This window comes from Diuraphis noxia, unplaced genomic scaffold, assembly GCF_037042655.1.
Source record: "Diuraphis noxia isolate RWA-SAM2 unplaced genomic scaffold, SU_Dnox_SAM2 contig0001, whole genome shotgun sequence".
Lineage (NCBI taxonomy): Eukaryota > Metazoa > Arthropoda > Insecta > Hemiptera > Aphididae > Diuraphis > Diuraphis noxia.
The window spans coordinates 350,567-422,439 of NW_028301711.1; the positions used below are offsets into that span (position 1 = coordinate 350,567).

General features: G+C 49.8%; 4 protein-coding genes and 1 pseudogene across 4 annotated transcripts; all 5 read left to right on the top strand.

The window, feature by feature from the left end:
• The first annotated feature begins 4,835 nt into the window (after positions 1 to 4,835).
• Positions 4,836 to 5,435, top strand: LOC149059111 (uncharacterized). The gene has a single exon (XM_089222640.1). The coding sequence runs from the start codon at positions 4,836 to 4,838 to the stop codon at positions 5,433 to 5,435; it is 600 nt and encodes a 199-aa protein (XP_089078766.1).
• Positions 5,436 to 14,304: 8,869 nt separating this feature from the next.
• LOC149059112 (uncharacterized) lies at positions 14,305 to 15,165 on the top strand. Its single transcript, XM_089222648.1, has one exon. It carries the CDS (start codon positions 14,305 to 14,307, stop codon positions 15,163 to 15,165), a length of 861 nt encoding a protein of 286 aa, XP_089078774.1.
• A 6,147-nt stretch (positions 15,166 to 21,312) lies between these two features.
• On the top strand, positions 21,313 to 21,837 carry LOC149059113 (uncharacterized). The gene has a single exon (XM_089222652.1). It carries the CDS (start codon positions 21,313 to 21,315, stop codon positions 21,835 to 21,837), a length of 525 nt encoding a protein of 174 aa, XP_089078778.1.
• A 19,606-nt stretch (positions 21,838 to 41,443) lies between these two features.
• LOC149059114 (uncharacterized) lies at positions 41,444 to 44,541 on the top strand (annotated as a pseudogene).
• Positions 44,542 to 54,381: 9,840 nt separating this feature from the next.
• Positions 54,382 to 57,542, top strand: LOC149059115 (uncharacterized). The gene is made up of 2 exons (XM_089222716.1): positions 54,382 to 54,494; positions 57,278 to 57,542. The coding sequence occupies exons 1-2, from the start codon at positions 54,382 to 54,384 to the stop codon at positions 57,540 to 57,542; spliced, it is 378 nt and encodes a 125-aa protein (XP_089078842.1).
• Positions 57,543 to 71,873: the final 14,331 nt, after the last annotated feature.

Below are 71,873 nucleotides of genomic sequence, written 5' to 3' on the forward strand. Positions count from 1 at the left end.
AACAGGTGACAAATGAAGCGCTGGAGAAGGTGGCGGAATGGATGGAAAGAGCAAGCCTCACCCTTTCAGCGGCTAAGACGGAAGCGGTCATGCTGACCACCAAGAGGGGCTACGACAGACCAAACCTAGTACTACGAGGAGAACGAGTGGAAATAAAGGACCAGATCATTTACCTAGGTCTGGAACTTCACAGAGTGTTAGGGTGTAAAGCACACTTGCAGGCGGCAGCGAGGATGGTGCAGACTACGAACCTAGCTTTATCAAGGTTAATGCCTAACCTAGGCGGCGCTGGATCAAAGAAGAGGAGGTTACTTGCCACGGTGGTCGAGAGTAAACTCCTGTATGGGTCACCTATATGGGCGAGCGCTCTCAAGCACCAGAGGAACGTCGACATAATCCTGAGGCCCCAGAGAGTTCTGGCACTTCGAGCTGCAATGTCATACAGGACAGTCTCTATGGCAGCAGCAATGGTCATAGCGACTATCATTCCGGCACATCTATTGGCATCGGAGAGACAAGAACGGTACATTCGCAGAGGAGAGAAGGACGAAGCAGCGGTGGGCAAAGAAGTACGTGAGACCACAATGAGGAAATGGCAGAAGGAATGGGATACGACTGAAAAAGGCAGATGGACCAGGAGGCTAATTGCAGACCTAAAAGCCTGGACGGAACGGAAACATGGGACCGTAGATTTCCACATGTCAAAATTCCTGTCAGGACATGGATGCTTCAGGTTCTACCTAAAAAGATTCAGGAAAATCGACGAACAGTCTTGTCTCGATTGTGGGGAACTTGTCGACGATGCGGAACACGTGTTGTTCCGGTGTGGCAGGTGGTGGAGAGAGTGGCGAGCACTGGAAGTGGTGCTTAACAACGATCTACAACCGGAGACGCTGGTTAGTTGCATGTTGCAAAATAGAATGAAGTGGGACGCGGTGATGGAATTCACGAGAAACATCCAATCGGCGAGAGAAACTGAAGAACGAGAAAGACAAGCTGAAGAGCGAATAATTGTTAGTTAAGCTAATTTTTATTGTGCGCTGAAAGCGGAAGTTAGAGCGATAGAGTCCTCTTAGCATTGTAGAGCGAAGCTCAGTCCTAAAAGTAATTATTTGTTATAAAGAAATAAACGATACGGATGCAGGGGGAAGGACGGCCCGACACGGGTGAAGTGCCCCCTTGTAGCGCCGTGATTTCACATACAAAAAAAAGGTTAGGTTAGGTTAGGTTAGGTTACCATCAGATCATGCTGGCCAAAAGCCTGAGGTTCCTCGGCGTGATCTTGGATCAAAGGCTCACGTTCGCCACACACGTCGACCTAGTCGCGAAGAAGGCTGCCCGGTCGTCCATTGCGTTAGCCAGACTGATGCCGAACGTCAACGGGCCGGGGCAGTGGAAGAGGAGATTGCTGGCGTCCGTTGTTGAAAGCCAGCTGCTATACGCCGCTCCCGCGTGGATAGGCCGGGTCACCGCCTCGGCTCGGTCCATAACAAACCTCGTACGTCCCCAGCGGTCCGCCGCCCTGAGAGTTATCCGTGCAAACCGTACAGTCTCGGACGAGGCGGTGCTACTGCTTGCATGCATGCCACCAGCCGATCTCCTTGGTCTGGAGAGGCGGAGAATAATGTTTCGTTTGACCCAGGAAAGAGAACCGGGAGCACCCCTCCTGACGAAGAATACAGTCAAGAGGGAAGAAAAAATCGCGACAATCGGACTCTGGCAGGCGAGATGGGCAGCGACGACGAAAGCGTCGTGGACGCGCACCGTAATCCCAAACGTCAGCAGATGGATCGGTAGAACGGTACCCAATGTGCCCCTGTCATACCACATGACGCAAGCTCTGACGGGGCACGGGTGCTTCCAGAGTTACCTGCACCGCATGGGGTGCGCTGTTTCCCCAGAGTGCAAGCACTGTGGCCACGAGCGGGACGACGTCGAGCACACTTTATTAGAGTGTCCCTACTTCGGGGCCCTACGAACCGAGCTCGAGGATCGGCTGGGTCGCCGCCCAAGCGTAGCCGACCTTCCTGATGTGCTAAGTGGCCCGGAGTTCGTTAGCCTCCCCGCGGACAACGAAGAAAGACTGAGGGTGTTGGTTGACGCCGAAGAGAACTTTCGGCTCTTCTATAGGATGGTGGAGCGGATAATGACTTCGAAGGAGGAGGAAGAGCGTGCCAGACAAGCTGTTGAAGGACGAGGTGACAAACCGGCGGGCTACGGCCGGGTTGCGAAGACAAGGTGTAAGAACGGGCAGCCAGACTGGCGGGCTATCGAGCCGGGTCGCGAAGGTGGTTAGGTCCAGCCAACGTCCATTAAGCTGGGACCAATCCTAACAAACTGCTGTTCATTATGCCTTTTATCGTTGTACTGTAGCTTATAGTTATTGTTTTTTGTTGTAAGCTCCCCGAGCAAGCTCCCTGATAGACAAATACATACCGGCAATCGCCGAGGAAAGTCTTCCAGGTAGAGGGTGCAAATTTAGTGTCATAATGTAAGGATATTGTTGTATTAAACTGTTTTTTATGGCAATAAACGATGGAGGCTGGAGTGGAAGCAATGCTACGCGGTACCTGCTCCGGTTCTCGATACCACGAAAAAAAAAAAAAAAAAAAGGTTAGGTTAGGTTAGGCTGCTCATATGGAAGTCACTTCCGTCAAGACACACAGTCAAGTCGTTTCTTCAGCCATCAAGGGCCTGCTGGAAGTCATTAGTGAAGCCAAAGAGAAGAGAGACAAAGTGAACAGAGCCTTAAACGTTGTGCTGTACGAATTGCAACCACGAGCAACGGCTACCAAACCGACTACGAAAAAGGTACAACTAATAGACTAAACTAGACCTAACCAGGAACCCAGACATTTAAGGCACAACAGCCGGACGCTGGAACTCTAACAGACGATCCAGCTGTTCCACATTCGGAGCACAAAACGACCCAAAAAAATGTCGGAACGGATACACCTTGCTGGTGGGAGATCACGTGCTCAAGCATTCACGGGGTGTCAAATCCACCGGTTGCCCAAATGACTGAAACACAGAAGAAGCCCAGGAGGAATAAAAATCAGCAATCGAGCACCCAAGCTGTGGCCAAAATAACACCTGTAGATGATGAGGGTGAATTCACGGGGGTCCAAGGCAAAAAGGCTACAAGAAGAGCAAAACCTGACGCTCCGTCATCCAAGCTGCAACGCAGTTTGACGCGAGTCAGTTGGACGAGTACCTTAAAGATGCATGTGACAGTTGTATGCCCAAGGGAAGATACAGAGGAGGCAAGAAGCCTGCTTATTGGTGGACGCAAGACATAGCCAAACTTCGGGGCAAATGTCATAAAGCAAGACGTGAATATAAGAGGGGGCGCCTCCGGCCGGCCGAAGAACAGGAACAAAGGAAGCAAGACTTCAGAAGAGCAAGGAAGGAGCTGAAGTCGGCGATCAGGACGAGCAAGAAGGCAAGCTGGAATGACCTGTGCAGACAGGTAGAAACCGATCCATGGGGCCTCCCATATAAGTTGGTAACAAAGAAACTGTTAGGCAGAAGGCCAATCCCGGGACTCTTAACGCCAGGCAGAGTGGACACTATAGTCGACGCCCTCTTCCCGAGGGAGGATGTAGTGGTATGGCCTCGAATGATGGAGAACCATGCATTTCCAGAGGTAACTTGTGCTGAAGTTGGAGAGCTAGTTCACAGAATTCCACGTGGGAAAGCGCCGGGACCGGATGGCGTCCCTGACCTGGTAGTTAAGGAAATTACCATAAATAGACCGGAGGTCCTGAGAAACATCTACAACACATGCCTCAAAGACGGTGTTTTTCCTCAATCTTGGAAGGTGGCGAAGCTGGTCCTCCTGAGGAAAGGGGACAAACCCCTGGACGATCCATCTTCGTACCGGCCGATATGCCTCCTTAATACGGTGGGAAAGTTTTTTGAGAGAATCATTAAGACTCGGATGGAAAAGTGGCTCGAAGAACATGGTGATCTAAACGATCGCCAATACGGATTTAGGAAGGGGCGGTCGACGGTGGACGCAATCAAACGCGTCACTGGTGTAGTGGACAAAGTTGGAATCAGAACCCTATACAGAAGGAAACTGTGCGCAGTGGTAGCCTTGGACGTGGCTAACGCGTTTAATTCAGCAAAATGGCCAAAGATTGTCAAATCCATGCAAGATAAGGGATTGCCACCCTATCTTGTCAGCATTGTACAAAGTTATCTGAGCAACAGGGCAGTCATATATGAAGGAAGCTCGAGACCCACAACCTGTGGAGTTCCACAGGGTTCTGTGCTGGGGCCGCTCTTGTGGAACCTCATGTATGACGGGCTGCTGGACGTGGACACGGGAGGAAACGTGAGCGGTATGTCATCAACGGAGCTGGTGGCTTTCGCAGACGATGTGGCGTTGGTGTCAACTGGTCATACGACATGGTTACTGGAGACGGCAACGAACGAGGCGCTGAACAGGGTGGCTGAGTGGATGACGAGCGCTGGCCTGGTCAATACGGAAAACCGAGGCCGTGATATTGACCACGAAAAGGGGATACAGCATGCCGGAGCTCTCGATCGCAGGAAATCGCATCGAAATCAAAGACAGCATCATTTACTTGGGTGTAGAACTCCACAAAGTGCTTGGATTCAAAGCACACGTGGAGACAGCGGCAGCAAAGGCACAGGCCACCGCATCGGCGTTATCAAGGCTGATGCCCAATATCGGAGGCTCTGGGCAGAAGAAGAGGAAGCTACTGTCTACAGTTGTGGCGAGCAAACTGTTGTACGCCTTGCCAATATGGGCTAAAGCTCTAGTGTTCAGCCGGAATGTCGAAACCATTGGGAGGCCTCAGAGGACGATGGCAGTTAGGATAGCGAGATCCTATCGCACGATATCTACGGCAGCGGTGATGGTGATCGCGGGTCTAATACCGGTTCACCTCTTAGCATGGGAGAGGGAGCAGAGATACATCCGGAAGCACGAACCAGACCCAAGCCGAGTGTCTATGGAGATCCACAGTGAGGTGCTGCGCAAATGGCAGGTGGAGTGGGATAACGAAAAGAATGGAAGATGGGCTTGGAGAATGATAAAGAATATAAACGCATGGATAAGCAGGAAGCATGGAGTTGTAGATTTTCACATGTCGCAGTTACTGTCCAACCACGGATGTTTTGTAGAGTACTTAAACAGGATCGGGAAATTGGATGTCACTTCTTGTGTGGACTGCCAGGAGGCGATCGACGATGCGGAGCACGTGTTTTTCAACTGTGACAGGTGGTGGTGGGAAAGAAGAGCATTAGAGGTAGAGCTGGAAGAGGAACTGAATCTGGTCAGCATTATAGGATGTATGCTGAAGAAGCCGAGTAACTGGGAAGCTGTCAGCACTTTTGTGAAACGCGTGCAGTCAACAAGGGAGGATGAAGAACGTGTGCGACAACGCAACAGAAATGTGAACTAAAGTAAATCGTTTAAGTTTCATTAAATGTGCGCCGAAGGCGGAAACTAGAGGGATAGAGCCCTCTCTTTTTTTGTGGAGCGAAGCTCTTAAATGTTATAACGTTTTTTACGATAATGCTATTTTGTATGTATATTGATGTACATTGTTTTGTCATCTAATAAATGATACGGATGCAGGGGGAAGGACGACCCTCCACGGGTGAAGTGCCCCCCCTGTAGCGCCGTGGTTCAAAAACAAAAAAAAAAAAATAAAAAAAAAGGTTAGGTTAGGTTAGGTCCCCCCGACGGGACCCACCTTGACGTGGTGGGGTGGCTCACCTACCGTAAGCTCTTGACCTTAACTGGTTGAGGGTGGCAGGTACGGTAATCCACCTGCTGCCACTAGCAAACGGACCCTGAAGGACACAGTAAACCAACGAGAAGGACACTCCAAACCAAAACGATGGACCAAAACGTAAGCAAAAGAAGCAGTACCCCTGTCTCAGGCCTCCACGGATTCGGGGGGGGGGGGCGGCCGTCCATCAGGCAACAAACACTGGAAACCGGAAACAAGGACATGAAGATTACGAAGATTCAACTAAAGGGGAAGAAATAGAGGATGAAGATCTTAGCAATTGGGTGTTCGAATTACATGTCGTCCTCCACCACAAAATGCATTCGTTCTCCACCACCACCAAAAATCTCCACAAAGAGATGAAAACATGGTGAACCGAGCTGAAAGGGAAGTTGATGCAAGCGCTTGATAAAAGCTAAGTTCTCAAGCCTTACGTGGACAAAGCTGGCGACAGGATAATGGACCTCTCTTCCTCTCTGCTGGAAGCGAGCATACAGCCAATCCCACCAATCGTGGAAAAAATGAATAAGGCGACCAACACCGAGCCAGAGACATCAGCACTGGTCCCGAGGAGCGGCAGCTCCACGGCTAGACGTTATACCAATGATCAAAAGAAGGCGCACCCGAGCAACCGGCAAGCAGAGCGAGAACCACTTCGGGAGGGGAAAAAGAAGAAAGCGATGATGAAGGGCGAAGGCATCCGCCACAGACAAGTCACGACAGAGGACACAGGACATAACGAAAGAAGATACCGAACTCAAAATCCCTACAAGAAGACCAACAACGAAGCTGTAGTCGTTTGCCCTTCCGGGGCAACAACCTACGCCGAAGTTGCAAAGAAGCTGAAGACAACCATAAACGTAAACACGCTAAACGTTAACATTAAAGGTATAAAGAAAGCGAAGTCAGGAGACCTCATCATTCAGATAGACAAGGGCCCCAAACAAGAAGAAGCAGCAGCTAGGCTAAAGAAGGCGGTCATTCATACGTTAGGAGCTGACGCAGTGGTGAAGCACTCACCCAAGACCGAAATAATAGAAGTATGAGACCTGGAATCAGAAACAACGATAGAAGAGGTTACACAGGCGGTCGTTAACACCACGAGTACTACACCAGATTCGGTGAAGGTAATCAGAATGCTTCCCTCATACTACAAAACTTAGGCCGCCTAATTGTAGGACTTGTGCGATGCCGAGTGAAGCTGAAAACGCAGATTGCAAGATGCTACAGATGCCACAACATCGGTCACTACAGAGCTACATGTAGAGGAACCGACCGGAAGGCCCAGTGCATGACATGTGGCCAAGAAAATCACAAGGCGCAGGATTGCAAAACTCCACCAAGATGCCTACTCTGCGAGGAATCCGGGTACGAGACAAACCACTACCCAGGCAACCAAGCGTGCAGAAAATTCAAAGAGGCGAAGAAAAAAGACATAAATTAACCTAGTTAAGTAAACTGTTTTCTGTGTAAGCCAAAGGCAACCAAAAGAGGAGTAGGGGCCTCTATATTATGTACCCCCCCCCCCATCGTGCTGTAAAAACCCATAGATTTAGTATTGTTATTTTTGAATAAACGATGGGACATAGGGGTGAAATAACTGAAAGGTTGGTACCACCCTATGTCCCGGTAACACATGTAAAAAAAAATAACAAAAAAAAATAAAAAAACAAAGGTTAGGTTAGGTTTGGTTCCTCCCCACGGGATCCGCCTTGACGTGGCGGGGAGGCTTGCGGGCTCTTAACTGAGTCTTACAAAGCGATCCCGGTCTAAATTAGACCAAAACACAGAGCCTGACCTTAACTGGTCGGGCAGGTCTTGTCCACCTGCAAGCGCCTGCAAACGGACATAGGTGAAGGCAACACTGAATTAAAATCCCCTGGCAGTAGGTAAAATGCAAGTGAAGGAAATCACTCTAAAAACCCAATATGAACGCTAACAACAGAAATATTGTTACCGCATCAGGGGATTCGGACCCCCATATGCCGGCAGTCGGGAGTGAGCAAGCGGGCTCCCGGGGGTCGTCATCCAACGACTGCAGGGATACGGGGGTGGCCATCCAGGCCCCCGTTATCCTTCCTGCTACTAGTGCTGAAGAATCAACCCAACAAGCCTCCCAGACTAAGACCAAGACGATAAATATTGCTGTACTCGGAGAAGAGGAGCTACTGAACATGGTGCAGGGCTATGTCACCAGCATGACAAACTTCGCCAACAATAACAGAAACGTTCACAAGGAGCTGAAGGAGACGCTAGCAAAAACATCTATGCTGATGAAACAGCTGAAAAAGGTCACGGACATCAAAGCCCGCGAGATAGTCTCTTCGGGAAGGACCGGCACGCAAACGCCCACGACCACTTCTTGTGCGACTACCCAGACGGACCTAACGTCCAGCTTGAATAAGTCAACCAAAACTCCCGAGACGGAATGGATCAAAGACAGACTGGACCAGCAAGACAGCAAGCTGGACAAGATTATGGCATTTATGCTCTGCCAGAAGGAATGGCAACACAGCTCTCCGACTCCGAAGCCACAGGAAAAAGAGCACGAGGAACAGGTAGCACCAAGACAGCCGAAGAAGACAAACCAGCCATCTACCAGTGGGACACCGCTAACTGAGACAGCATGGACGGAAGTGGGCAAAAGAGGGAAGCGCGCAAGATCTAACGATGAGAGGAGAAAGGAAACGAAGGGGTTAGAGAATGCCAATGGGTTAACCACGGGCCAGCCTGCTAACCGAAGCCGTCGGACATGTGACGCGGGCGCCGAAGCTCTGGTGCGAAGGCGAACCCCCAGGACCGAAGCAGTCACCATATCGGAGCCCGCGGAGGGAGAGACCTACGCATCAATCATGAGGACTGTTGTGTCCAGTGTCAAACTCACTGATATTGGAGTGGAGATCGGAGCGGTTCGCTGGACCAGGACAGGTGGTATTCTCCTGCAAGTTAAGAACAAGGAAGAAGCCGATAAACTATCAGGGAGGCTGCAAAGCGCTGTGGGCAACATCGCGAAGATCGGCAGACCCATTAGGACAACCCCAGTGCTAATAACCAACGTCCCAGACTGGATGGATGATAGTGAGGTGGAGGAGCAGATAAGAGCCCGCGGAGGGAGAGACCTACGCATCAATCATGAGGACTGTTGTGTCCAGTGTCTAACTCACTGATATTGGAGTGGAGATCGGAGCGGTTCGCTGGACCAGGACAGGTGGTATTCTCCTGCAAGTTAAGAACAAGGAAGAAACCGATAAACTATCAGGGAGGCTGCAAAGCGCTGTGGGCAACATCACGAAGATCGGCAGACCCATTAGGACAACCCCAGTGCTAATAACCAACGTCCCAGACTGGATGGATGATAGTGAGGTGGAGGAGCAGATAAGAGCGTCGGACCCCAGCTTAGCAGGAGTAACAGTGAGGATTCGTGAAAACATAGGAGGAGGCAAGGTGGCAATAATCGACATCCCAATGGAGACTGCTAGCAAAATGGCGGCAGCAGGCCGGGTCAAGATTGGCTGGAGCCTGTGCCGCGTGAAACTACTGGAGCGTAAAAAACCCACATGTCACAGGTGTCAGAAATCAGGTCACTTTAAGGCAGACTGCAAAGCAACAGAAGCTGAGAGGCTATGCTTTCGGTGTAGGCAAGGAGGCCACCTCATCAAGGACTGCCCTGCCAGACCCCTGGCCAGTGGATTGCCCACTGAAAACGGCGATAGTGTCACAGGGCTGAGAGCGGCCTCGGAGGGAAACCTCCAATGATGCGCTTTCTGCAGACAAACCTCAACCACTGCCGGGCCGCCCAAGACCTCCTGTGCCAGGCAATGGTTGAGAAAAAAACCGACGTCGCCATAATCAGCGAGCCTTATGTGAGATCGATTCTTGGCAACACGCGCTGGAGCCTGGACCGATCAGGACGAGCGGCTCTAGGCGTAATAAACGACACTTTTACGGTGAGTGAGTTCGAGCAGGAAGATGGCTCCATAGCTGCGAAGGTGAACGGGGTAACGGTGTACAGCTGTTACGCCTCCCCAAACTCACCGATAGCAAACTTCCGAGCGTTGCTTGATAAACTGAAGCAGAGTGTGCGCCTGACAGATGGACACATAATATTAGCGGGAGATTTTAACGCAAGATCAGCGGCATGGATGGACACAACAACAAACGCCAGGGGAGAGGAACTCTCTCACCTCGTCGACACACTTCGCCTGGACGTCGTTAACACAGGCAGCGATCCGACATTCGTAGGAAGGGGCGCTGGATCAGTCGTAGACGTCACGTTCGCCTCAGAAACGCTTGCGAGAAGAGTGATGGTTAGGTTAGGTTACATTGAATTCCAACTTGGGAGCAGCTTACATCACCCTGACCATGGAGAAAGTAACGATCGGGGCTGGATTGTCACAGACATCGATCCGGACTTGCTATCGGCCGGACTAATGTTAGCGGAGTGGACGGCAGTTGGCGATAACACTGACATGGAACCAGAAGCAGCCGCGACGGAGCTCGAGAGAGAAATCACGTTAGCCTGCGAGTTCGCCTTCAAGGCAAAGCCTCAAGCGTCGCAGAAGAGGATACCAGTCCCGTGGTGGAATGCCGAGATCGCGTTAGCCAGAAGCGTATGCGTCCGTTGCAGAAGAGCGCTAACCCGAGCTCGTCAGCTGGTAAGAGGAGAGGCCGCGGAGGAACACGCGGAACTTAAAGGGGCGCGGAAAAATCTGAACAATGCAATAAGAAGGAGTAAGGAAAAATGCTGGGCTGACCTAACTAAGTTGGTGGAGGACGATCCTTGGGGAAAGCTATATAAAATTGTCATGAGGAAGCTGCAGGGGCCTCCAGCTTTGAACAGATTGGAACCGAATACCCTTGACGGAGTAATCGACAGACTCTTCCCCCAGCACCTTCCTACGATCAACGAGAGCCACGCAACAGAGGTTGAGGTCGAGGACTTCAGCGTGGAAGAAGTCACAGCCATTGTGGGAAAGTTTAGAGGAAGAAATAAGGCACCGGGTCCGGACAAAATCCCGAGCAAGGTATGGGGCGCTGTGCACGACATCCGCCCGCAGCTACTAACGGGAATATTTAATCAAAGCCTCAGAACAGGCACGTTTCCAGCGTTGTGGAAGCGCGGTCGCCTAGTGCTGCTGCGCAAAGGGAACAAGCCGGAAGGAGTACCATCGTCATACAGGCCCCTCTGCCTGCTCAATGACGTAGGGAAGATGTTGGAGGCACTCCTTGCTAGCAGGCTACAGGTGCACGTGGATAGAGTTGAGGGCATTTCGAACAGCCAGTACGGGTTCCGAAAAGGGATGTCCACAGAAGACGCGATAAGGAGATTAGAAAACATCGTAATACCCTCTAGTAACCGACAGTTATAGCGAAGATATAGCGTGGCAGTAAGTCTAGACATTAGAAATGCATTTAATAGCGCTAGTTGGTCAAGAATCCTCGACGCTGTGGTCACCCTAAGGACTCCGCCCTATCTCCTCAGGATGATAGAGTCGTACCTTAGGGACAGGCGCATAACATGCCAGACACCATCATCTGGCGTGATCTCTAGGGAGGTGACGAGCGGAGTATCTCTGGGATCCGTCCTGGGCCTACTAATGTGGAACATAATGTTCGACGGACTACTACGCGTGCAGCTGCCGCCAGGCACGACTACAATATGTTTCGCGGACGACACCCTGGTAGTAGCGGATGGAGGGTCAGTCTGGGAGCTTGGAAATAGAGCAAACGAAGCAATCGAGGCCGTCTCCAACTGGATCACCGAAGCAGGCTAGTCCATGGAAGTCAATAGGACAGGTCGAAACGGAGTCGCTAGTGACCAAGAAGGAAAACTGGATTGCTGTGCAGGAGTTTGCTGAAGATGTCATGAAAAAGAAAGAGGACGCAGAGAGGGAACGACAGATAGGTAGATAAGGAAGTACTGTTGGCCGAAGGCTACTTTCGAGGGAAAACCCCTGACTATTGTAAAAAATTGTATCGGCGAGTCGGAGGGGCATGTCCCTCTAACGAACCAACAACGTTGTAATGCTATTATATTTAATAAAAGATGTGCACGGGAGGAAGTATTGCTCCAAGCTTTTCCCTCCCGTGTTGCGATACCGTATAAAAAAAAAAAAAAAAAGGTTAGGTTAGGTTCACAGGCCCTCAGCGGTCATGGCTGTTTCCAAAATTATCTCTGGACTAGGGATAAGACGTTAAGCCCAGCCTGTCCGCACTGCACTGCAGAGATTGACGCGAGCTACCCGCAGAACCGCCACTCAGAGGAAAGATCCTGGCAGCAGCAGGAAGGAGGAAGGCTTAGTTCATCCATATGGTGGACTCGATCATGGGCTGTAAGGAGGAGCTGGAGAGGGCGAGGCAGCGGGAAGCTGTTGTCGCCGGAGTGGCCTAAGAGCCCTGCCACATTAATTTTCTCTTTTTTTAAACTAATTAAGATATTGTTTGTTGTAGGCCGATAGGCCAAAGTTCACAGGGTGGTTAGAAGCCCCCACAACGAATTGTTAAAATTTTTTGCATGAAATTGATTGTATGTATTGTATTGCTTGTTCAATAAACGAAGCGGCCAGGGAGGCAGCAATGGGGAAACCTACTTCCCTCCCTGTCCGTGTTTTGCAACCGAAAAAAAAAAAAGGTTAGGTTAGGTTAGGTTAGGTTCCCCCTCGACGGGACCCACCTTGACGTGGTGGGGGGGCTCACCCAATTCCTTCGGTGCCAAGAGGTACCCAACTCCCCGGCCCTGTCTTTTACTAGTCGGTGTCGGAGGTTAGGTTACCACCTGCTAACACCAGCAAACGGACCCTGAAGGAAAACTGCAACCCCCCTGTCAGTAGGGTAAAAATGACAGAAAGCCACTGTAAACCCAATATGAACGTCCAAGACAGGAATATTGTTACCATCCCAGGGGCTTCGGAACCCCAGGGGTCGGCAGTAGTAGGTGGAACCGGGGTAAAAGCCGGTTCCAACGTAGTGGGCCCACTAAGGTCGTCACCAAACGACCACGAGGGTACGGGGGTGGACAGCCTAGCTCCCGCAACTCCAATTCTACTAGCGCTGAGGCAGCCGTGCCCCAAAGGGACACACAACAACCCGTTGCCGACACAACCGGAAACCATGCTTCCGACGACCAACCCGAAAAGAAGACCAGTGAGTCTAGACTTAAGACGAAACTCACTGCCTCTTCTTCCCATAGAGAAAAAGAGACAGGCCTCACCCAAGCGATCTTAAGCCTGAAGAACCACATCAAGCAACAAAGCAAGCTGATCAACACTCTAATAGATGGAACCAACTACCTCAACCTAGTTAAAGAAAAATCCAAATCCCCACACGTGAGAGAAGCAATTGAGCAGGTCATCGACGCCACTGAAGCAATCAATGCAAACAGGTCCTTACTCCACGGTGCTTTTTACGAAGTCGATAAAGCGGCATCCAGAGCTAGCACGCAGCAGAAACAAATCCCTCCCCCTCCAGAACGGGACGCCGAAAGTTACGCCAAGCAAGACGCGATACTGAAGGTCTGTGAGGAGCTCAAAGCCTCGGTCGCAAAGCAGCAAGAGGACATAAACCAGCTCAAGCGCACACAGGCACCGACGCTCACATACGCGAAGAAAGCGCAACCACAACCATCTACCTCGCAGGCTACGAAACCCGACCGCGAACCAGTCACTGTGGACATCAGGAACCCCAAAGATTTTCCAACTCCAATATGGACAAAGGTAGAACGAAAGAAGAACAAAAGCAAGGCCACGGCAGGAAACGGGGGCGCGAATGCAAAGGTGAAACCAAACAGACCACTTCCAGACGCAATTGCCATCAAGCCCGGCACGAACCACACATTTGCAGACATCCTAAACGCAATGAGAAAGGAAGTTGACGTCGACAAGACGGGGGCTCACATTACCTCCATTGCTGAGAGTAAAGGCGGTGAGGTTCTGATCAGAGTCACTAAAGATGAGAGCAAGAGGAGAGGCCTCGAGACAGCCATCAGGGATGCGCTAGGAGACCGAGCAACAGTCAGAGGACTGATCAGCTACGTCGACCTGGACATCACCGGGCTAGACGGAGTGAACACCAACTCCGAGGATGCCGATGCCCTAAAAAAATCAGCTGGACTGCCATCTACGGATAATTCAATTATAATTAAGAATGTAAGACCAGCCCCCAACGGCACGAGGAGAGCCACCGCAACCATGAAAGCTGTCGACGTACCGAACATCAGCAAGGTGGGCAAGGTGCGCGTAGGCCTGGTCTGGGCCAAAGTCCGGCTACGAGAAAAGATCAAAAGGTGTTTCAATTGTCTCGGCTATGGACACACGAGGGCCAAGTGTACCGGGATAGACCGCCGCGACGCCTGCAGCCTGTGTGCAACAATTGGGCACAGAGCGGCAGAGTGCAGCAACCCGCCTAGATGTGTAGCTTGCGAGGACCTCAAAGCACCAACGGACCACTATCCTGGCAGCAGTAGATGCACTTCATACAAGAAGGCCCAGGCACACGGTGAGTAGGCTTTCTTTAGCCTCCCCAGAGCCTCAAACCAGCAATGATCGCAGTACTACAGATAAACCTGAATCGCTGTAAAGCGGCTCAGGCCCTAATGCACCAGACAGCATTAGAAAAATCTGCAGACTTCGTGCTCGTCAGCGAGTACAATAGAGTCGAGGGCCCCCACTGGTACGCTGACGCTACGGGCAAAGCTGCCATCGTCAACGTCAAGAAAACAAGGCTAGAAAACGAGGGCTGTACGGAAGCGGGCTTCAGATGTTTGTGCGATCGCGGCCTCAGAATATACACTTGTTACTGGTCCCCAAACAGCACGCTTCAAGAGTACATAGACTTCACCAGCAGACTTGAAGCTAGCATAAGGAGTGCGAACAGCGAAATCCTCCTCACAGGCGACTTCAACGCCAAGCAAACCTACTGGGGATGCCCACAAAACGATAAAAGAGAAGAAATCCTAGCAGACCTGATCGATGCCACGGGACTGGTGGTCTGCAACAGGGGCAACTCGTGCACTTTCAACAGAGGAACCATCATCGACCTCACCATCGCGACCCCACGCACTGCCCAGAGAATAACTAAGTGGACGGTACTCGACGAAGAATCGCTCAGTGACCATTATTACCTGTGGTTCGAAATCAACATCGGTTCCCTAAACAGCGACACTCCCAGAGTACCAAAAATAGACCTGCAAACGCTAAAGATGGTACTCGCTCCGGAGACCTGCCACCCATTTCTTGACTCCACTGACGCTGATCAAATGGCGCTGTCACTGAAGGAACTAATCCAATCATGCCGCAGACCAATCCACACGGGAAAGCACCCTCGAAAATCCGTCCACTGGTGGAGCCCAGAAATAAATTTCCTCCATAAAACGGCAAATCACCTTCGCAGAGTTTTCTAGCGGAAAAGAACTGCCAGCGTAGCCGAGGAACAAGAAGCCAAGACCGCTAAACGGGACCTAGTCCGAGCTATAAAGAGGGCCAAGGTTATCTGGGCCAAAGTTATTTTTCCCGCCTGGAAAAATTTCTGTGACCTAGTGCAGAGCGACCCTTGGGGCCTGCCTTATAAACTAATCATGGGCAAACTCGCAAGACCACCACCGATCCCCGAACTAAACACGCCAGGACGACTTCAACGCATCGTGGATGGCCTGTTTCTCCAGCACCCCATCAGAAGAGACTCCGAACTCCCCCTAACTACGATTAGCGATGAGCAAATACAACCGATCGACCACACGGAGCTCATCATCGCGGCCAGAAGCCTGAAGGCCAACATCTCCCCCGGTCCGGACGGCATTCCGAACGAAGTCCTGAAAATGATTGTGTCACTAAACCCGGACCTACTGACTGGAGTCTATAACACATGTCTACTCAGTGGGGTCTTCCCGAAGATATGGAAGAAAGCCAGGTTGGTCCTCATAAGGAAAGGAGACAAACCCCTAGATGCCCCGTCTTCCTACAGGTCGCTCTGCCTTCTGGATTGCCTTGGGAAACTCTTTGAGAAGGTATTGGACAATCGTTTGAGGCAACACCTGGACACCAGCGACGGCCTACACGACAGGCAATTCGGGTTCCGAAAAGGCCGGTCTACCATCGACGCCCTGAACGTATTAAGGGCAACAGTCAAAAGCGACAAATCAAAAGTGGGCACACTGACGCTGGATATCAAAAATGCGTGCAATTCTGCTCCATGGAACGCCATACTGGAGGCGATCAGCGAGAAGGAAGTCCCTGGATACCTCCAACGAATCATCCACAGCTATCTGAAAAACCGACTATTGTACTACGAGTCAGGAGGAATACAGAAAGAGCTGGTCGTTACCTGCGGAGTACCTCAGGGGTCAGTCCTTGGACCCACCATGTGGAACATACTATACGACGGCCTCCTGCGAACACACCTGCCACCCGGCATTGAGTTCCTGGCATTCGCAGACGACGTCGCACTCGTGGCAAAGGCACCCGACTCAATCAAGTTAGAGCAACTGCTCTCCAGCTCGGCACAGAAAGTCCACAACTGGCTCACGAGAACCGGGCTGTCGCTATCGGTGCACAAGTTCGAGGCCATGATTATAACAAACACGAGGACCCACAACAAAATGAATATTACAATAGACGGAAACAGTGTGGCATCTAGTAGCTGCATCTAGTATCTGGGTATACAAATCGACAGCAAATGGTGGTTCATGGATCACTCTAAGACAGTTGCGTCCAAAGCAGCAAAGGTCGTTCAAGGACTAAGCAGAATAATGCCAAACCTGAGCGCGGCGAAACCGACGAAAAGGAAATTACTCAGCAGTGTGGCACATTCAATAATGCTGTATGGCTCTCCATTCTGGGCGAACGACATGTGCCCTCCAGGATGAACGGAGTTGCTAAAGATCCAGAGACGTATGAACCTGAGAGTCGTCTCCGCCTACTGCACGGTGTCCAGGGATGCGGTGGCAGTCATTGCCGGAATCCCTCCCTTAGACCTGATGGCCAAGGAAAGAAAAAGACTACACCAAGAGCGAAGGGACCTGAATCGTCCACCAACAGAGGAAGACATCACGGTCGAATGGCAAAACCGATGGCATAATGACAACAGAGGGAAATGGACTCACCGCCTGATCCCAGACATCAATCAGTGGATAACCCGAAGGTACGGCGAGGTGAACTTCCACCTAACTCAGGTGCTAAGCGGACATGGCTGTTTTGCGGAGTACCTGAACAGATTTGGAATGTTGAACACCCCCGAGTGCTGGAACTGCGGACACCACAAATACGACGCGTACCACACGGTGTTTGTATGCGACGCATGGTACAACCAAAGGAACGTCTTGGAGCATCCAACAGGCACAACACTAGAGCCAGAAAACATGATCGACACCATGCTTAAGTGCCTATAGATTTAATAAAGCTAACGAACAGTCTTGCCTCGATTGTGGAGAACCCGTCGACGACGCGGAGCATGTCATGTTCCGGTGCGGTAGATGGTGGAGAGAGCGGCGAGCCCTGGAAGTGGCGCTGAAGGAGGACTTGCAACCGGAGACCTAACTATTTGAGAGGCTCCTTAAAAGGCGGATGGAGAAACACATGGAAGAAAATGGCGACTTGAGTGAGCGACAATTTGGATTTAGGAGAGGTCGATCCACACTGGACGCCGTGAAAAAAGTAATGGATGTAGTTGAAGCGGTCGGATCGGGGCCCTTGTACTCCAGACAGCTTTGCGTGGTAGTGGCTCTGGATGTAGCCAATGCATTCAATACGGCAAAATGGAAGAAAATAGAGGAATCATTGCATGACAAGCGTATGCCCCAATACATTACAGCAATCATACAGAGTTATCTCAGCGACCGAGAGATAGAATACGAAGGCAGATCAAGAACCACTACTTGCGGAGTTCCACAAGGATCCGTACTCGGACCTCTGTTATGGAACTTAATGTATGACGATCTACTCCGAGTGGACATTGGAGGGAATGTGAAGGGCATATCGTCGACGACTATGAGAGCCTTCGCGGATGATGTGGCAGTGGTAGCCACGGGTCACACCTCTCGCATCCTAGAAGACGTGACGAACAATGCGCTGGAGAAGGTAGCGGATTGGATGACAAGAGCAGGTCTTACGTTGTCAATATCCAAGACGGAAGCAGTCATGCTCACTACTAAGAGGGGCTATGTGAGGCCGAACCTAGTGATAAGAGGAGAGCAAGTAGAGATCAAAGATCAGGTTAAATACCTAGGGCTAGAACTCCACAGAGTGCTAGGTTTTAAAGCCCATCTGGAGACGGCGGCGAGGAAGGCACAAACCACGGCCCTAGCGCTATCAAGGTTGATGCCGAACCTGGGCGGTGCTGGACCGAAGAAGAGGAGATTATTGACAACAGTGGTGGAGAGTAAGCTGCTATACGGATCGCCTATATGGGCCGGCGCCCTAGCACACCGGAGGAACGTAGAAACTATCCTCAGGCCCCAAAGAGTCCTGGCGCTAAGAACGGCCATGTGCTACAGGACTGTCTCGTCGGAAGCAGCTATGGTCATAGCAAGCATTATCCCGGCTCACCTATTAGCTTTGGAGAGGTCGGAAAGATACATCCGGAGAAAAGAGAGGGGCAAGGCCGGAGTGTCCAAGGAAGTACGAGAGGCGACCATAAAGAGATGGCAAAAGGAATGGGACGCGGCAGAAAAGGGGCGATGGACCAGGAGACTGATAGTGGACCTGAAGGCTTGGACAGAAAGGAAACACGGGACAGTGGACTTTCACCTGTCACAATTCTTGTCCGGACACGGTTGCTTCAGATACTATCTTTATAGATTTAATAAAGCTAACGAACAGTCTTGCCTCGATTGTGGAGAACCCGTCGACGACGCGGAGCATGTCATGTTCCGGTGCGGTAGATGGTGGAGAGAGCGGCGAGCCCTGGAAGTGGCGCTGAAGGAGGACTTGCAACCGGAGACTATAGTCGGCTGCATGTTAAAAAGCAAGGCGATGTGGCAAGCAGTTAAGGAATATACAAAGACCATCCAATCGACCAGAGAAGTTGAAGAAAGAGCTAGGCAGAGGGAAGAGAGAGCCAGAGTCGTGGTCACATGAAGAGAGAATGCTAAAACTTAGTTAGTTAAGATTAATATATTGTGCGCTGAAAGCGGAAATTAGAGGGATAGAGCCCTCTTTTTGTTGTAAAACGATGAATGTATATAGATTGTTTATTTGTAATAAATGATACGGATACAGGGGGAAGGACGACCCGACACGGGTGAAGTGCCCCCCTGTAGCGCCGTGATACCACACAAAAAAAAAAAAAAAGTGCCTATGAACGACTTCATCCACAGTCATGAGCCGCAAAGAAGAAGAAGAACGCCGAAGACAAGCAGCCCCGTAAAACTAGAAAAGTTAACCATTGTACGCCTGAGTGCACTCCAGGGTGGTTAGAGGCAATTGTAAATTGTAAAATGTATTATCTGTTTTTTTTTTTTCATACAATAAACGATGGTTACTAGGGGGTGAAATGACGGAAAGGTCCGTACCTCCCCTAGTAGCCGATACCTATGTAAAAAAAAAGGTTAGGTTAGGTTAGGTTAGTCACTCCACCGAAGGGACCCACCTTGGCGCGGTGGGGGAGCTTGCGGGCCTTTATCTAGGTCCTACCAAGCGGTCCCATACCCGGCTCTGGCTTTAATTGGTTGGAGTCGGAGCCCACAGAACCATCTCTGACCTTGGTTGGTTGGTGATGGCAGGTCGGAGGTAGCCTGCTAGCAGTTAGCAAAGCCCTAGTGGAAGGCAGCCACTATAAAAAATGCTGCGCCGGCTCTTACTTTGGTTAGTTGGGGCCGGTTAGGTCGAGGCAGCCTGCTCGCGATGAGCGAATGTCCTAAGGGAAGGAAAACCCCGAAAGAAAACCCTTTAACTCCCAACTCGTCAAGGGAGTCTCTTGGCACGGAAGTAGACACGTTCCAACGAGGATCCTGTGGGGCACCTGGCGCCCCGCACAGTATCAGCCTTACCGCTATAACCAGGCTCTGTAGCGGTGGACCCACCTTTCCTGTGTTCTCGTGGGAACAAAATGGAAGAAGTAAAACAAAAGAACCCAGCATCACCAGCTGGCCAATTGGTGAGCGGAATGTCAACCGCCCAAATGGCAAAACAAAGTAGCCTGATACCCTCATCGGGTATTAGTACGTCGAAGGCAGAGCAAACTCTCTGTAGGGAAGAATTGGAGATGTCTTGTGGGGGCGCTCAAACAGCGGCCAACTTAGGCACTACTTCGGCCGTGGTGGAGAATGAGAGTCAGGCGAAGAGGACGGTTGACATAGCCACGCTGTCTGAAGATGAAGTGCTGTCCATGATGCATGGCATTGTAAAAGGAATGGTCGAATTTGCTAACAACATTAAGAATGTGCATCGGGAACTGAAGGACAAACTGAAGAATACAGGCATGCTTCTCTCGCAGTTCCTTAGGCTCAGAAAGGGCTCTGGAGCCGTCCTCGAAAACCGTCCTGGGGTACAAAAAGTAGCCGATAACCCGCAACTCCGGTCAATGGAGCTCAAGGTAGCGCAAATGGCGCAAGAGCAGACTATCTTCTTCCAGCAGATAAAAGCGCAACAGACGGAGTGGCAAGCGCAGCAGCAGGAGTGGCTGCTGAAACTAGAGGAGCGCCAGAAGGAAACGAGAGGAAACGTGAACGAGCAACGAATCACCAATGACGAGATGGAGCAGAGGGCAGATGCGCTCCAATCTGATGGTGAATGGAATGAAGTTGCAAAGAAGGGAGGGAGGCAAAAGACCAAGATGCAAACTAGCAGCATAAAACAGGGTAGCCGAGCTCACGTAGCAGCGAACCTGGTTCGTAGAAGGAGCCCCAAGGCAGAGGCGGTAACCATCAGTGAACCAAAGGATGGTCTCTCGTATGCAGAGGTAATGAAGCGGGTTATGCAGGAGGTCAACCTAAAGGAGATAGGCATGGAAGTGTCTGGCTCCCATCGAACCAAATCGGGTGCAATCCTGCTGGAGGTGAATGAGAAGGTGGCTGCGGACCGTCTGGCTGATTGCATCAGAGCGTCGCTTGGCGGTAAGGCAACAATATCCAGGCCGTCGAGGACGACGAAGGTCTTGGTAGTCAACATTGCGGACTGGCTGGAGGATGACCGCGTAACGGAGGACATCAAGCGTGCGGATACGGGGCTAGCGTCGGCAAAAATCGTAATCAGGAGCAATTCACGTGGTGGCAGGGTGGCGATTGTCGATGCCCCCATGGATATAGCGGTAAGGCTTTCGGAGCAAGCCCACATCAGAGTTGGCTTCAATCGCTGCCGGGTAAAGCTTCTAGAAAAAAGACACTAGCAGTGCTATCGCTGTCAGGCGGTAGGCCACCTGGTAGCGTCTTGCACGGCTGAGGATCAAGGCAAGAGATGCTATAGATGTCGGGAATTGGGCCACATTGCTGCCGACTGCTCTAGGGCAGCTCACAAGCGCACCGGCAGTGGAGAACTTTCAAGAGTACAGGCACATGAAGATCGAATGCAGGGGGAAGAACGGGGTATTTGAACCCCCGTTGAAAGTAAGTGCCACGATGATGAAGTTCCTACAAATCAACCTGAACCATTGTAAAGTGGCTCAGGACCTACTTCGGCAGCGCGCGGCTGAAGAGAAGGTAGACATAGCACTAGTGAGCGACCCACATATCGTTCCCAGTGACGACTGTTCGTGGCTGGCATGCTGTGGAACGCGTAAAGCATCTATATGGTTGGCGAGCGATGAGGCCACAGCAACTGAAGTGCACAGAGATCCGGAATTCGTGTCTGCAACACTCAACGGGGTCAATGTGATCAGCTGTTATGCGTCCCCCAACAGGACCGCAGCGGAGTTCTATGACTTCCTGCAGAGAATAGGAGACCACGTAAGGACAATTGGACACGGGGTACCGGTTATCGTAGCAGGCGATCTCAATGCACGGTCAGCGGTGTGGGGTGACTGGTGCCAGGACTCGCGTGGTAGTGACCTGAATAGTCTCTTTGACTCTCTAGGACTAGTTGTCTTGAACGAGGGATCCAGTCCAACCTTCGTAGGAAGAGGTAGGGGTCAATCGTTGACGTGACAGCTGCCTCCGAGGGCATAGTCAGTCGAATTCAAGGCTGGCGGGTCTGTGATGAAGCAGAAAGCTGGTCGGACCATCAGTACATCGAGTTCGCGATGCTAGCAGCGAGGAGCCGAGAAGACCAGATTCAGGTGAGACCAAGGGGCTGGAGAACCGACACAGCCCTCAATGTACAAGATCTCGAGGTCGGACTGCTGATCGCACGGTGGGCGAACACTCCTGAAGTATGTTCCGAGGTACCAGGTGCGGACCAACGCGCAGAGACTTTTGAAAAGCTCGTCACAGCCGCATGTGATTACGCCCTCGAGCGAAAGGCTCCTTTGCGTCCGGGGAAGCCACCGGTACACTGGTGGAATGCCGAGATTGCGGAACATCGCAAAGCCTGTGTCGGGGCAAGAAGAAGGGCCACTAGAAGTAACTCAAGACTCCATCGCGCGTACAACCGAGCTGGGGCTGGAGGATCTGTCGCTGTTGTTGCAAGTGTCGTTGAAGAGGCTGAGGCGGCGTCGAGGGCGTACAAGGAAGCTCGTAAGGCGCTCAGGATTGCGATCGTCTGCAGCAAAGCCGCGTGTTGGAGACAGCTCATTTCACTGGTTGATGAAGACGTGTGGGGAAAGGTTAGGTTACAAGTTGGTTACCCGCAAGTTGCAAGGTCCCCCAGCGACAAGTAACATGACGACTGAGTCCGTGACAAGGATTACTGACGTCTTCTTCCCAACGCGCCCTCCGCTGGTGGCGCGAGTCTACCCGGCAGGGGAGGAATTCCCTCCCATCACAACTGTGGAGGTTAACAGGGCGGTGCACAAGGCGCAGCGAAGATCCACCGCGCCGGGAGTGGACAATATAACGGGTCGGATTCTGAGTTCAGTTCATCGCGTGTGTCCATCAATGCTGACTGAGCTGTACAACCATCGAGGAAGGCAGCGTCCCGGCGGGTTGGAAAAGAGCACGTGTGGTTTTGCTGAAGAAGGCGGGTAAGCCGGATGGAGAACCGTCATCATACAGGCCAATCTGTCTCCTCAACGTCGTTGGAAAGGTGTTTGAGGCGATTCTTGTCGGGAGACTCGAGGAACACGTTGAGTCTGTCACCTAACCAGTATGGTTTTAGAAAGGGGAAGTCCACGAACGATGCTGTCCTGAAGCTGAAGCAGGAGATCCTGTCCACCATTAACTTTCCCTGCGAGAAGTTCTGCCTCGCTATAAGTCTCGACATACGCAACGCGTTCAATTCCATCGGGTGGTCCGAGGTGATGGCTGCGGTCGATGCACTGGAGGTACCTGCGTACCTTAGGCGCATATTGGGGGACTACTTCCAAGGAAGGACGGCGGAAACGCAGGCGGGCAAAAACATAGGTCAAAAAAATGTGTCGGAGGAGATTAGAACGATTGGCCCCTCTTTAGCGGTGAACAAAACAGAGGCAGTGTTGTTCACCAACAAGTACAAGTTCACAACTCCTGCAGTCGTGCTGGATGGTCACCCGCTGGAAATCAAACACCAAATGAGGTACCTCGGGATGGTGGTGGACCGCAGATTGTTGTTTAAGGAACACATACCTGAGGCGGCAGCGAAAGCCGGAAGGACGGCGAATCAATTAGCACGGCTCATGCCAAACATCGGAGGACCGAAGCAGTTACGCAGGAGACTATATGTCGCAGTAGTGCAGTCCGTGTTATTGTATGGTGCCCCTTCGTGGGCTCATACATTGGATTATGCTCCAGCTAGCGTAGTCCAACTGAATAGAACGCAGAGGACATCACTTCTTAGGTTAGTATATGCGCATACAGAACTGTATCTGAAACGGCAGCAAATATCCTGGCCGCGGTACCTCCGGCAGACCTTCTTGCTAGAGAGCGCAGCTTGGTATTCGACGAGAAGAGGGCTGGCGAAGCGACAGGGCTTCCACCGAGGGCAAGGACGTTTGCAGCATGGCGCGCCAGGATAGCAAAGGCGTCAACTGGTGAGTGGACCAAACGGCTTGTCGGGGACATTGAAGCGTGGTGCAATAGGAAGTATGGGGAACTGGACTTCCATCTTACCAAAGTCCTTTCGAGTCACGGATGCTTTGGCGTATACCTTCAGAAGATAGGGAAGGAAGAGTCCGGCAAGTGTCACCACTGTCAAGGGATAGCGGACAGTGCCGAACACACATTGATTGAGTGCCAGGCCTGGGAGGAGGAACGGCAACGGCTGCGGTGCGCAATTGTTGAGGACGTCACGGTGGAAAACCTCGTTCCGGCAATGCTTCGATCCCCCGACGTGTGGCAGGCAGCGAGGGACTTCACTAGGGCCGTTATGGTGACCAAGGAAGAAGCAGAAAGAGGAAGAGAAAGAATGGGGCGAAACATTGAAGAAATTGGTTAATTTATTTAAGTTGTTTCTGTTGTGGGCCGAAGGCTATTTATGCGGGGTTAGAAGCCCCTGTTATTTGTAACAATAATGTTGTGTATTGATTTGTGTTATGTAAACTGCTTTTGTTGATTAATAAACGATGTGGCGGGGGAGAAGCAATGCTAACGCAGTCCCTCCCCCGTCAGCGATACCGTTAAAAAAAAAAAGGTTAGGTTAGTCAGTGGTCCGACGGGACCCACCTTGACGCGGTGGGGGAGCTTGCGGGCCTTTAATTAGGTCTTACCAAACGGTCCCAGCCTTACTTAGGCCCACAAACAGAGCCTGACCTTAACTGGTCGGGCAGGTCTTGTCCACCTGCAAGCGCCTGCAAACGGACATAGGTGAAGGCAACACTGAATTAAAATCCCCTGGCAGTAGGTAAAATGCAAGGGAGAGGCACCCTTTATAAAAACTACGAATGGAAGCTACCAGTGGAAATTTGGTTACCGCATCAGGGGATTCGGACCCCCAGGTGCCGGCAGTCGGGAGTGAGCAAGTGGGCTCCCGGGGGTCGTCATCCAACGACCACAGGACTACAGGGGTGGACAGCCAGGCCTCTGTCAGTCTCAACACTACTAGTGCTGAGGTAGCCATGCCAACACAAGGCACGCAGCTGCCGGAGAGATCCGACAACCCGAAACTCCACGCTGGACTGTTGAACTCAAGCGCCAAGAGAGGAAAAGAGCCAAACCTGCAAGCGACGATGGTAAACGTTAAGAACACTATCAAGCAGCAGTACAAAACACTAAATTCTCTGCTAACAAGCGTGGAGCACCTAAAACTTACCAAAGAAAAAACGAAATCACCAACAGTTGTGAAAGCCATCGACGAGGTTGAGAGCTCTAACGAGGCTCTAAGAACATCAACAATCTGCGTCCACAATGCCTTCAACGAGGCGGAGAAGGCCGCAGCAAAAGCGAACATACCAGACCAGAACGCAGCGAGCCTAGACATACAAGAAGCCATTCTAAAGATCTACGAAGACCTTAAGGCCTGCGCAAACAAGCAGCAAGCGGAAATAAACGAAATAAAGACCGCTCAGGCTGCTTTGGGACCCAGCTATGCTTCAAAAGTAGCACTGCACCATGGCCCATCTCCCGACACACAGAACAAAGGCGCCCCTCAGAACGCAAAGACGGGGACTCCACAACAGGTGCAGAGCCAACAACAGAGTATTGGACTGGACATGCAATCAGACCACGAGGACAAAGCAAGCTGGACGACAGTCACCGACAGGAAAGCCCCGACCAGACGAAAGAAGATACACAAAGGAGAACAAATTCGGACTAGGCCAGACGTCGTTATCGTGAAAGCTGATCATATGTAGTACGTGGAAATGCTCAAGAAGATCAAATCAAGTGATGAGGTGAAGGGGGTTGGTGGATCCATAACAATGATCACCAAAACAAGGGACGGCCACCTAAGGATGGTGCTCAACAGAGAAACAGAAAACACAGAAACCCTCACAAGAGCCATCTCCAACACGATCGGCAACAACGTCAGCTGCACCAGGCTCTCTGACACATCCTTAATCGAAATCAGAGACGCAGACGAAGAAGCCACAGACGACGAAATCACAAAAGCCATTGAAGAACACACAAAATGTAAAGGAAGCATCAAAATCACCGACAAGAGAAAAATAGACCGTGGAACCTTAGTAGTCACTGTTTTCTGTACCCACGAGCGTCGCGAACAGTTTACTAAAAACTCGGTTAAGGATAGGATTTGCCAGCTGCAGAACCAGATTAAAAACCGAGGTGAAGAAGTGTTTCCGGTGTCAAGGATACGTTCACACGAGACAAACCTGCACAAACGAGGAACGTAGCAACTTCTGCTGGAAATGCGGTAAAGAAGGGCACAAAAGCAAAGAATGCAAAGATGAGGCCAGCTGTCTGCTATGCAAAGAAGAAGCTTCTAGCGACCATACAATGGGCAGCTCCAGATGCCACGCGTACAAACGCGCGCTAGAAGCTGCCAAAGCGAAAAAATGACGCACTTCCTCCAAATAAACTTGCACTGCTCAAGAGCAGCGCAAGACCTGATGTGCCAATCAGCAATCGAGGACGATATTGACTACATTTTCGTCTCTGAATACAACACAGCAGGCGCACAACACTGGTACCCGGACAGCAGCGGTAAAGCAGCCATACTCTGCCATCAAAACCGCCTTATAAACGACGCTGGCCAAGGCGATAACGGTTTCAGATGGATCGAATCAGAAGGCATAACACTTTACTCGTGTTACTGGTCCCCGAACACCACACTCCAGGAGTACGAGCAATTCCTGACCAGGCTAGAGAGGAGTGTCAGGGGAAAGAGTACTGAAGTCATTATAGCTGGCGACTTCAACGCGTGGCACACATCGTGGGGATCCAGGAGTAGCAATAAGAGAGGCGAGGCTTTGATAGACCTGGTCACCTCCCTCGGACTCGTCATATGCAATAGAGGCACCTCCCCGACATTCCAGCGCGGAAACTCGACATTACACTAGCGTCTCCAGGGCTAGCGGCTAACAAAAAAAATTGGAAAGTCTCGGACGCTACCTCGCTGAGCGATCACAACTATATAACATTTACATTGCAATCAACCAACACGGGCCCTCAAACAAGAGTAATTCCATTCAAATTCGACTACCGGAAACTAGAAGAATTCCTAGAAGCTGGCGCTCTCATTAGTACCACAGCGTTAGATGCCGAAAGCTGTGCTACATCTTTCGCCGTAATGATCAAAGAAGTCTGTGGAGTGGAAACGCATACAACACCGAGCGGGAGGAAGTCTGTCTACTGGTGGACGCCAGCACTAAGCATCTTGAGGAAGACAGCAAATCACACCCGCAGAATCCACCAGAGGAAGAAAAGAAGAGTCAGGCCAGAAGACTGCGTCGCGGAACTCAACGCGATGAAAGCGGCCAGGTTAGAACTTTCCAAAGCTATCAAAAACGCTAAGGAGCGCGGTTGGAAGAACCTATGCGACGAGGTAGAACGCGACCCCTGGGGCAAACCTTATAAATTGGTCATGGGCAAGCTTACCAGAAGCCGTCCAGCAATCGAATTGTAGCAACCTGGAGTCCTCCAAACGGTAGTAAACAGGCTCTTTCCCGTGCATCCACACCTAAATCGCCGCACCTGGCCAAGGGAAAATGCACCTAATATAACTTTGGAAGAACTGACCAGAGCTGACAAATCAATGAAGAACAATATCTCCCCAGGCATCGATTGAATCACAAACGAGGTACTCAAGGCGATCGTACGCCGCCAACCAGATATCCTGCTACAATTGTACAACAAATGCCTAGAAGAGGGACACTTCCCACGAGCGTGGAAGAGATCTCGGCTGGTACTTATTAAGAAGCACGGTAAGCCTGCAGGAGTGCCTTCCTCATACAGGCCATTGTGTCTACTCAACTGCACTGGAAAGCTGTTCGAGAAAATCATTGACATCCGCCTGAGGGACATCCTGGAATCTAGCGCCCAGGACGGGCTCGCAGACAATCAGTACGGCTTCCGCAGAGGCCGAAGCACAGCAGACGCAATAAACCAGGTATGCAAAGTTCGTGAACGAAGCTGGCTCCAACCACAAAGTGGGAATGTTAACGCTGGACATACAAAACGCGTTCAATTCTGCTCCTTGGAACAGTCCTCTGACTGTTGCTCGGTCTCCTAGCGCATCCCTGATGGCTGTCTCGAGGCCTCTCCTCTTGTTCTCATCTTTAGTGACTCTGATCAGAACCTCACCGCCTTTACTCTCAGCAATGGAGGTAATGTGAGCCCCCGTCTTGTCGACGTCAACTTCCTTTCTCATTGCGTTTAGGATGTCTGCAAATGTGTGGTTCGTGCCGGGCTTGATGGCAATTGCGTCTGGAAGTGGTCTGTTTGGTTTCACCTTTGCATTCGCGCCCCCGTTTCCTGCCGTGGCCTTGCTTTTGTTCTTCTTTCGTTCTACCTTTGTCCATATTGGAGTTGGAAAATCTTTGGGGTTCCTGATGTCCACAGTGACTGGTTCGCGGTCGGGTTTCGTAGCCTGCGAGGTAGATGGTTGTGGTTGCGCTTTCTTCGCGTATGTGAGCGTCGGTGCCTGTGTGCGCTTGAGCTGGTTTATGTCCTCTTGCTGCTTTGCGACCGAGGCTTTGAGCTCCTCACAGACCTTCAGTATCGCGTCTTGCTTGGCGTAACTTTCGGCGTCCCGTTCTGGAGGGGGAGGGATTTGTTTCTGCTGCGTGCTAGCTCTGGATGCCGCTTTATCGACTTCGTAAAAAGCACCGTGGAGTAAGGACCTGTTTGCATTGATTGCTTCAGTGGCGTCGATGACCTGCTCAATTGCTTCTCTCACGTGTGGGGATTTGGATTTTTCTTTAACTAGGTTGAGGTAGTTGGTTCCATCTATTAGAGTGTTGATCAGCTTGCTTTGTTGCTTGATGTGGTTCTTCAGGCTTAAGATCGCTTGGGTGAGGCCTGTCTCTTTTTCTCTATGGGAAGAAGAGGCAGTGAGTTTCGTCTTAAGTCTAGACTCACTGGTCTTCTTTTCGGGTTGGTCGTCGGAAGCATGGTTTCCGGTTGTGTCGGCAACGGGTTGTTGTGTGTCCCTTTGGGGCACGGCTGCCTCAGCGCTAGTAGAATTGGAGTTGCGGGAGCTAGGCTGTCCACCCCCGTACCCTCGTGGTCGTTTGGTGACGACCTTAGTGGGCCCACTACGTTGGAACCGGCTTTTACCCCGGTTCCACCTACTACTGCCGACCCCTGGGGTTCCGAAGCCCCTGGGATGGTAACAATATTCCTGTCTTGGACGTTCATATTGGGTTTACAGTGGCTTTCTGTCATTTTTACCCTACTGACAGGGGGTTTGCAGTTTTCCTTCAGGGTCCGTTTGCTGGTGTTAGCAGGTGGTAAGCGTACCTGCCACCCCCAACCAGTTAAGGTTAGGTTAGGTTAGGTTAGGCTCTGGAGGCTCCGACCCCGACTAGTAAAAGACAGGGCCGGGGAGTTGGGTACCTCTTGGCACCGAAGGAATTGGGTGAGCCCCCCCCACCACGTCAAGGTGGGTCCCGTCGAGGGGGAACCTAACCTAACCTAACCTTTTTTTTTTCGGTTGCAAAACACAGACAGGGAGGGAAGTAGGTTTCCCCATGAGCTCCAAAGGACTACCAGCCTACCTCTGCGGAATCATTGACCATTATTTCACAGACAGGACTCTCCATTACCTAGAACCGAGCGGAGCAGAATCCACCATAAACCTCTCAAGTGGCGTACCACAGGGTTAGGTTAGGTTAGGTCTTCGGGCCAACCCTGTGGAACATTTTGTACGACGGGCTTCTCAATTTAAGACTCCCTCCAGGCGCAATGTTCTTGGCTTTCGCAGATGATGTAGCCATCATAGCCCGGGGCAAAGAAACCTGGGACCTGAAAAGAATGCTTGAATCAGCAGCGGAAACAACATGGACCTGGCTACAAACGGCGGGACTCAACTTGGCGCTCCACAAAACCGAGGCCATGGTAATAACAAACAGGCGACAACATAACCAATTGACGATTGATATCAGTGGGACACGAATCAACGCAAGCCAGAACCTTAAGTACCTGGGCTTACAATTGGACCAGAAACTGACTTTTACCGAGCACGCAATACTGACGGCGGCCAAAGCCAACAAAGCTGTCCAGAACCTGTCTAGGATACTACCGCACGTAAGCGCCGCAAAGCAGGCAAAACGGACCCTAGTATCAAGCGTCGTGCACTCTCTCCTATTATACGGAGCGCCAGTATGGGCAGGGAAAATGAGTCAAAGGGGATTAGCCGAGCTCGCGAGAGTCCAAAGACGTATCGCCCTACGGGTCGCGTGCGCTTATCGAACGACATCCACGGACGCAGTGCTAGTCGTGACAGGCACGAGCCCTATAGACCTGCTAGCTATCAGACGGAAGGCATTACATGACCAACGTCAGAACCCAGAGCTAAAAAACACTCTGCAAGAAACCGACAACACAATCGCCCTAACATGGCAGTCCAGATGGGACAGCAGCTCCAAGGACCCATGGACGCACGGATTAATAAGAAACATAGAGACATGGAAGAACCGGAAGCACGGGTCGGTGAACTACTGGCTGACGCAAGCGCTAACCGGACACGGTTGCTTCGGGTCTTACCTGCACAAATACGGTAAAATAGCCTCCGCTGAGTGCTGGTACTGCGGCCACCACATCGACGACGCTTTCCACACAATTTTCAAATGCGACGCATGGGAAAGACGGAGGTCAAGAGTGGAGACATAAACGGGCAAGACGCTTTCCCCAGACTGCATGATGGAACTGATGCTGAGAGACACGGCTACCTGGAACACCATCAGCTCCTTCATCCAGGACGTGCTCCAAAAGAAAACAGAAGAGGAAAGACGGAGGCAACAAGGCAATGATCAAAATACTAGTTAAGTGTAATTCTGTAGGCCGAAGAGGCTCCCTAAACCTGTACTCTTTAAAACACGCAATGTAATGTAATATGTCATGTTTTTTGTTTCAATAAACGATGGGTGCTGGGGGGTGAAATGACTCACGTCAGTGCCACCCCCAGTGCTTGATTCAAAATGTAAAAAAAAAAAAAAAAAAAGGTTAGTCAGTGGTAGGTAGGTGTACAGCTTACCTTGGCCTCCGCCCCCAAGGAAGTAGCGCAGGCAATCATTAGACAAGGTCGGCTGAGGGTGGGAATGGTGAGCCGCAGAGTCAGGCATTGTGACCCGAAAGTGAGGTGCTTTCGGTGCCTGGCATATGGTCACGAAGCTAACTCGTGTCAAGGCCCAGATAGGACCAAGTGCTGCAGGAGGTGCGGACGCGATGGCCATTTCGCTAGCACTTGTGCGGCTACCCGGGATGACGCTTTATCATTTGCGAAGTCACTGTCGCCTAACAGCCCGACTGATGATGGTGACGCGAAGGAGGTCGCTGAAATCACTCTACCGCAATGATAAACGTCCTACAAATCAATGTAGGTGTGTGCAAGGCGGCGCAGGACCTCGCCCTGACGTCGGCTGCAGAAAAAGGAATAGACGTAGTCGCCTTCAGCGATTAATATCGCGACAGGGACGAGGAGAACGGTTTGGTACGCCGACTCAAGCGGACGAGCGGCGATCGTCGTCCTGTCAGCTCAACACGTACAAATAATAGGACCACGCCAACAGGGTTTCAGGTGGATCCAGCTGAATGGCTACCGACTGTACAGCTGCTATTGCTCCCCTAACGTAGCCCTGCCCGTCTATGAGGACTTCCTGAACGCGCTCGAGATTAGCGTTAGGAGCTCACCCTGCCCCACCATCATAACTGGAGATTTTAACGCGAAGTCGCGGGAATGGGGCAGCACCAGAGAGGATAACAGGGGGAAAGCACTGGCTGACCTCGCCGCTTCCCTCGGGTTGACTGTTTGTAATCAGGGCCAAACGACGTTTGTCAGGGGAGCATCGACGTCGCACATTGATCTAACCTTCGCGACACCGTCTGCGACGTGTTGGGTCGAAGACTGGAAGGTCCTATATGAAGAGTCTCTGAGCCTTCATAAATATGTCGAATTGAAAATCAGGACGGCAGGCCATCGAAGTCATGAGCCGGTCGCACGTAAGAGGTGGGCCTACCGGAAGTTGGATCAGACGAAGCTGACCGAGGCTCTAAAACGCGACATCCAGCCCCTGGCACCCACGGCAGAGGCCACGTGCTGGCAGGTTGTTGACTGGTTGACGCGTGCATGTGACGCCAGCATGCCAAAATCCGGCAAGATGTCACGCCGTCCTGTCCCCTGGTGGACAACGGACATTGCTGAGCAGCGATCGTGATGTCACAAGGCCAGGCGCATCTACACCCGACTGAGGAAGAGGACTGACGACGCAGGGTGCGCGGAACAACTAGCGGCCTACAGGTCCGAGCGCAAGCTGTTAGTAACGATGATTCGGGCAGCGAAGGAAGAGAACTGGAAGAAGCTGTGCGAGCTCGTCGACAACGACCCGTGGAGCCTCCCATACCGCATAGTAATGAAGAAGCTGAACCGCAAAAGAACAATCCCAGGAATCGATCTCCCAGGCAGAATGGACAGTATCGTCAACACCCTCTTCCCAAAAGATTCCAATCAGCAACGGTTGGTATGGCAGCTCTGACCACTCCTGCTGTCTACTATTGTCTAAGGACGTAGAGTTAATTAATAACGCACGAGGTGAAGATTATGTGTGGGTTGACATCCAGTCCTACCAGGTGTACAGTTGCTACTTTTCACCTAGTAAAAATCACTCACTGGAGGAATACAAGGCGTATCTTGGTAGGCTAAGCGATAGTATTCGGGAGGGGCCTACCGAATACATCGTGGCGCGGGACTTTAACGCCCACTCACCGAGCTGGGGCTCCCCTTCGACATGTGCTAAAGGTGAAGCCCTATCAGATTTTGCTAGTACTATTGGTTTGATAGTCATCAACCAAGGTAATGCACCAACATATGAGCGGGGTGGCAATTCTTCCCACATCGACTTTACCTCCGCGTCAACGAGAATATCAAGGCTGATACATTCGTGGCAAGTTCTTCAGGTTGACATGGCAAGTGACCACCACCCAATTGTTTTTAAGTTGGGTCGTGCAGCAGAGCCGACTCGTTCCAATACCAAGGGATGGTCATGGAGACGCCTAGATATGGAGAAGTTAACAGCGTTCCTCAGGGCTGCCTACCCAGCAGAACAGATGACGTTTGAGGACTTGGAGCTTACAAAATTTTTGGAAACAGCATGTGATAGCTGTATGCCCAGGAGAGTATTCCACGGGCACAGGAAACCGGTGCATTGGTGGACAGAGGAGATTGCTGCCCTCCGAAAAGCGAGTTTTCAAGCTAGGAGGAAATATCAAAAGGCTCGAAAACGAAAAGGTCCGGCTGAGTGTATAGAGGAACATCGACACGCGAGGGAGTCATTAAAAGCGCTCAGAATAGAAATCAGGAGAAGACAGGAGAGATGTTGGGCTGAGCTGTGCAAACAGGTCGACACTGACCCTTGGGGCCTGCCCTATAGGCTGGTGGTTAAAAAGCTGGTAGGCAGGCGCCCGATTCCAGGTCTCAACTTACCTGGACGACTCGATGCTATAGTCAATCATCTATTTCCAGTAAGTAGACCACCGGAATATCCTAAAATATCATTTAGTGTGCAGGAATCCAACTTGTTTACGATGGAGGAAATTGCTGAGGCAGGGCGCAGCTTGCCCAGAGGCAAGGCGCCGGGGCCAGATGGCGTGCAGGACGAAGTGTTACGTGTTATCGTGCAGATACGTCCAGATTTGCTGCTGAACACATTCAATGAGTGTGTTAAGACTGGAGTATTTTTTGAAAGTTGGAAAATAGCAACCCTGGTTCTGCTCAGAAAAGGAGATAAGCCTCTTGACCAGCCTTCGTCATATAGGCCGTTGTGCCTCATTAACTCTATTGGAAAGTTGTTTGAGAGGCTATTAAAAGTGAGAATAACGCGGCATCTGCTGGAACAGCCTGTTGGAATTTCTGAGTATCAGTTCGGATTTACGAGAGGTAGATCCACCACACAGGCGATCGAGGCTGTCATGGATATTTTAAACAGAGTTGGTAGTGGCCAATTGTATAATCGCAAACTGTGTGCACTAGCTTCGCTCGAAGTCGCTAAGGCATTCAACTCCGCACCGTGGGAGAAGATTGATGCAGCTCTAATACACAAAAGGTTCCCAGCCTATCTCATAAAAATGATTAGGTCATATTTTGATGGGCGGAGTATTATAACGGAGAGTGGACGGCGCTTGGTGACTACTGGTGTACCTCAGGGCTCGGTCATTGGACCAATACTGTGGAATATATTTTATGATGGTTTGATGCGGCTGGAACTTCCGGACGGTGTACAAATCGTGTGCTTTGCAGATGATGCGGCGGTGGTTGCCACAGGGCATACTACCTGGATGTTGGAGAAAGCCATGAATGACTCCCTACAGCTGGTCTCTACCTGGATGGAAGAACAGGGACTATTGCTATCAAGCATCAAGTCTATTGTGTAACGAGCTGTGACTTTATCTATATTTACTTATGAGTCCCTGGTAGTAATATCATAATAATAATGCTGGAGAGCAGCGGCGTAGTGCTAATAATAGTCATAATACATCTGACACTATATATCTCACTACTCATATAAATATTCTATAATATATTATATATAAATAGGCCACGCAGGAATTGTGTGTTTTATGGAGATCGTGTTACAATGTTTTATATAAGGAACATCCGGTTAACTGTCCGTGTAACCACAAGCCACAGTCACACGCACCATATATGGCCATGAGAGTTACGTAACATAGATATGACCACTGGAGTAGGGACTAGGGATTTCTCTACGAGAGGAGCTCGTAGACCGTACGATAGTCAGACGAACTTACCAACAACTAGCGACTGGAAGCTGAACACACTAGAAGTCACATCTCGTTATTACCATTAAATAAATTAATTGAACTTAGTCATTTTTTCAATATTATTAATTATTGGACTTGTAATAAATAAAATATTATTCAAAAAAAACATCAAGTGTTGATTATTCCATTCAACTTCTTGACAATCCTAGAAGGGCTCGTTACAATTGCAATAATGCTTACAACGAAGCGAGGCTACGACAAGCCGACGTTCAAAATTGGCGACACGGATATAGAACTCTCTAACGATGTGAGATACCTCGGTATGCAGCTTAGCTCTGTGCTGGGCTACAGGAAGCATATTGAGGTTGCAAGTGACAAGGGCACGATAAGAGCCTGATAAGAGCTTCGGCACTTTCTCGCTTAATGCCCAACGTTGGAGGACCCTCTGCCGCAAAAAGGAAACTGCTTACGACAGTTGTTCATTCTCAACTACTGTATGCGGCACCGATCTGGTGTGACGCACTTCAGCACGAGGTCAATCGCAACAAACTATCTTCTCCGCAGAGAAAGATGGCACTGAGGGTTGCGAGCGCCTACTGCACGGTGTCGTACGCGGCTATAATGGTGGTAGCAGCCATAATACCCATCCATCTACTCGCAGCTGAAAGATCAGATGTTGAGCAGGCAAAGAGAGATGGCAAGGATCTAGCTGAGACTAAAATGGAAGCGAGAGATAGAGCAATGAATAATTGGCAGGCTGAATGGGACCGGAATAGTACTGGGAGTTGGACACGCAGGCTAATACCTCGAATCGATGTGTGGAAGAACAGGAGATGGGGTCAACTTAGCTACCATATCACTCAGTTTTTGACGGGGCATGGATGCTTCAACAAGTATTTACTGCGATTTAAGAAGAGGGAGAACGCGGTGTGTATGTACTGCGATCACCCGAACGATGACGTCGAGCATACATTTATCAGATGTGACGGATGGTTGCAGGAAAGGCGTATCCTGGAAGTGGAATTGGGAAGCGAACTGAACCCGGAAATGATGGTGGAGTGCATGCTACAGTCGAAGAAAAAATGGGATCGAGTCGTCAAGTTCATTACAGCTGTCATGACAAGGAAGGAGGTAGATGAGAGGGCTGTGCAGACAGCAGCAGCAGCAGCCATACATTAGATTAAATAATTGTACTGTGGCTCGAAGAGCAAAATTACAGGGGTAGAGCCCTGTTATGCATGTAATAGTAACGTAATACTGTAAGGGATTGTGAGTGGGGAATTTGCCCGCCACATCCCAACATATGTTGTATGTTTTGATTAATAAAAGATGGTCGACAGGGGCAAGGAATGTGTCGCGAAAGCAAACAGTGCGCCCCTGTCGATCGGTGCCATTTCAAAAAAAAAAAAAAAAAAAAGGTTAGGTTAGGTTAGGTTCTCCCCCGACGGGACCCACCTTGGCACGGTGGGGGAGCTTGCGGGCCTTTATCTAGGTCCTACCAAGCGGTCCCATACCCGGCTCTGGCCTTAATTGGTTGGAGTCGGAGCCCACAGAACCATCGCTGACCTTGGTTGGTTGGTGATGGCAGGTCGGAGGTAGCCTGCTAGCAGTTAGCAAAGCCCTAGTGGAAGGCAGCCACTATAAAAAATGCTGCGCCGGCTCTTTCTTTGGTTAGTTGGGGCCGGTTAGGTCAAGGCAGCCTGCTCGCAATGAGCGAATGCCCTAAGGGAAGGAAAACCCCGAAAGAAAACCCTTTAACTCCCAACTCGTCAAGGGAGTCTCTTGGCACGGAAGTAGACACGTTCCAACGAGGATCCTGTGGGGCACCTGGCGCCCCCCACAGTAGTAGCCTTCCCTGTGGTACGCTGCTCTGCCACAGGGTGACGACACCTTCATGCCCACTCGTGGGAACTTTATGGAAAATAGAAATTCAAAAGAACCCGGAACACCAACCGGCCAAATTGGTGAAAGCGGATCACATCCCGTTAATGCAGTGAACAAACCAACGTCATCCGTCCCTACGCCCCGGAGGTCACGCATGCTGAGGTTAGGTTAGGTAAATGTCCTGCATTTACTGGCTGATAAACTAGCAGCTTCGTCGAAGAAAGCCACGAAGGAAGGCTCCCCATCGGCGATGGTATCGGCGGTGATCAAGCTAAGAGCGACAATCAAGGCGCAAAACGACGTTATAAATAAGCTGTGCGCTGAAGCCAACATCCTCAACCAGGTCGTGACCCTTACAAGAAGCGACAAAGTCAAGGATAGCATCGCTAACATCGTGTCCACAGTCGATGTACTCTCCGAAAATAGGAAACCTCTGCATTGCGCTCTAAACGACACTCTCCAACTAGTGCAGCAGAGCTCCCAACCGACTAACCAACCTCCCGCAACGGACAGTATCCCACAGACCAGCCAAACAGATCCAAAACATCATGCAGAACCGGACCCTAAACACAAAGAAATCCAGGAAAGACTAGACAGACAGGACACAAAACTAGAAGCCATAATGGCGTGCCTAGCAAACCTGCAACAAGAAAACAGCCGTCACGAAGCTCATGGAGGGACGAAAGCCCCTCGTCCGCAGCTAAACACCAAGTCCAATACTCGGAGACAGGAGGCAGCTCCAACACCCATGACCGCACCAGATCTGAAAATACCGACTGAGGACACCTGGGCCGAGATAGTTCAGAGGAATAACCCACAGAACTATCGCAAAACCAAGCAACGTTACAGACCAGAGGCAGTCGTTGTGCAAGCCGAGGGCCTCACGTACACAGATATGCTGAGAAGAATCAAAACGGATAAAAAAGTACAAGCAGTAAGCACGCATATAAATGCGATATCGATGACTAGGGCAGGGCACCTCAGGGCGGTACTGAACAAAGAAACGGAAAACGGGGAAACCATTTCCAAAACATTGCAGAAAGCTATAGGCGAACGCGCAAAAACTGAAACCTTAAAAGACTCTACCAAGGTGCAGATCAGTGACGTCGACGAGGAGGGATCAGATGACGAAATACTTGCAGCTATTGCGGACAAAACTGGCAGCATCGATACAGCGAACATCGTCAGCAAAAGAAAGGTTGGACGAGGAGTTCAGTTGGTGTACGTCTCTGTCCCCTCGGCAGTCGTCCACAAAGTCACCCCGAGGATCAGGATAGGCTACACTAACTGTAGAACTAAAACGATGATCGAAGTGAAAAAATGCTTCAAATGCCAGTCTTTTGGTCACACCCGCTCCAATTGCACGGAGGCAGAAATGGAGGATCGATGCTGGAAATGCGGAGAAGCCGGCCACAAGAGTCGCGCCTGTGAGAAGAAACCAAAATGCCTACTATGCGCTAAGGAAGCATCAGACGACCACATCATGGGTAGCTACAGATGTCATGCCTACAAGCGGGCGCTCGAAGCTGCCAAGAGAAAATGACTACCAAACCTATAAAATGTATGCAGATAAACCTGAACTGCTGTAAAGCAGCTCAGGCCCTACTTCACCAGACAGCGTCTGAAAAGTCTGCCGACTACATATTCATCAGCGAGTATAATAAAAAAAGAGGGCTCTAACTGGTACGTCGACGCAACCGGTAAGGCAGCGATCATCAACGCCCAAAAAAGGAGACTCGATAGCGAAGGGCTCGGGGAAGCCGGGTTCAGATGGGTTAGTGCGAACGGAATCAGAATGTATTCCTGCTATTGGTCCCCAAATTCAACGCTCCAAGAGTACAAAGACTTTGTCAGTAGGCTGGAAGCAAGCATCAAGAGTCAGTCCACTGAAGTCCTCCTCACGGTTGACTTCAATGCCAAGCACGTCAACTGGGGATGCCCCCGAAACGACAAGAGAGGAGAAATCCTGGCTGAACTCATCAACGCCACGGGACTCGTCATATGCAATAGGGGCAACGTGAGCACCTTCAACAAAGGGACCATCATAGACTTAACAATTGCGACCCCACGCACAGCCCAGAGAACATCGAAGTGGAAGGTACTCGATGAAGTATCCCTTAGCGACCATTTCTACTTGACCTTTAGCATCGAGGTTGGACGCCAAACCATCGAAACTCCAAGAGTGCCTAAAATTGACATACAAAGACTAACAACAACACTCGACCCAGGAATGTTACACCAATTTCCCGAATGTATGAACGCAGAACGGAAAGCCATGTTGCTGACAGAGACCGTACAGTCATGTCGGAGGTCACCCCACTCGAGCAAGAACCCTAGGAAATCTGTTCACTGGTGGAACCCGGAGATCAACATACTAGGCCACACGGCTAACCAGCTACGGCGAATACACCAACGTAAGAGAAAGCGACAGGGCCCTGCCGCCAGTGTGGCCGAAGAAGCCCAAGCCAAGGCAGCAAAACGCGAATTGGTCCTAGCGATAAAGAAGGCCAAAGAATCCTCCTGGAGAGACCTCTGCGATCAAGTGCAGAAAGATCCATGGGGATTACCGTATAAGTTGATAATGGGCAAACTCACCAGACCCCCACCAATTCCTGAACTAAACGTGCCAGGGCGACTACAGAGCATCATCAACGGACTGTTTCCGCAGCACCCCACAAGAAACGCCAACATCCCATTGTGGACCACACCCAGCGACCACTCTGCACGCGGGATTGATCGCGTGGAACTCACCATGGCAACCAGAAGCCTTAGAGTCAACACCTCCCCGGGCCCTGATGGTATCCCGAACGAGGTGATAAAAGTGATCGTGGCGCTCAATCCGAACTTGCTCATTGGCGTATACAACACTTGTCGCAGTGGGGTCTTCCCAGAAATCTGGAAAAAAGCGCGTCTGGTTCTACTGAGGAAGGGAGATAAACCCCTGGACGACCCATCCTCGTATAGACCCTTATGCCTGCTGTACTGCCTCGGCAAATTATTCGAAAAAATTATTGACAACCGATTGAGACTATTTTTGGACACCAGCAAAGGACTGCACGAGAGGCAATTCGGATTCCGAAAAGGACGCTCAACAATCGACGCCCTGGAAGTCCTGAGGAATACGGTCCTCACAGGAACAGCAGGAAAAAGGTGGGTTTACTTACATTAGACATATGAATTACGTTTAACTCTGCCCGTGGAACGCCATCCTGGAAGCCGTGCGGGATATGGAGGTGCCCACATACCTTCAGAAAATAATAAACAGCTATTTAGAAAACCGAGTTCTATACTTCGAGTCAGGGGGAATCGAGGAGAGGATGCCCGTCACGTGTGGGGTACCGCAGAGGTCAGTCCTCGGCCCCACACTGTGGAACATCCTCTACGACGGCCTCCTGCGAACCCAGCTGCCTTCCGGAGTCGAATACCTGGCTTTCGCAGACGATGTCGCTCTCGTTGCAAAGGCCACCGACTCCATCGGGCTAGAACAAAAACTAGCCCTCCCAGCGCAGAGAGTCCACGAATGGCTCACTCAAACAGGGCTTTCACTGGCTGCGCACAAGTGCGAAGCCATGATGATTACCAACACTAGAACGCACAACGACATGACCATCACCATTGACGCGTGGAACATTGACAGCCACTGGCGGTTCTCCGACCACGCCCGTATTGTGGCAACTAAAGCAGGCAAGACAGTACAACACTTAAGCCATATTTTACCCAACATCAGCGCAGCAAGGCCAACAAGACGGAAACTTCTAAGCAACGTGGCCCACTCAATTCTTCTATACGGCTCACCGATTTGGGAGGAGGACATGTGCGCCGCGGGATGGCTAGCCCTGCAGAAGGTACAGAGGCGCATCTGCCTTAGAGTGGCCTCTGCTTATTGCACCACATCAACAGACGCACTCGGGGTAATCACGGGAATTGCCCCCCTGGATCTACTCGCGAAAGAACGGCATATGATGCACGACAAAAAAAAAGAGATCCTGAAAGACCACTGACAGCTGAGAGCATCCTGGAGATATGGCAGAGTAGATGGAACAGCAGTGAGAAGGGCAGATGGACGCACACAGTCATACCGAACATTGGGCCCTGGATTAACCGAAAACACGGGGAAACGGACTTACATATTACACAGGCGCTCAGTGGACATGGTTGCTTTGCAGCAGACCTAAATCGGTTCGGAAAACTGAGAAGCTCTGAGTGCTGGTTCTGCGGCGACCCGTCGGATGACGCAGAGCATACGCTGTTTAAATGCGAGGCTTGGCATCAAAAAAGAAGACAAGCAGAGCTGGCAACCAATACAGACCTCAATGCAAGGAACCTCATCCAAACGATGCTGGTCTTGAAGTAAAATTGGGACATTATCGCAGACATGATTAGAGGAATTATGAAGAATAAAGAAACCGAAGAAAGAAGAAGGCAAGCCTTGCAACCCGATCCAATTATTTAAACTTAGTTAAGCTTTTATATATTGTGCGTTGACAGCGAAAGTAGAGGGGACAGAGCCTCTCAAACGTTGTAAATTAAATTGTGTGACCGTAATTAGGGGCATAGTCCCTATGAGTGGTTAAATTCTGTGTGATTTGTTTAAATGATGTGACATAGGGGTGAAATAACCGAAAGGTTGGTATCCCGATATCTAAGTGTAAAAAAAAAAAAAGGTTAGGTTAGGTTACCGGCCCTTCGGGGAGGCATGGGCATGCCACCGGGCGCGTCCCCAGGTTGCGGATAGGGGAGTCCTGCAGATATGCAGGATAGCCGCGAAATAAGCCATACCCTTCGGGATTGGACGAATAAGCGGTAGTGGACAAGCTCACCACTAGGGGAACGATCAACCCCCGGTGGCATATTAACATAACGTACATGATTTCGGAACCAGCTTAATTCTCATTGGTCGGTTTAAATCGACTTGTTTTCTTTGTTAGCTTTTTGAATTTTATTAAAATTATTAATTTCATTTAAAATGATTAACTATAAACTACTACCTTCGTCATTTATAAATGAGATAGTAACCTGCTAAAATGAGGTATATGAAATCAGGTCTAACATAAAAGATTTTGACTCTTGCCAAAAATGGATAGAAGAATTTTCCGAAAAAACAAAAACAAGTTGGGTTGTTAGAAATACCAAAAGAGAAGGTCAACGTTTTGTGTGCAAGTTAGTTAAATATGGTGGTAAATGTAACAATATATGTCTGATTTGATTTTCTAATACACCTATTTATCCTGATTGCTGAATGTTAATTTACCTAATATAATTATATGGTTTTTAAATTTAAAAGTTATAGGTAAGTACTAGTTTATTTGTGCTTACTTACACTGTTAATGATATTTATCACTATTAGTGTGAAAAAAAACGAGGGAACAGAAAAATGTAAAATGTATAATCATTTATGTACTTTTAGTAGTATTTATTTATGTGATTTTGTATTTGATTGATTTTTATTGTTGTTTTATTATAAATTTCTTTTTTGCATAATTATATTTGAATTTTCATTTGTTGCTGGTCTTCCTACCATTAACCTACTACTACCTCTTTGTTAAATAATTGGTATTGGCTACAATATTTTGTTTGCCAGTAAGTTAAATATGTTGGTAAATATTACATACATAATAATGTAATGTTATATATATATGAATTTATTTTTAGAAAAGATTATGTATGTCATCATAGTAATTTTAAAAAAGTTGATGCTGTTCTAAATAAAAGAGGAAAATCAAAAAACATATCCTGTACAGCAAAAATAACCATAAAAGTTAAAAAGTGTACAGAAAACACTAAAAAAAAGGATAAATATATTAAAGTAAGAAAATAATTAAGAAGATTAGTATTATTATAATAATAAAGAATTATTTATTTTAAGAATATGAATTAATAATGCTTACATTTTGTTTTTTGGTATTTTGTTGAATATTTAGAAGGATTTAGTTGCTGAAATTTCTATTGATATGAATCATTCTCATACATTAAAAACAGCTGATGCGCTAAGTAATTTAAGAAGTATCCCTGACACAAGACAGTTATTTGAAACTTATTTTAATGATGGACTTGGTTAGTTTAGTATTAGTCCATACAAATAAATTACTTTATTTTTAATTTAAAGTTTCAAATTTTACATAACTGTATAATTTATCTTATTGTTCATTATTTAGGAATAACTGACACAATAACATTTCATGAAGGTAAGCTAGAGTTAGAAGATGATGAAAACGTTCTTGCTGATGCATCTTTAAACCCAAAATATCGAACCGTTCAGCATTGGCATAATGTATGGAGAGAGTTTAATTTAGGCCCAAGAATTGGGGAAGGCGTAATAGAGGTATCTATTTATTATTATTTAGTAGTACATAATATATACAATTATCCACTAGTTACTAGTACATTAAGTAAAAATACATTTTATAATATTTTTATTTTAATTGAAGAAACTTGAGTCCAAAAAAGCATCATATGAAGAAAAAGGAGTAAAGGTTTTAATTAATGAAGAACCATTTGCTGTTGTTATTTGTACACCACTGATGCAACGTGCACATAATTTGCCATATTCAAAAGACATAGTATTCTCTGATAGTACAGCGTCATGTGATGCACATTATCATTCTATTACTTTTATGCTTACACCGTGTGCTGTTGGTGCTGTTCCATTAGCTGTAATTATTACCAAAGGTCAGTCAATGAATGATTATAAGACTGGATTTGAATTAGTTAAGACTTGTATTGGTTCTAATGGGTTTGGTGGTCAATGTTTTCCAAAATTATTTATAACAGATGACAGTGAAGCAGAAAGACAGGCATTGCAATCTGTATGGCCACAGTCAAAGCAATTACTCTGTCGTTTTCATGTGTGTCAATCTGTTTGGAGGTGGTTATGGGCCAATGAAAATAACATTGAAAAGTTTGATCGCCCTATATTGTATGCATTGTTTAATAACATATTAACAGCATCGAATGTAGAAATGGCTGAATCCGCTTATTTAAATGCAATAGATAGCATTAATAATGTTTATGTAGCAAAGTATTCTAACTGGGTTAAATACATAAATTCATATTGGAAGCGTAAGGAAATATGGATTTTATGTTATAGAAATTTTGAAACCCATGGTCACCAAACTAACAATTTCAGCGAAGTATGTGTCAGGATATATAAAGATATAGTTTTATCCAGAAATAAAGCGTATAATGTGGTTTCGTTAGTGGATTTCACAAGTACTGTAATGGAGCATTATTATATTCGTAGAATAAGAAAGTTTTGTAATAGTCGTTGCGATGTATCACGTTTATTTTTATTATCATTACAAAAAAAAGTTAAATATTTAACAATTGAAATGATTGAAGCATTGGATAATAATATGTTTAAAGTACCAAGTGAAAAAGATAAAACCATTAATTATGAAGTAAATGCAACTTTGGGGTATTGCACTTGTTATCAAGGTCATTTAGGTACCTTTTGCAAACACCAAGCTGCTGTATATTTTTTTTTTAGTAAAGAACTACCTAACGCACCTCCAGTTACAGCAAAATGTAGATATGATATGGCTGTTAGCGTTTGGAGACAAAGCTCAACCACTTTCATTCTATTATTCACTAAATGCTGAAGAAGAGATGAAAGAGAATAATTGTGGAATAATGGATACAAATAATACAAGTCAGGTTGTTATAGATGATGAACAACCCGAATTTCTAACAAATAATGTATTAAACCCTGCACAACGTGACTTTCAAAACGTTATTAATTTAATGACTCACCACAATGACAAATTTGGATCCACGAATGAATCTCTAAAAATATTTTTGAAAAAACTTGGAATTGTCAAAACCAAAAATTCTTGGGAAACTTTTTTGTCCACTTGTGGAAAACAGATTTCTCTTCGTCATGCAGATAAAGCTAAGATACGAGTACAACCTACATCGATAAGTCGACGAAGATCTGGAGTGACTAGAGGCAGTAGTAGGTTAGTAGTAGGACGACCTGCTAACAATGAAAATATAAAAAAAATTAAACGAAAAAGAAATTTACAACAAAACATAAATAAAAATCAACCAAACGCAAAATCGCATTAATAAATCACACTAATAAGTGTTATAATGACAATTACTTATTTATTAAAATGTAAATCAGGTATGTAATTTTAATTTAGATATTCCTTTATTTTATATTTTTAGTTTTTAAATTAAATAAATAATTATTTTGTGAATTTTATGATTATATAATAAATTATTATAAGTATCTACCTACTAAAGTGTAATTATGTTAACTATTTCTTGTACCATTAAAAATACTTTAAATATACATAACACGAGTATTTTACTTAATTACTTAAAAACCATATAATTAATAATTATATTAGATAAATTAACACTCAACAATCCGTATAAATAGGTATAGTATTAGAAAATCAAACCAGACATGAAATGTTACATTGTAACAAATATTATTTTTACTTACATAATAACTTATTTATTTATAAAACATTGATCTTCCTACACTTTTTTCACGCTAATAGTAATAAATATCATTAACAATGTAATTAAGTACAAATAAACTAGTACTTACCTATAACTTTTTAATTTAAAAACCATATTGTATTAGGTAAATTAACATTCATAAATCAGGATAAATATGTGTAATAGAAACATATACATAAATTATTACTTTTACCACCGCACTTAACTAACTATAATTAATAATTATAAAAAGTCAAAAACCTATAACAAATTAGCAAACAACAATTTATATTGAATATTTAATATATTATTTGATAACACAATATAATATAAAACTGCGATAACAGTTAATTATTAGCGCGGGAAAACAAGTCGATTTAAACTGACCAATGAGAATTAAGCTGGTGCCGAAATCATGTACGTTATGTTAATATGCCCCCCGGTGTCCCAGAAGATCAGGCCAAACGGTAGGAACAAGGACAGACGACGCGAGGCTGGTGTCGTCAGTGGAAGCCTAGCCACAAAAAGTAAAAATGGAATCAAAACTACAAAATGACGAGTCTCGTCCTGGTGCCACCCTACCTGTGGTGGTCGGACACCATTGGACGGCGGCTGGGAGTGGTTCGTCCTAAGGAAATAGGAAATACCGGAGAATTAAGGACACAATTACAAGGACCAACAGCAGCTGGCAGTCTTGAGATAAAGTTAAAGGCCTCCTCAAACTCAAGCCATCATGAAGAAGTCTCCATGGAAGAGGCTAATGCCCGCTTCCTCAAAAACCTTCAACAAGTATATAGCTTGTCGAAGGGGCTGGATGAAGAAGTGACTGCTGCCCCAAACACGAAGAGGGAAATTTAGGCGCTCATTACACAGCTGTCGAACGGCGTCAAAGGGCTCATACAATGGGGAAGACGTACCGGCAAAGTTTGCGCCAGTATCTCCAGCAGGGGTACCCAAACACACCCGGATACAACGAAGAAGAATAATGCAGAGAAGAGGACGACAGAGGTCCAGACAAGCCCCCACAAAGAAAATGTAGACGGCGTAATGCTGGCTTCGGAGAACACCATCCCTTCACCAGATCGCTCCCGATTCGAACTACCTGCAGCTATCAAGGGACTCCGTCAGATGGTAATATCTCAGGGGGAAGTTATTGCAAAGCTGGTCGAAAAGGTAGAGAACATACAGGTGAAACCAGTCAAACCGCAGCAACGGCGACAGCAAAAAACGCCCCCTAGGCAAAATGCGCAGCTCGAGGAGGAACAGCAACCACTGCGATCAGACTCCCAAGATCAACCCTAAAGTGGCACCGCCGAAAAATGGGAGACGGTCTCGCGAAAGAGAGGGAAAAAAGAGCCACACACCCGGATTAGACCTGACGTTGTCATAGTAAAGGCAGACAACATATCGTATGCGGACATGCTGAAAAAAATAAGAACAAGCCGTGATGTGGAGGGAGTAGGCGGCACTATACACTCGATCACCAAGACAAAGGATGGCAACCTCAGATTAGTGTTGAACCGTGAAGCAGCCAAAATCGAAAACCTGCAGATAGCTATCAAAGCCGCTATCGGTAAAGAAGCCAGCTGCACTAGACTAACTGACAGGGCAACAGTCGAAATTCGAGACGCAGATGAAGAAGCAACAAACGAGGAAATCTTACAAGCGCTGGAAGCGCATAACAAGGGGCAAGGAACCACCAGAATAATCAGCAAGAGAAGGATTAATCGTGGTACTCAAATTATCTCCGCCTCAGTGCCTATGGCTGCGATGAGTACACTCCTGAAAACCCGACTGAGAATTAGATTCGTAAACTGCAGGGTCAAGCGTATGATAGACGTTCTGAAGTGCTTCCGTTGCCAAGGATTCGGCCACACAAGGCGGACCTGCACAAACGATGAGCGACCTGACCTTTGTTGGAAGTGTGGTGAGGAAGGGCACAAGAGCGCAGACTCTGTCGGGAATGCCAATTGTCTCCTCTGCAAGGAGGAAGAATCAAGTGACCACCGACTAGGCAGCCACAAATGCCACGTGTTCAAACGTGCAATTGAGGCAGCAAAACAAAGTAAATGACGACTCTACTTCAGATAAATCTGAACTGCTGTAAAGCAGCACAGGCCCTTCTACATCAAGTAGGCATTGAAGAGGCAGCTGACTTCATACTTATCACCGAACCCCACCACATAGAGACCTCGAACTGGCACAGCGACTGCTCGCACAAGGCAGCGATAATAAACGCCAAACACACAAGCATCGATCAAATAGGGGCGAAGGAGCAGGGATTTTGCTGGATAAGGACCGGAGGCGTCCGACTGTATTCTTGCTACTGGTCTCCTAACTCAACCCTTCTTGAATACATGGACTTCATAGCTAGACTCGAATCAAGTATTAGATCAGCTAACTCCCAAGTCCTGGTAACGGGTGACCTCAATGCTCACCTCACAGATTGGGGCAGCAGCTCTAACAACAAGAGAGGCGAAGCTCTGTCAGACTCTATTAGTGCGTTAGGACTAATAATATGTAACTCAGGCAACACTCCCACATTCTGCAATCGAAAAGGATCGTCGATAATAGATCTTACGATCGCCTCCCCAGCTCTGGCCAACAAAATCGCCAAATGGGAAGTTCTGGACACGATCTCGCTAAGCGATCATCGATATATCAGGTTCATAATCCGAAATCAAACACCAGTCACCCCCAAGGATCCTCCACAATGGAATTCCCGCAAAGTAGACACCAAGAAGCTTGAAGCGATCCTCAGAGAAGCGACACCGGACTTGGATTTGACCGGCTGTGATGCAGACGAGTGTGCAAGACTCCTCACATCCAGTATCCAGAATACCTGCAAGGAAATAACTCCACCACCTAGTGGCAGCCATCGAAAATCCGTATACTGGTGGTCCCCCGAAAAAGGCTCACTTCGTAAGACAGCAAACCACCTGCGCCGTGTGTTTCAACGCAAGAAAAAAAGATTGGGACCTCATTCTTGCACCGAAGAGGAAACAAAAGCAAAGGAGGCGAAACGAATGCTGGTTAGTGCAATCCAGGCAGCGAAGGACGAAAAGTGGCGCAGGTTATGTGACCAAGTAGAACATGACCCATGGGGCATGCCCTATAAACTGGTAATGGGGAAATTATCAAAACCTTCGCCGATTCCCGGGATCAACATACCGGGCAGAGTTGAGACCATAGTCCGTGAACTGTTCCCGACGCACCAACAAAGACCCAAGGACGATTGGCCAGCTAGCTGCAATCAGGATGCGATCAACGCGGCCATACAGCTTGTAGAAATAAAGTCAGCAGCACGCTCGCTCAGGAGTAACACTGCCCCTGGACCAGATGGCATCACCAACGACGTGCTAAAATGTTACACCCGATGCAAACCAGACTTCCTATAAAAGTATACAACAAGTGTCTCTCGGAGGGCATATTCCCTGTCACATGGAAATCTGCCAGGCTGGTTCTCATTAAAAAAGGCGACAAACCACCAGACCAACCGTCCTCATATAGGCCACTGTGCATTCTCGACTGCCCTGGGAAACTGTTGGAGAAAGTTATAGACTGGAGTAATAGACCAGTAATGGTCTGGACGAAAGGCAGTTTGGCTTTCGCAAAGGCCGATCCACCACGGATGCGGTCCATTCCCTCCGAGGTATCGTCGAAGCAAACAGCCCCAGAAACAAAGTTGGAGTACTAACACTGGACATAAGAAATGCGTTCAACTCGGCGCCATGGGAAGCCATTCTTAAAGCCTTACTGGAGAAGTCCATCCCGAGTTACCTTTGCCGGATCATAGGAAGTTACCTGGATAACCGATCGCTACTGTCCAGACTTGATGACAAACATATCGTGCAACCTATATCCAGCGGAGTGCCCCAGGGTTCCGTCCTGGGGCTTACGCTGTGGAATATATTGTACGATGGCCTCCTTAAAAACCGTCTTCCACCTGGAGTGTCGTTCCTGGCGTTCGCGGACGACGTCGCGCTAGTTGCAGTTGCAAAAGACTCCATAGGTTAGGTATGCTGCCCTATAAAAAGCAGCTGAGATAGCAACGAACTGGCTCCTGGGCGTTGGACTCCATCTAGCAATCCACAAATCCGAGGCACTTATCATTACCAACACTAGGACTACACCAAGCGGAAGCAAAATACACGAAACTGCTAGAGGATACTATGGCTCAACTGGAGACACTAGAGGCAGCGGTTAGCGCAGCCCCAAATACTAAGCTCGACGTGAAAACAGGAGTCAAAGCCGTAGGTGCCGGGCTTAGGGAGTTTGCGAACCTTGCAAAGAAACTAGGAATGGTAAGGAATCCAGATGCCCAGGAGCAAAGATTAAAAATTCTACAACAACAGCAGCTGTAGCAGCACGCGCAGACCACAAAGGCTCTAAACGATATTCAAGAGGGCATAAGACAACGGGGTATTGGTGGTGGCGCAGCGGACTTGTCGGTAGAAGAACAAGGGGCTCGCACCATGGATATCCACGCACGCCTGGTGGAACAAAGTGGAAAAATCGATGCAATAACAGAAATTGTGGAAAAGATACACACTACGTCACACCTGGAGGTACCAAACAGCCATTAGTCGGAGGTAGTCAGAAGAAAACCCCCCATAAATGCGGGACCCAAGTTGGTAACCAGCAGGGCAACAGGATCTACGAGCACGGCTTCTGAGGACGGCACGCAATCAACACGCTTGGTGCCTAAACCAATCAAACGCTCTAGACCACCGGCAATTCTGGTAAACTTCAGGTGCGAAGACGTTCCGGTCTTGGCAAAGAAAATTCGAGGGGGAGCGGACCACAAGATAATTGGTGATCGAGTAACCGGAATGAGACAGGCTAATTCTGGAGGCCTACTCATAGAGGTCCGCGGAGATCCATCACAAGTAGAGGCAGTCAGAGCCGAGGTCTCTAGACTAGCGGGAGACGAGATCGAGGTTAGATCATTGCAGTAGAGAACAACTCTCGAAATCAAGGATCTAGATGAATGGAGCACCAAGGAGGAAGTCACCTCATCCCTGCTAGCCTCCTATGGGACAGAAGGCGAGATGTTCAAAGTGGCAAGTCTCAGAAGGCAGTATGGCGGGACTCAGTTAGCTGTGGTCACGGCCCCTTCGGCCATCGCGCAAAAGGCGATAAGCGCTGGGCGCCTTAGAGTAGGTATGGTGACCTGCCGGATTAGACTGCACGAAGCTAGAGAGGTGCTTCCGCTGCCTTTCATTTGGTCACATGTCCAAGGCCTGCAGGGGAAAGGACAGGAGTGGATGCTGCTGGCGATGCGGAGCCAGTGGACACTTGGCGGCTAATTGCAACGCGGAAAGAGAGATGATTCTCTCATTCCAGAAGATCTTGGAGGCTGGCAAGGCCAGGGATGAACTGCGTCGTAACGACGAGGCGGTCATAGGTGTCCAGAACGCAGATTGACACGCATACTCCAAATAAACTCTGGAGTGTGCCGCGCCGCACAGGACCTAGCACTGGCAACGGCGTCTAACATGGGCATTGACGTGCTGATCCTTAGTGAACCATATAGGTGCCGCTCAGAAGCTGAAGGATGGTTCACGGATACTGGAGCAAAGGCAGCGATAGTAACATTTAACCCCAGGCTGCAAATACAGGACATCGGCCCAAAGGACAACGCAGGATTTCGATGGGTCAAAGTGGAGGACCTAACGTTGTATTCCTGCTACTGGTCCCCTAACACGGTTTTCACCCAATTCATAGACTTCCTAGACCGATTAGAAGGCAGCAAGTGGGCACGGTCATAGTCGCCGGAGACTAACCTAACCTTGGAAGGTGGAGATGCTGGTCCTCCTGAGGAAAGGGGACAAATCCCTGGACGATCCATCTTCGTACCGGCCGATATGCCTCCTTAATACGGTGGGAAAGTTTTTTGAGAGAATCATTAAGACTCGGATGGAAAAGTGGCTCGAAGAACATGGTGATCTAAACGATCGCCAATACGGATTTAGGAAGGGGCGGTCGACGGTGGACGCAATCAAACGCGTCACTGGTGTAGTGGACAAAGTTGGAATCAGAACCCTATACAGAAGGAAACTGTGCGCAGTGGTAGCCTTGGACGTGGCTAACGCGTTTAATTCAGCAAAATGGCCAAAGATTGTCAAATCCATGCAAGATAAGGGATTGCCACCCTATTTTGTCAGCATTGTACAAAGTTATCTGAGCAACAGGGCAGTCATATATGAAGGAAGCTCGAGACCCACAACCTGTGGAGTTCCACAGGGTTCTGTGCTGGGGCCGCTCTTGTGGAACCTCATGTATGACGGGCTGCTGGACGTGGACACGGGAGGAAACGTGAGCGGTATGTCATCAACGGAGCTGGTGGCTTTCGCAGACGATGTGGCGTTGGTGTCAACTGGTCATACGACATGGTTACTGGAGACGGCAACGAACGAGGCGCTGAACAGGGTGGCTGAGTGGATGACGAGCGCTGGCCTAACCCTGTCAATACGGAAAACCGAGGCCGTGATATTGACCACGAAAAGGGGATACAGCATGCCGGAGCTCTCGATCGCAGGAAATCGCATCGAAATCAAAGACAGCATCATTTACTTGGGTGTAGAACTCCACAAAGTGCTTGGATTCAAAGCACACGTGGAGACGGCGGCAGCAAAGGCACAGGCCACCGCATCGGCGTTATCAAGGCTGATGCCCAATATCGGAGGCTCTGGGCAAAAGAAGAGGAAGCTACTGTCTACAGTTGTGGCGAGCAAACTGTTGTACGCCTTGCCAATATGGGCTAAAGCTCTAGTGTTCAGCCGGAATGTCGAAACCATTGGGAAGCCTCAGAGGACGATGGCAGTTAGGATAGCGAGATCCTATCGCACGATATCTACGGCAGCGGTGATGGTGATCGCGGGTCTAATACCGGTTCACCTCTTAGCATGGGAGAGGGAGCAGAGATACATCCGGAAGCACGAACCAGACCCAAGCCGAGTGTCTATGGAGATCCACAGTGAGGTGCTGCGCAAATGGCAGGTGGAGTGGGATAACGAAAAGAATGGAAGATGGGCTTGGAGAATGATAAAGAATATAAACGCATGGATAAGCAGGAAGCATGGAGTTGTAGATTTTCACATGTCGCAGTTCCTGTCCAACCACGGATGTTTTGGAGAGTACTTAAACAGGATCGGGAAATTGGATGTCACTTCTTGTGTGGACTGCCAGGAGGCGATCGACGATGCGGAGCACGTGTTTTTTCAACTGTGACAGGTGGTGGAGGGAAGGAGTCGCGCGTATATATTCGAGTCGCGCGTATATATTTGGAGTCGCGCGTATATATTAGAGTCGCGCGTATATATTCGAGTCGCGCGTATATATTCGAGTCGCGCGTATATATTCGAGTCGCGCGTATATATTACCACCGGGAGCACGCTCTTTTGCGACACTCTGTAGTTTTTTACTTATTTCTTTCGCTGAAGTGATCGTTTTTTTGTGCGGTTTTGACTAAAAGCTTCGTCTGCTCGCAGTGCGTCTTTTGATACAATCAGCGCGGAAATCGGTGCAATAAGTTTACGTAAGGACGATTTAAAGTTTTTAAAATATACGGCGGCGAGGACGACCACGCCTGTGTGTACACGCAACCAGTTCACACACCCGCCGTATATATTATACATGGCCGCCCGAATTCCACGGACCTTCGTATCGTGATTTCTCCGCTCCTGTTAGAGCTACAGCTTAGGTTGTTGTCTCTACGGATTCGTGTTGTCCATACGAAGCTGCAGGTATCGGAATCTACGTGAAATTCGCAATATTTTGCAATATCGCAAATAGCCGATAAATTCGCCGATAGCGTCTAAACGGATTACTCCTCAAGCCGGAAACCGGTATCACTAGATAGATCTCGTCGAGACGAATCTAGGGACACCTCAATCGGCACTGTGGACCATTCAACGGGTGAGTAATAATACTTATTAGCTCTATATATAACATACGCGACTCTCGGCGGCGCCGCCGCACGGAGACCGGCTCGCGCCGCAGCGCGCGCTCGCGTGGTGATCTAGTTTCCGCGCCGCCCGAATTCCATACTCGGGCGCGGTCAACACGCACAACAACACAGCGCCGCCCTCACCCTGGCAGGCCGCGACGCACCGGTTCCGGCGCCTCTGGCGGCCGTGGATCGGCACAACAGTCCCGCGACAGCGCAGGGTCAATTCATGATTGCCAATAGCGACGGTCACAAATACTTGCTCGGGTAGCTGTACGTCTTGCCGACCGGTGAGCACGTCATGTTCGATAAGTATGGTGACCGTCTGGTGATCGGACCACCGGGGTACAAGGTCGTGTCGGATGTCCAACCGAGAAAAAGGACGTTCGGAGACTCGGAGTCTCCATTATGCGAAGAGGAATCAATCACGCCGGTGGCTAGGAGCCTGTCCAGGGACCTGTTTGTTTCGAAAACGCACAGGCTTGGACAGATAGAAAAGTCGATGGTGGGCACTCCTTATGGGGAGGAGGCGCAGCAGATGCATGACATCCTTGTCTCCATCGATCACAGGATGTTTGATTCTGTCGTGCTACCTCACAAAGAAGCAACTGCCGTCATGGTTGCCGGCACCCAGACCAGCAGACCCACCAGTCCGTTGGCCCCAACTGCCACCACCTCCGCAGGCGTTAATGACAAGGCAGCTGATGATGGTAAGACCACCGATCGGGAACCGCCTGAGGGTTGCTGCCCCACCTGCCAAAAGCCCAACGGAGGAGGCTCTACGATGGACGTAGATACGCCGGTCGAATCCAAGAAAAAGTCCAAGAGGAATAGGAAGAAGAAGTCATCTGTTGTTGCCCCGCTGGCTTCAACTGCTCCGGAGAAGCCCTCCCACAACGCTAGGGATATCACCTCAAATAACGCAACTTGGACTGAGGTGGTCGGAAGAAAAGCCAAGAGGTTTGCTGGGGCCGAGGCTGCCGCCACCAACAGCTCCGACTTCCCTGCCCTCCCCTCGCCGAAGGTAGTCCCCAGGAGACTCCCTCCTCTGAGGAACGCCGTAAAAAGCGCCATTACCTCGGCGAATAAGGACGACGCGGCCGTCACTGCACTTACAGGAGAAATTACGGTAACCTCGATGTGGAGGTTAAAGAACGGACAGCAGGTGGCCAAGGTCAGCGTGCCAAGAGCTGCTAAGCCAACAGAGGTTAGCCGTGTCAGGGTGGGCTGGACAAGCTGTAGGTTCAGGATCCGGCGCCCTGATGCAGTCAGGTGCTATAAGTGCCATGGCTTCAGCCATTCACAGAGCAGCTGCTCGGGTCCGGACCTCAGTGACGCCTGCCGCAAGTGTGGTGAGAGGTCTCACAAGGAGAAGGAGTGCACAAGGGATGCAAAATGCGTTGCCTGCGATCGGGCGGGCTACGCTACCAGCCCCCACCGACCGGGCACAGCCGCATGCAAGGCCAGATGTGCTGCAGAGCTGTGGCGCGTCTCAAACCGCCGGAATGATTTACTTCCTTCAAGTTAATCTCAACGGGAACTGGGACGCTCAACAGCTCCTGGACCAGACAGTGACTCAAAAGGACATCGACATTCTCATCTTGAGCGAACCCTTTGAGAGGACAGTCGATCGCTCTCGTTTGCGCTTCAGCCTTGACAGGAAAGCAGCAGTAGGCACCACTCCGGGGACGACCTTCGTCCACGACGACGGTGGCGCAGGCCAAGGTTATGCGTGGATAAGGCTGAGAGATCTGGTGGTTTTCAGCTGCTACTGGAGACCTGGCACCACACTGGGGGAGTACGAAGCCTTCTTGTGTGACCTCGATCAGGCCATCCGATCAATGGGGGAGGCCAGGCGGGTAGTCGGAGGTGACTTCAACGCCTGGAACGTAGAGTGGGGTTCTCGTTGCAACAACCCGAGATGCGAGCTCCTCGCCGATCTGGTTGCCAGCCTGGGCCTCACTCTAGCTAACACCGGCGATACTCCAACTTTTGTTAGAGGCGAAGCGACTTCTGTTATTGACGTCACCTTTTCCAAAGGCGTTGAGATTCACGGTTGGACGGTCCTGGACGAAATGAACCTGAGCGACCACGCTTATGTGACCTTCTCCATCGACCCTCCTCCTGTCGATCTCCACCCCAGCTGGCCCCAGGCAGCGGCTGCAGTCCCGGGACACCCAGGATGGGCGCTGATGAAGTTCAACATCGAGGCATTCTACAACCACGTCAACGCAAAGATGCTAGATCTCCCGAATACACGCTCTGGAGTCAACGATGCATTACACGCAGCTACAGCTCTAGATAAGTACATTGCTGATGCGTGCGACGCCTCATGCCTCTCAGGACCTTGTGTCCTAGGGGTAGAAAGCCGGTGTACTAGTGGAACGACCATATTGCCGAGCTCAGAGTCGAAACTCTATCTCTGCGGATGGTAGACCAGTCCGCTCTGAGGAGACTAGGCAACGACGGAGCTGCGACCGCTAGAGCTGACTTCTCCGCGGCCAGAAAAGACCTACGCAGGGAGATTAGAAAGGCTAAGGAGCAGAGCTGGAAGGAGCTCTGCAACCAGGTCAAGTCTAACCCATGGGGAAAGCCCTACAAACTGGTCATGAAGAAGTTTGGCGATGGCTCCACCAGACTGGCGAGCAAAGGCAGAGAGCTAGCCATCTCGGACCACCTGTTCCCTGAGGCTCATGTCACCAACTGGGACCTTATGCCTCGCCCAGAGGTCAGGAACATCTTCGAGCACTTCGACCCTAATTCGGACGACCTGGTCTTCGACACCGTCATCCCCGAATTCAGGGTTGATGAACTGCTAAAGGCCACCAAAAAGATGTCTTCGGGGAAAGCGGGAGGTCCTTCCGGCATACCAAACGAGATCCTCAAGAGGATCATCCACGCCCGCCCATCGTCCACGCTGAAAGTCTACAACAAGTGCCTCACCTCGCTGTCCTTTCCAGGCTGCTGGAAAAAGGCTAGGTTAGTACTTCTGCATAAGGGCCCGGGGAAACCGGTCGAGGCTCCTTCTAGCTTCCGACCCATCTGCCTCCTTGACACTCCTGGCAAAGTTCTGGAGAGACTCCTTCTCCAGAGGCTGGACGAACACCTGGACTCCCGGTACACCGGTCGAGCTCCAAACCAGTTCGGGTTCAGAAGGGGCATCTCGACCGAATCCGCGGTAGAGGTCATCACTAAGCTGGCAAAACTAGCTGCCGAGGGCAACCATAGGCAGGTTGAGTTTTGCGTGCTCGTTACCCTTGACGTCAAAAACGCCTTCAACTCGCTCCGCTGGCCGGTCATCGATGAAGCACTAATGGAAAAGGACACCCCTGAGTACGTGGTGCGAATGATTCGTTCCTGGCTTTCGGACAGAGAGCTACTGGTCGGCGAAAACAGGGCGCCAAAAGCTGTTACGTGCGGTGTTCCACAGGGATCGGTTCTAGGACCTACCCTTTGGAACATTGTATATGACGACCTCCTCACCATGGACGTTCCCCCGGGCATTCAGTTGATCGGCTTCGCTGATGATCTTGCGGTTGTGGGTCTGGCTAGGACAGGCGAGCAACTCGAGGATCTCGTGAATCCCGTACTGGATCGGATCGACGACTGGATGGTGAGGCACGGGCTACAGCTGGCTCATCAAAAGACCGAGGCTGTAATGCTGACGAAGAGAACGGCCTACAACCCTCCCCGTCTAAGCATTGGAGGACAGCCGATCAACCTCAAGAAACATCTTCGGTACCTAGGAGTCATCCTGGACACCCGTCTCTCCTTCGGCAAGCATGTCGAAACGGTCGCCAAAAAAGCGACCACTTCGGCGGCTGCTCTTTCCAGGAACATGCCCAATATTAACGGGCCTGGGCAATGGAAGAGAAGACTCCTGGGATCCGTAGTCGAGAGCCAGCTGCTCTATGCCGCCCCGTTGTGGGCAGCACCGGTCTGCGGCACTTCCAAATCTATCAGAAATCTTAGGAGACCACAGAGGGTGGCCGCCCTGAGGACTACAGAGCCAACAGGACGGTCTCGGACGAAGCAGCCTTCCTATTGGCGAACATGCCGCCAGTAGATCTTATCGCTCGCGAGAGGGTGAGGATCAATGGTAGGTTCAATGACAAACCAATCCCAGGGGATCCACCTGTCTCCAGAAATAGGATCAAGAACGAAGAAAGGAAAGCTACCATCGTAGAATGGCAAACGAGGTGGTCCAGCTCAAGCAAGGCCGCTTGGACTCGCCGCCTCATCCCCAATCTGGTTAGGTGGTATAACAGGACGACTCCAGTAGTCCCCTGGAGTTACCACATGACACAGGCGCTCACTGGACACGGCTGTTTTCAGTTCTACCTACATCGCTTCACGAGGGCCGCAAGCCCAAGGTGTGTCCACTGCCAGTGTCCTTCGGATACACACCTTGTTCCACTGCGAGAACTGGAACGGCCTACGTACAGATCTCTGTGAGCGACTCGGGCATCTACCAACAGCAGATGATGTACCTAATATACTCTGTGGTCCCCTAGTTGAAGACCTGCCGGCAGACAGCCAACAAAGGGCGATTTTACTCTACGACGCTGAAGAAACCCTCAGACTCTTTTACAAGATGGTAGAAAACATCCTTACCGTCAAGGAAGAGGAGGAGAGGGCTCGACAGACCGCAGAAGCAGTTGGATAATAACAGCACGGGATTCGAAAGCGGCGGGCTTAGGCCGGTTTGTGAAGAGGATGGCAGAACGAGATGTCCAGGATGGCTGGCTCAGTCAGGTCCGAGAAGACGGGCAGAACGCGATGTCTAGGGTGGCGGACTGTCGGCCCGAGAAGATAATTGAAAGGGGAAAAATGTATTTGTATATAAAACTGATGTTAAGGGATATAGCGGGTTAACCCTGCTTGTCCCTACTTATGATGTATTGATTTGTAAAGTCATAACAGGATAGGGATATTCGCATATATACTGCTGGATATAGATTGCTGTGGAATGGGTATCCCCAGACTGTTATGACTAATCATTTGTGTAAATATTTATATTGATTTTATAAATAAACTATGTTACATGGGGGCTAAGCAATGTGAAAACAGTTCGGCCTCCATGTAGCGATTTAACAAAAAAAAAAAAAAAAAAAAAAAAAAAGGTGGTGGAGGGAAAGAAGAGCATTAGAGGTAGAGCTGGAAGAAGAACTGAATCCGGTCAGCATTATAGGATGTATGCTGAAGAAGCCGAGTAACTGGGAAGCTGTCAGAACTTTTGTGAAACGCGTGCAGTCAACAAGGAAGGATGAAGAACGGGTGCGACAACGCAACAGAAATGTGAACTAAAGTAAATTGTTTAAGTTTCATTAAATGTGCGCCGAAAGCGGAAACTAGAGGGATAGAGCCCTCTCTTATTTTGTGGAGCGAAGCTCTTAAATGTTATAACGTTTTTTACGATAATGCTATTTTGTATGTATATTGATGTACATTGTTTTGTCATCTAATAAATGATACGGATGCAGGGGGAAGGACGACCCTCCACGGGTGAAGTGCCCCCCTGTAGCGCTGTGGTTCAAACACAAAAAAAAAAAGGTTAGGTTAGGTTAGGTTCCCGGCCCTTCGGGGAGGCATGGGCATGCCACCGGGCGCGTCCCCAGGCTGCGGATAGGGGAAAGTCCTGCAGATATGTAGGATAGCCGCGAAATAAGCCACACCTTCGGGATGGACGAATAAGCGGTCGCGGACAAGCTCACCACCGGGGGCTCACCACCCCCGGTGCTACATCGACCCGGCCCTCACCCACACGGTCAGGTTCCGGCAGGTTCTGTCCACCCGACAACATCAGCAAACGGACACGGATGGCCACCGTAAACCACCACCGGGGATTGATCGACCCCGGTGTCCCGAAAGATCAGCGCAACACTACGGCAAACTGGACAACCGACGCGATGCTGGCGTTGGCAGTGGTGGCCAAGCAACCACTTCAAAACTTATGATGGACGCAACAAAAAATACTGATGTTACTGCTACAGGGGCCTCGGAAACCCCAGAGCCGGCAGTTGGGGGTGGCTCGCCCCAAAGGTCGTTATCGACAAGCCAGAACCCAGTCGAGAGGGTGTCCAGCATGCCCCTCTCAGCTGGCAAGTCTACTGCTGAGACAGTCGTGTCTACTGGCACGCAACGGAAACTAGGAACTGCGGTTAATAAAGGAAATGGAAGTACAGAATCTGCCAGAACGAGAAGTAATACTTTGCCGAAGTCAGAGCAACCTCCAAAGGGCGACAAAACTTCATCAGCCGATGAGGCGGTCGATAAGATGACCCTAGCAGATAGACTAATCGCCAGCAAGGGGAAGCATACTCATGCGGTTCAGTTTGATGATCTCAGAGGTAGACATGGCGAAGAGCTTTCTAAGATACTGGAGGAGAGGATCAAAGAGGAAAGGGACCACGTCGACAGGGTAGGAAGAAGGCTAAACTCAATGTTTGCTGCAGTCAAAGAAGCGAAGAATGTAGCCAAGCCGGTACAGGCCTTGCTCACGGATGCAATTGACGTGTTCAGCCAAGCCATTGCAGCACGCAATAGGGCACAATACGTGGCGGAATTGGTGCACAAATGTCCACCACCTGTTGTACCACCGGAAGCTATGGCACCAAGGTCTCATGAAAACTTGGATAAGGGCGTGTATGCGGAGATTAATTCCATTAGCTCCAGGCTGACGGACCAGGGCAAACAAATATCGGCAATCACGGCGGCCATCACAAGCGGAACGGGCGTAACTGGGCAGTGGAACGAGGTGGGGAAAAGGAAGACGAACCTAAAGAAAACGGGCGGCGATGCGGCTTCGCCAATCACAGGGGAAGGGCTAGGGCTACCCACTGGAGTCAGCCCTCACATTAGGACGCTGAGAGTGCGCCCCCCTGCCATTTTGATCAGGGTCAAGGAAGGTTCCTACTCGGAGGCACTGAGAACAATTAAGGGCAGCGGTGATGTCAAGACTGTCTCGGATGACATTGTGGGTCTCAGCAAAACGAGGGACGGCGACTTACTCGTAAGGCTAAAATCCAAAACCAAACGACTGGGAAAATCATTGAAGCGTTAGGCACGGCGATGGGCGATAAAGCAACGGTCAAAGAACTAGCTCACATCCAGAAGATCGTTGTCCAGGACCTCGACGAGCAGGCAGAGCCGTCGGAGATCGTCGGGGCCATCGAGGGCATAACAGGAGCAAAGACAGAGGAGATTAGGGTAATCTCGACTTGGGACCTCAGCAGAGGTCAGAAATGGGCAATTATCTCTCTACCAGCACTTTTTGCGAGCAAACTCTTGACAGCCGGAAGGCTAAGGGTGGGCTACACCAACTGTAGGGTGCGTCTCTGGGAGGAGAGAAGGAGGGGAAGATGCCCGAAATGTTTGACCGTTGGGCACACCAGGGCTGAATGTACAGGACCGGATAGGCGTAACTGTTGCCGGGCGTGCGACGCTAACGGCCACTACGAGTCAAGTTGCGAGGCCAACGAGGAGGCAAAAGCAATCTTCAAGGCGGAACTGGCCCAACAACAAATCGGGGGCGGAAGCGGGAATAAACAGCCGAAGAGGCACGCCGGTAAACAAACCGACGCCGGGAGGTCTACGGCTGATGGGATGGCAGTGATACAAGAAGCCACGCAATGATCCGCATCCTGCAGATCAACGTCGGAGTCTGCAGAGCGGCGCAAGATCTCGCTTTAGCCATGGCGAATGAGAAGGCGGTCGACATAATATTAGTTAGCGAGCAGTACCGCGACAAGGGAGAGGAGGAAAGCTGGTACCCAGATGCAGCCGGAAGGTCGGCGATTACGGTCCTCGGAAGACACCAGATCGAAGTAATTGGCCCCTGCTTCTCAGGGTTTAGATGGATCAAGACAAACGGACTACGGCTCTTTAGCTGCTACTGCTCCCCAAATGTCCCATTCACCGAGTTCGAGACCTTCTTAAGGCGGCTGGAAATTAGCATCCGCGAGGCTAAAGGGCCTGTTATAGTCGGCGGAGACTTCAATGCCAAGTCACGAGACTGGGGCAGCTGCAAGGAGGACAACAGAGGTAAGGCTCTGGCTGACCTCATCGCGTCACTGGGGTTGATCTCCTGCAACCAGCAACGAGCCGACCTTCGTCAGAAGTGCCTCGGAGTCTCACATCGACATTACGTTTGCGTCGCGTGCTGTAGCGAACAGAGTGCGCGACTGGAAAGTACTGGACGAAGAGTCCCTCAGCCTTCACCGGTACGTCCAGTACTCCATCGCGGCGCAACGAACTACTTACCAGAACCCGCCACGCACTGGGTGGGCCATTAGGAAACTGGATCAGTCGAAGCTCAAGGAGGCCCTCCAGCGAGTTGCGCACGTGGGTGATCAAAACGCAGAGGAGGCTTGCAACATTACAATTAGGTGGCTGATGCGAGCATGCGACGCTAGTATGCCTAAATCGGGTAAAAACAACCACCGTCCGGTTCCGTGGTGGTCTCCTGACATTGCGGATCAGAGGAGAAAGTGCCTCAAAGCACGTAGGGCATTCACTCGCAAGAGGAAGAAAACGGATGACGCTGGATGCGCGGCGGAGTTGGAATCTTTCAAGCACGAAAGGAAAACTCTGACCATCATGATCCAGGCTGCAAAGGATGAGAACTGGAAGCGTCTGTGCGAACTTGTTGAAAAAGATCCTTGGGGCCAACCCTACAAGATAGTTATGAGAAAGTTGAACGTCAGGAAACCGATACCGGGCCTCGATTTTCCAGGACGACTGGACACCATAGTAGACACGCTCTTCCCCACAAGAACAACCATCACGAATAAGATCACTCCAATCAGCCAGGAAGAACTTGATGAAGCCCGTTTTACACCAGTCGACGTAGCAGCAGCCGCGAAGACCTTGCCAAACGGAAAGGCACCAGGGCCAGATTGGATACCCAATGAGGTACTGAAGGTAGCAGTTGGCCTGCACCCCGAACACTTTGCTGAACTCTTTAACTACTGTATTGGAGGCGCCATCTACCCGGAAATCTGGAAGGTGGCAAAACTAGTCCTCCTCCGGAAACCGGGAAAGCCGTTGGACAACCCATCTGCATACCGCCCTCTATGTATGCTAGACTCGACCGGCAAGTTCTTTGAAAAATTATTGACGGCGAGGCTTCGAGAGCACCTGCAGACGTCTGGAAACACCACTGATAACCAATATGGTTTTAAGCGCGGAAGGTCCACACTACATGCTATGTCCAGGGTGAGGAGTGTTTATCAGGACGCTAACGGAAGAGGCCAAGCAAGGAACTTGTTCGTGGGAATGCTTCTACTGGACGTCAAAAACGCATTCAACAGTGCGTCCTGGCCTTGCATTATGAGTGCACTCGAACGGAAGGGAACCCCGAAATACCTACGAAACATCATTGGGCAGTACCTCTCGAACAGGACCATCTTGGTGAGTGGAGATGGCAGAGAACGACCGATTAAAGTGAGCTGCGGGGTGCCTCAAGGCTCGGTCATTGGTCCGGACTTATGGAACGTCCTCTACGATGACCTGTTGAGGTTAAATCTCCCAACCAACGTCGAAATAATTGCGTTTGCCGATGATATTGCGTTGGTGGCAACAGCATCGACACCTTTTTTGCTGGAAGAGCTACTGGAGGTGGCGCTTAGGGCGGTTATGGACTGGATGCGGGACAACGGCCTGGAACTAGCAATTGAAAAAACTGAAGCCATCGTTCTCACGAACCGAAATAAACATAACAGCATGACGGTTAGATGTGGCCTGCTGAGTTTTCCGTCTGTTAGGTGCGTCAAGTATTTAGGAGTACTCCTCGACGCCAGGTTACACTTCAACGAACACGGCGAACACGCTGCGACGAGAGCCGGAGAGGCATGCTGGCAGCTGACACGGATTCTGCCTAACTTAAGAGGAGCGAAGCAAAAGACTCGGCGAGTGCTAGCCACGGTGGTCACCTCTCGGTTGCTCTACGGTGCGCCTTTCTGGTTCCCGTCAATTACCACAAAAGCATTCAACAAAATGGAGTCAATCTACAGGAGGGCAATGTTCAGGGTAGCGTGTTGCTACAGTACAGTATCTCATGAAGCCGCGTCTGTGATCACCGGTATGTCTCCGTTAAAGCTACTAGCCGAAGAGAGAGTAAGTATCTTCCGGGGCGTCGACAGGAACACAGCCAGAGCAAACCTACTGTCCAGCTGGCAAACCGCCTGGAACTCTTCCAGCAAGTGAAGATGGACGCACCGTCTAATAGGCAACTTGGGGCCATGGCTTGACAGAAAACATGGCGAGGTCACTTTCCACCTATGCCAACTGCTGTCCGAACACGGCTGCTTTAATTACAATCTTTTTCGTTTTGGCAACGCTAACACCAAGTCGTGTTCCCTGTGTGGGGCATCGCCCGACACAGCGGAACACGCTGTGTTCGAGTGCGATGCGTTTTACCATTGTAGAAACACGGCGTGCGTGTACCTGGGCGTGGAGAGGCTGTCGGCGGAGAATATTGTGGAGATCATGTTGCGGTCAAATGAGGATTGGCGCAGAGTATCTAGTCTCGTGGGAAGTATCATAATGACACGGGAGGCAGACGAACGAGCTAGGCAGCGGATGGCGAGACAGCAGCAACAAGATGTAGACGGCGGCGGATGAACGAGCGAGTCAGCATCAACAAGACGAAGGCGGTGGCAGGCGGCACCCAGAAACGGAAATACTATGTTAGATTAGTTACTTTGTTATGTACGCTGAAAGCGAATATAGAGAGGGTAGAGCCTCTAGGTTAGGTTAGGTTCCTCTCCAAAAGGTTCATCCATTCTCAAATCCAAGTTGGTAGAGACATCAAGCAAACGCGACTTTGTCGAAATGGATAAACTGAAGCAGGTGCTGAAAACACAAAACGTGATCATCACCAACCTACTATCAAAGATAGACCAACTGAAGTTAGTCAGTACGCTGACAAAGTCGACACCAGTGAGAGAAGCTATAGTAGCAACAATCGAAACTGCTGAGACACTTTAAGGGAGTCGTAAGGCTCTGATCGGTGCCTTCAACGATGCTGAGAGGATAAGCAGACAGGTCAAACAGCCCGCTCCTGAACAACACTCTACTAGTCTGGCCAACCAGGAGGCAATACTAAGCATATGTCAGGACATTAAAACGTCTATTGCCAAACAAGAAGAAGACATCGGCGAATTGAAAATTCCTCCTGCACAGATAAGACCGACCTACGCCCAACTCGAAAGGATGAGAGTGCCTCCCTCCGACCAACAAGGAGAACCAAAGGAGAGAGCACCACTGGCTGAAGACTCCAATTGGAGAGTCGTGGAGAAAAAAACTAAGCCCAAGGAGAATAAAGCAAAAATAGTGAAGGTTAGGTTAGGAGTAGGAAGAAAAACCCCCTCCCGGATGCGATTGCGGTCAAGCCAGGCAACGGAGAAACGGTCGCCAACATACTCAAGGCGATGAGGAAAGATGTTGACCTAGAGACGACCGGAGCACAGATATCCTTGATCTCAGAAAGCCGAAGCGGGATGATATTAATCAAACTCAAGGCCAAGGAAGCGGAGAGAACAGCACTAGAAGAGGCACTAAAGACAAAACTGGGACCACGAGCCACGGTGCGCGGTCTAGTGATGTTTGAGGACGTTGAGGTACAAGAGCTAGACTGTGTCACATCAGAACCTGAAGTGGAGAACAGCATACGAAGCGTCCTAGGTCTACCTGCAGATGATGAAACGGTCAAAACAAGAAGTATGCGACAATCGTTTATGGGCACACAGAGGGCGATCGTCAGGCTGAAAGGCGTTGACGCTCGCAAAATTGTTGAAAAAGGTCGCATAAAAGTAGGGTGGGTAAACGCCAGAGTAAGACACAAAGTCAAAGCCACGAAGTGTTTTAGGTGCTTAGGCTACGGACACACGAGACATGCATGCAAAGGACCGGACCGCTCAGAAGCATGCAGCCTATGTGCCAAGGATGATCACAAAGCATCAAATTGCAACGCCCAGCCAAGATGTGTGGCCTGCCAGGACATAAAAGAACCTACAGATCATTTTCCGGGTAGCGGAAAATGTGTGGCCTACCGATTGGCAATGCCCGGAAATAAACTAGACTCCAAAACCAAGGATAGGGTTTCAGCCAAAACTGGCATTACCCTAGATAACCAGAGGAATGATTAAATGCATTCAAATCAACCTGAACTGCTGCAAAGCAGGTCAGTCCCTGCTTCATCAGGTTGCAGCTGAGAAATCGGCTGAGGTTAGGTGCTACAGAAAGAAGGTGCTACAGATGCCACGGCTTCGACCACCTCAGGGAAACATGCAAAGGAAAAGACCGCACAGCGCAGTGTATGACCTGCGGCCAGTTAGACCATAAAGCAAAGGACTGCAAGGCAAACCCGAGATGTGTCCTATGCCAAGATAGCGGACATGACTACGGCCATTACCCGGGCAGCTCATCGTGCTACGAGGCAAGAGCCAGCAAGAGAAAGCAAACAGAGCTAAATTAGTTAAGTTCATTATTGTACGCCGAAGGCAAACAAAAAGAGGAGTAGGGGGCTCTATTCGATGTACCCCCCCCCCCCATTACGCTGTAACCCATTAGAGCTAGTATTGTTACTTTTTTCAATAAACGAACGGGCTGGAGGGGTGAAATAACCTAGCGGTTGGTACCACCCTCCTTCCCCGATTTACAATGTAAAAAAAAAAAAAGTTAGGTTAGGTTAGGTTATGTTTAATTATAATAGATTATAACTAACAGTTTTTTTTTTTTTTTAAATTCGGAAAATGGAATGTAGATATTTAAAAAATAAAATCACACTTCTTATCTAAATTATGTTGAATATTATATAAACATATGATTAATTTTTAAACATATTTAAGATGCTAATGTAGTTAATAATTTGGGTTGAAAAATCATTTGAACTTAATTTGCTGGAAAGAGCTGGAAGGAGCTCTGCAACCAGGTCAAGTCTAACCCATGGGGAAAGCCCTACAAACTGGTCATGAAGAAGTTTGGCGATGGCTCCACCAGACTGGCGAGCAAAGGCAGAGAGCTAGCCATCTCGGACCACCTGTTCCCTGAGGCTCATGTCACCAACTGGGACCTTATGCCTCGCCCAGAGGTCAGGAACATCTTCGAGCACTTCGACCCTAATTCGGACGACCTGGTCTTCGACACCGTCATCCCCGAATTCAGGGTTGATGAACTGCTAAAGGCCACCAAAAAGATGTCTTCGGGGAAAGCGGGAGGTCCTTCCGGCATACCAAACGAGATCCTCAAGAGGATCATCCACGCCCGCCCATCGTCCACGCTGAAAGTCTACAACAAGTGCCTCACCTCGCTGTCCTTTCCAGGCTGCTGGAAAAAGGCTAGGTTAGTACTTCTGCATAAGGGCCCGGGGAAACCGGTCGAGGCTCCTTCTAGCTTCCGACCCATCTGCCTCCTTGACACTCCTGGCAAAGTTCTGGAGAGACTCCTTCTCCAGAGGCTGGACGAACACCTGGACTCCCGGTACACCGGTCGAGCTCCAAACCAGTTCGGGTTCAGAAGGGGCATCTCGACCGAATCCGCGGTAGAGGTCATCACTAAGCTGGCAAAACTAGCTGCCGAGGGCAACCATAGGCAGGTTGAGTTTTGCGTGCTCGTTACCCTTGACGTCAAAAACGCCTTCAACTCGCTCCGCTGGCCGGTCATCGATGAAGCACTAATGGAAAAGGACACCCCTGAGTACGTGGTGCGAATGATTCGTTCCTGGCTTTCGGACAGAGAGCTACTGGTCGGCGAAAACAGGGCGCCAAAAGCTGTTACGTGCGGTGTTCCACAGGGATCGGTTCTAGGACCTACCCTTTGGAACATTGTATATGACGACCTCCTCACCATGGACGTTCCCCCGGGCATTCAGTTGATCGGCTTCGCTGATGATCTTGCGGTTGTGGGTCTGGCTAGGACAGGCGAGCAACTCGAGGATCTCGTGAATCCCGTACTGGATCGGATCGACGACTGGATGGTGAGGCACGGGCTACAGCTGGCTCATCAAAAGACCGAGGCTGTAATGCTGACGAAGAGAACGGCCTACAACCCTCCCCGTCTAAGCATTGGAGGACAGCCGATCAACCTCAAGAAACATCTTCGGTACCTAGGAGTCATCCTGGACACCCGTCTCTCCTTCGGCAAGCATGTCGAAACGGTCGCCAAAAAAGCGACCACTTCGGCGGCTGCTCTTTCCAGGAACATGCCCAATATTAACGGGCCTGGGCAATGGAAGAGAAGACTCCTGGGATCCGTAGTCGAGAGCCAGCTGCTCTATGCCGCCCCGGTGTGGGCAGCACCGGTCTGCGGCACTTCCAAATCTATCAGAAATCTTAGGAGACCACAGAGGGTGGCCGCCCTGAGGACTACAGAGCCAACAGGACGGTCTCGGACGAAGCAGCCTTCCTATTGGCGAACATGCCGCCAGTAGATCTTATCGCTCGCGAGAGGGTGAGGATCAATGGTAGGTTCAATGACAAACCAATCCCAGGGGATCCACCTGTCTCCAGAAATAGGATCAAGAACGAAGAAAGGAAAGCTACCATCGTAGAATGGCAAACGAGGTGGTCCAGCTCAAGCAAGGCCGCTTGGACTCGCCGCCTCATCCCCAATCTGGTTAGGTGGTATAACAGGACGACTCCAGTAGTCCCCTGGAGTTACCACATGACACAGGCGCTCACTGGACACGGCTGTTTTCAGTTCTACCTACATCGCTTCACGAGGGCCGCAAGCCCAAGGTGTGTCCACTGCCAGTGTCCTTCGGATACACACCTTGTTCCACTGCGAGAACTGGAACGGCCTACGTACAGATCTCTGTGAGCGACTCGGGCATCTACCAACAGCAGATGATGTACCTAATATACTCTGTGGTCCCCTAGTTGAAGACCTGCCGGCAGACAGCCAACAAAGGGCGATTTTACTCTACGACGCTGAAGAAACCCTCAGACTCTTTTACAAGATGGTAGAAAACATCCTTACCGTCAAGGAAGAGGAGGAGAGGGCTCGACAGACCGCAGAAGCAGTTGGATAATAACAGCACGGGATTCGAAAGCGGCGGGCTTAGGCCGGTTTGTGAAGAGGATGGCAGAACGAGATGTCCAGGATGGCTGGCTCAGTCAGGTCCGAGAAGACGGGCAGAACGCGATGTCTAGGGTGGCGGACTGTCGGCCCGAGAAGATAATTGAAAGGGGAAAAATGTATTTGTATATAAAACTGATGTTAAGGGATATAGCGGGTTAACCCTGCTTGTCCCTACTTATGATGTATTGATTTGTAAAGTCATAACAGGATAGGGATATTCGCATATATACTGCTGGATATAGATTGCTGTGGAATGGGTATCCCCAGACTGTTATGACTAATCATTTGTGTAAATATTTATATTGATTTTATAAATAAACTATGTTACATGGGGGCTAAGCAATGTGAAAACAGTTCGGCCTCCATGTAGCGATTTAACAAAAAAAAAAAAAAAAAAAAAAAAAAAAGGTGGTGGAGGGAAAGAAGAGCATTAGAGGTAGAGCTGGAAGAAGAACTGAATCCGGTCAGCATTATAGGATGTATGCTGAAGAAGCCGAGTAACTGGGAAGCTGTCAGAACTTTTGTGAAACGCGTGCAGTCAACAAGGAAGGATGAAGAACGGGTGCGACAACGCAACAGAAATGTGAACTAAAGTAAATTGTTTAAGTTTCATTAAATGTGCGCCGAAAGCGGAAACTAGAGGGATAGAGCCCTCTCTTATTTTGTGGAGCGAAGCTCTTAAATGTTATAACGTTTTTTACGATAATGCTATTTTGTATGTATATTGATGTACATTGTTTTGTCATCTAATAAATGATACGGATGCAGGGGGAAGGACGACCCTCCACGGGTGAAGTGCCCCCCTGTAGCGCTGTGGTTCAAACACAAAAAAAAAAAGGTTAGGTTAGGTTAGGTTCCCGGCCCTTCGGGGAGGCATGGGCATGCCACCGGGCGCGTCCCCAGGCTGCGGATAGGGGAAAGTCCTGCAGATATGTAGGATAGCCGCGAAATAAGCCACACCTTCGGGATGGACGAATAAGCGGTCGCGGACAAGCTCACCACCGGGGGCTCACCACCCCCGGTGCTACATCGACCCGGCCCTCACCCACACGGTCAGGTTCCGGCAGGTTCTGTCCACCCGACAACATCAGCAAACGGACACGGATGGCCACCGTAAACCACCACCGGGGATTGATCGACCCCGGTGTCCCGAAAGATCAGCGCAACACTACGGCAAACTGGACAACCGACGCGATGCTGGCGTTGGCAGTGGTGGCCAAGCAACCACTTCAAAACTTATGATGGACGCAACAAAAAATACTGATGTTACTGCTACAGGGGCCTCGGAAACCCCAGAGCCGGCAGTTGGGGGTGGCTCGCCCCAAAGGTCGTTATCGACAAGCCAGAACCCAGTCGAGAGGGTGTCCAGCATGCCCCTCTCAGCTGGCAAGTCTACTGCTGAGACAGTCGTGTCTACTGGCACGCAACGGAAACTAGGAACTGCGGTTAATAAAGGAAATGGAAGTACAGAATCTGCCAGAACGAGAAGTAATACTTTGCCGAAGTCAGAGCAACCTCCAAAGGGCGACAAAACTTCATCAGCCGATGAGGCGGTCGATAAGATGACCCTAGCAGATAGACTAATCGCCAGCAAGGGGAAGCATACTCATGCGGTTCAGTTTGATGATCTCAGAGGTAGACATGGCGAAGAGCTTTCTAAGATACTGGAGGAGAGGATCAAAGAGGAAAGGGACCACGTCGACAGGGTAGGAAGAAGGCTAAACTCAATGTTTGCTGCAGTCAAAGAAGCGAAGAATGTAGCCAAGCCGGTACAGGCCTTGCTCACGGATGCAATTGACGTGTTCAGCCAAGCCATTGCAGCACGCAATAGGGCACAATACGTGGCGGAATTGGTGCACAAATGTCCACCACCTGTTGTACCACCGGAAGCTATGGCACCAAGGTCTCATGAAAACTTGGATAAGGGCGTGTATGCGGAGATTAATTCCATTAGCTCCAGGCTGACGGACCAGGGCAAACAAATATCGGCAATCACGGCGGCCATCACAAGCGGAACGGGCGTAACTGGGCAGTGGAACGAGGTGGGGAAAAGGAAGACGAACCTAAAGAAAACGGGCGGCGATGCGGCTTCGCCAATCACAGGGGAAGGGCTAGGGCTACCCACTGGAGTCAGCCCTCACATTAGGACGCTGAGAGTGCGCCCCCCTGCCATTTTGATCAGGGTCAAGGAAGGTTCCTACTCGGAGGCACTGAGAACAATTAAGGGCAGCGGTGATGTCAAGACTGTCTCGGATGACATTGTGGGTCTCAGCAAAACGAGGGACGGCGACTTACTCGTAAGGCTAAAATCCAAAACCAAACGACTGGGAAAATCATTGAAGCGTTAGGCACGGCGATGGGCGATAAAGCAACGGTCAAAGAACTAGCTCACATCCAGAAGATCGTTGTCCAGGACCTCGACGAGCAGGCAGAGCCGTCGGAGATCGTCGGGGCCATCGAGGGCATAACAGGAGCAAAGACAGAGGAGATTAGGGTAATCTCGACTTGGGACCTCAGCAGAGGTCAGAAATGGGCAATTATCTCTCTACCAGCACTTTTTGCGAGCAAACTCTTGACAGCCGGAAGGCTAAGGGTGGGCTACACCAACTGTAGGGTGCGTCTCTGGGAGGAGAGAAGGAGGGGAAGATGCCCGAAATGTTTGACCGTTGGGCACACCAGGGCTGAATGTACAGGACCGGATAGGCGTAACTGTTGCCGGGCGTGCGACGCTAACGGCCACTACGAGTCAAGTTGCGAGGCCAACGAGGAGGCAAAAGCAATCTTCAAGGCGGAACTGGCCCAACAACAAATCGGGGGCGGAAGCGGGAATAAACAGCCGAAGAGGCACGCCGGTAAACAAACCGACGCCGGGAGGTCTACGGCTGATGGGATGGCAGTGATACAAGAAGCCACGCAATGATCCGCATCCTGCAGATCAACGTCGGAGTCTGCAGAGCGGCGCAAGATCTCGCTTTAGCCATGGCGAATGAGAAGGCGGTCGACATAATATTAGTTAGCGAGCAGTACCGCGACAAGGGAGAGGAGGAAAGCTGGTACCCAGATGCAGCCGGAAGGTCGGCGATTACGGTCCTCGGAAGACACCAGATCGAAGTAATTGGCCCCTGCTTCTCAGGGTTTAGATGGATCAAGACAAACGGACTACGGCTCTTTAGCTGCTACTGCTCCCCAAATGTCCCATTCACCGAGTTCGAGACCTTCTTAAGGCGGCTGGAAATTAGCATCCGCGAGGCTAAAGGGCCTGTTATAGTCGGCGGAGACTTCAATGCCAAGTCACGAGACTGGGGCAGCTGCAAGGAGGACAACAGAGGTAAGGCTCTGGCTGACCTCATCGCGTCACTGGGGTTGATCTCCTGCAACCAGCAACGAGCCGACCTTCGTCAGAAGTGCCTCGGAGTCTCACATCGACATTACGTTTGCGTCGCGTGCTGTAGCGAACAGAGTGCGCGACTGGAAAGTACTGGACGAAGAGTCCCTCAGCCTTCACCGGTACGTCCAGTACTCCATCGCGGCGCAACGAACTACTTACCAGAACCCGCCACGCACTGGGTGGGCCATTAGGAAACTGGATCAGTCGAAGCTCAAGGAGGCCCTCCAGCGAGTTGCGCACGTGGGTGATCAAAACGCAGAGGAGGCTTGCAACATTACAATTAGGTGGCTGATGCGAGCATGCGACGCTAGTATGCCTAAATCGGGTAAAAACAACCACCGTCCGGTTCCGTGGTGGTCTCCTGACATTGCGGATCAGAGGAGAAAGTGCCTCAAAGCACGTAGGGCATTCACTCGCAAGAGGAAGAAAACGGATGACGCTGGATGCGCGGCGGAGTTGGAATCTTTCAAGCACGAAAGGAAAACTCTGACCATCATGATCCAGGCTGCAAAGGATGAGAACTGGAAG

What these genes read in the sequence shown, in the direction of transcription:
- LOC149059111 (XM_089222640.1), top strand. Translation starts at nt 4,836, where the DNA reads ATGGCAGTTAGGATAGCGAGATCCTATCGCACGATATCTACGGCAGCG.
- LOC149059112 (XM_089222648.1), top strand. Translation starts at nt 14,305, where the DNA reads ATGATCGCAGTACTACAGATAAACCTGAATCGCTGTAAAGCGGCTCAG.
- LOC149059113 (XM_089222652.1), top strand. Translation starts at nt 21,313, where the DNA reads ATGATGAAGTTCCTACAAATCAACCTGAACCATTGTAAAGTGGCTCAG.
- LOC149059115 (XM_089222716.1), top strand. Translation starts at nt 54,382, where the DNA reads ATGATTTACTTCCTTCAAGTTAATCTCAACGGGAACTGGGACGCTCAA. An exon ending in ATCTTGAGCGAACCCTTTGA is followed by an intron (nt 54,495 to 57,277) that starts GAGGACAGTCGA and finishes TGTCCTTCGGAT; the next exon opens with ACACACCTTGTTCCACTGCG.